This window comes from Coptis chinensis, chromosome 3 (assembly GCF_015680905.1).
Source record: "Coptis chinensis isolate HL-2020 chromosome 3, ASM1568090v1, whole genome shotgun sequence".
Classification (NCBI taxonomy): Eukaryota; Viridiplantae; Streptophyta; class Magnoliopsida; order Ranunculales; family Ranunculaceae; genus Coptis; species Coptis chinensis.
This window is the reverse complement of record NC_141458.1, coordinates 90,140,725-90,212,813: the sequence shown is the minus strand read 5'-3', so window position 1 is coordinate 90,212,813 and position 72,089 is coordinate 90,140,725.

The window sequence follows — 72,089 nt, the reverse complement described above, 5'->3', positions numbered from 1 at the left end:
CATGAGATTAAAGTCCAGTTCCACTAAAGAAATTGAACAAAACCTATCGTCGAAAAAATCGATAAGAAATTGCGTAAGTTCTCACATAAAAATTGTCTTCTTACGCTAATTACCTTCATCCGCGATCCTTCGCCGCCATCAACTTCGTCATTATGGTAGACGATCCTCCACCCGTTGAAGAAGCCCTTTTCGACTTCTATCTTTGCATTCTGAGGAAGGACCTTCTTCCTCATTAAACTTGAGGACATTGTCGGTGATTTTAAGTATCCCACCAAACGTCTTCGGTTTGTTACCAATATATCATGGTTTGGAGCGAAAAAACCGCAATCATCTTCGTGACTTCCAACAAGTGGCAACAACATTTCATCATCGGTGATCTCTAAGGAACAACTCTTGCCGCTTTGTTTCCATTCACTTTAGCGAAAAGCATCAATCGGCTAGCGGGACAACAATCACGATCCATAGACACATGGAATAAACTAGTTCAAGCTTTTATGTTCAGTTTACACTCGAAGAAAAAAACCGAAATCTTGAAAAATTCAATTCTTCCGTTAAAATCCTCATGAATCCTTTTACGGAAGCGTGGAGTCGTTTTCTTACGATCTTACGTTAGAATGTCCTCACCACTAGAAAAAAAGTCGTTCTTGTTCGCTTCATTAATGGTGCAATGCGATCATCAAAAAGAAACTCTTGATATAATGAACGGAGGTTGCTTCATGGACAAAGAGCTCTTGAAGCTTATACTTTTCTTGAAAAACAAGCGAAAAAAAGGTACACCTTCGGGTAACACCGGAGCCGTCTAGATCATCAAAGGATCATTACAAAAGCCACATCTATTTTTGAGGTAAAACCCGATCTGAAATAAAAAATTTGATAGAATCCCTAACTAAAAAGTAGATGCCCTTGCAGTTCAAATAAGCGATCAACTACCAAAACCGGTCATGAGCGTTGACACCACTCCTTGTGTCCTTTGTCTTAGTCGATCATCCCGATGCATATTGTCCTTTGTTATATGTTTCCCCTTTCAACAAAGCGGAGGAGGCATGTGCATTCAACATTCCCAATGCACCGTGGAGACAACATCCGAATTTCTCTTTGGCGTCAAAATAACCAACAAATGGGGGCTCCTCTGCTTTTGGCTAATCAACCTGTTAGACCTACCCGATAATTTTATTCCATACCGCCAAGGAAATAATCAACCAATACCAACAAGGTCGATTTCAAAATAATTCTAATGCTAATTATCGGACCAACCGCGACCTTGTTCCAAATTAATCCAAATCCCAACTATAATCAACAACTTCTAAGCAATAATCGAACTACTACCCGTTGCACAACCTGCGCCCAACCATTCACGGATAGGACAAATGAGACTTTCCTAGGCTTACATGAACCAAGGTCTCAAATTTTAGCGTCTATCCAACAATCACTTCGACAATTAGCGAAAAAAAAGTCGAGAAAGGCGTGTTTCTGCCTGGCGGTTCAAACCACTAAACCGGCAAACCCGCGACCTTTGGTGACCCGATGCCCACGCATACAAGCACCACCAAACCAAGGTGAGGTGCATGCAATCACTACTCTACGATCTGAAAAAAAGCGTGGAACAATCGATCATTATGCGGATAATCAACCAAAAGAACAGGGGTTCCAAGGAATCTATTTCTAATAATGAACCTACGGGAAGATTCCCCGGATACAACAAAGTCAACACCTCAGATGTAGGAAACAAGCAAGTAGACCCCTTTGCCAAATTCCGCCTAAGGCACTTTTTCGGCCGCTTTAGCAAAGAATAAACCTCGATGACAATTTTGTCGTGAAATTCGAGAGACTTTTCAAAATTTAACAATAAACTTACCTTTTTTCGATGCCTTAAAATTATTACCAAAACATGCAAAATTTACGAAAAGATATGTGCACCACAAAAAAAGAACTAATGTTCCTCAACAAAGCGTTCCTCATCTGAGCGGTTTCCTCCATTCACAGAACCACAATGGTATAGTAAAATACAAAGACCACTGGTAGACCAACGGTTCCATGCACCTTAGGTGACAAATACACGACTCTTTGCTTTCTACTAGACCTAGGAGCTGAGTGTGAACTTACTTCCATATTATTTATTTAAACAACTAGGTCTTCATGAACTTAAACCTACCACCATGACTCTACGGTTAGCGGTCGTTCCATAAAGTATCCAAAAGGAATTGTGGAAAACGCCCCTTGTAAAAGTCCAAGATTTCTTCTATCCCGTAGACTTTGTTATTTTGGATCTGAGGTTGCATGTGATTCCATTCCTATCATCTTAGGGCGTCCGTTCCTTGCCCTTTGCTAATGCTCTTATTAATTGTCGAGATGGTTCCATGACCATGTCGCCGAAATCTTTCGGTCGAGGTGAATGTGTTCAAGTTGATGAAACAACTTCGAGCGACATTGATGGTGAGGGGTTAGCGGGGTTGACAAAGATTCCATTCCAGTATTTTACAAACTCTTTTCCTCAAGATGAAGTGTACCGATTTCTTTCCTTTTAGCGACTGAAGTTTGAGGGCGATGATTATACCTGCTAAGTAAATGAGTTATTAGAGTCGGCACCATTATTTGACCCTACAACAACATGTCAAGTAACCTGGATGATCATCAATCGTTTACTACATGGATGATGATCTTCCTCAAGAATCTTTAATACCAGCTCAGCCCCTACGAATTAAAACCACTTCGCCGGAATTAAAATAATGCATACTTGATCTTGATGGTGGTCACCCGGTTATTATTTCTTCAAAATTAACCGGCGATCGAAGCTTCGTTTAATTAATGTCATTCAACAACATGGATTACGCTATTGGATGGTCCCTAGATGACATTAAAGGCATTGAACCTAATGTGTGCACCCATCGCATACACCGAAGAAAATGCAAAGACGTCGCGTGAACCACTGGTTCTAAACCCTACCATGAAAGATGTGGTCAGAGGAAGTGTTAAAATTACTAGATGCGGTATTATTTACCCTATCTCCGATAGTGTTTGGGTGAGTCCCTGCATTAACGTAGTTCCAAAGAAATCTGGCATTACCGGTTTGTGCAAAATGATAAAGATGAATGCATTTCGCCGCGTATCCCGATAAAATGGCGAATATGCATTGAATGCCGCCACTGTGAAATCACTTTCCACTTCCATTCATCGAGATCGATTTCCAACGCGTTAGCCGTCATGCTTATTAGCGTTTTTGATGGTTATTCCTTGCTTTCTTGATGGTTATTCGGTTATTTTCAGATAGTCATAACGACCACCTCAGTCCATTTGGTACATTTGCATATGTTTGGTGCCTTTTGCATATAGGCGAATGCACTTTTGGCCTTTGCAAATTCCTTTTCACGCCACGCATGCTTCATATTTTCGCGATATGGTTGAACGGTTTATGGAGGTATTCATGGGCGACTTCTCAATTTATGGAGATTCTTTCGATAGCTGTTTATCAAATCTTGAAAAGTATTTACACGTTGTGAAGAGAAAACCTTGTTCTTAATTGGGAAAAAATGTCATTTCATGGTTTACTAAAGGAATAGTTTTAGGACATATCGTTTCAAAGGACGGAATCGAAGTCGACAAAAGCTAAGATAGAAAAAATTGCTTCACTTCCTATACCAAAAAACAGCCGAGACATTCGCGCATTCTTAGGACACGCAAGTTTCTATAGGAGATTTATTCAAGATTTCTCAAAGGTTGCTAGACCTTTAACCAATCCTGCTTAAAGATGCCGCTTTTGATTTCAATTTCCAGTTGCAAACAAGCCTTTGAGGGTATTAAAACCGCATTAACTACCGCTCCATAATTCACCACTGATTGGTCTAAACCTTTTGAATTAATGTGTGACGCGGCGACTATGCTATTGGAGTCTGCACTTAGGGCAACGCCAGAAGATAAGCCGCTTGTCATTTACTATCGCGAGTAAAACCATTAATGAAGCTCAATAAACTATACCACCACCGAAAGAGTTTCTCGCCCGTTGTATATGCGTTAGATAAGTTTCGATCCTTACCTAGTGGGTTCTCCAACTATTGTCTACTAATCGACCATGCGCGCACTTCGTTATCTATTAGTAAAAAAGATGCAAAACAAAGGTTGATCCGATGGATTCTCCTTTTGCAAGAGTTTACTCGAAATTAGAGATAAAAAGGTAAGCGAAAATGTGGTTGCAGACCATTTATCAAGACTTGTCGGTGATGTTGATCGCGATCGAACCTATCGTGATTCCTTTCGGATGAACACTTGTACTCTATTTTTCGTCCCCCTTGTACCGGGACATAGTAAACTACTTAGTTCTGAGGAAGTTCCTTTATCTTGGTCTCGTAATGACCGGAAAAAAGTTTTTATCCACCGTGAAATTCTATTTCGGGATGATCCCTACTCTTCAAGTATTGTTCGGACCAACTAATCCGCCCGTTGCATTCCGGTGGGGAACACTGACGATGTGTTATCCTTCTGCCATGAACAATCTTGTGGTGGTCATTTTAGTGGTAAGAAAACTGCGGCCAAGGTTCTACAATGTGGTTTTTATTGGCCAACACTGTTTAGAGATGCACATGAGCATTGCAAAGCATGCAATCGCTGCCAATGAATTAAGTCGCATTACTCAACGTAATATGATGCCCTTAAATCCAATTCTAATTGTGGAAATCTTTGATGTATGGGGCATCGACTTCATGGGTCCATTTCCAAATTCTCATGGCTTCCTATACATACTTGTAGCAGTTGACTATGTGTCAAAATGGATTGAGGCATTGGCATGTCGTCTTAACGATCATAAAACGCGGTGGTTTTGTTTGTAAAGAAAATATTTTCTCGATTTGGTGTTCCAAAGCTATAATTAGTGATGGGGAAAACATTTACGCAATAAAATTTTTGAATCATTAGTAAAGAAATATGGAGTCACGACAAAGTGGCAACTCCTCGTATCATCCTCAAACCGATGGTCAGTAAAGTCTCTAATCGAGAAATAAAATCCATTTTGGAAAAAAACGTCAATCCTTCTAGGAAAGACTGGTTCTACGATTATCGATGCCTTGTGGGCATCTGAAGGAATAGCTTTTAAGACACCTATAGGGATGTGCCTCCGTATCGCCTCGTTTTTGGAAAACCTTGTCATCTGCCGGTTGAACTTGAGCACCGTGCTCATGGGCCATCAAAAGCCTCAATTATAACAACAACATGGCTAAAAAGAAAATTGCGATTAAATGAGCTTAAGGAAATTGAAGTGATGCATGATCTCTCCGAAATCTATAAAGCCAACATGAAAAGAGTGCATGACAAGCACATATTGCGAAAAGTTCAAAAGTCGGGTCAAAAAGTTTTGATGTACAACTCAAGATTACATATTTTTCGGGGAAAATTAAAAACTTCGATGGTCCGGTCCTTTCATTTCTCTCTGTTGTCACCCCTTATGGGGCTATCTCTGTGAACAACGAAAATGATGGTAGCGAATTCCAAGTAAATGGCGGTAGCGCAAACATTATCATGAGTTAAAGCTCTCGGATGTCGAAGAGACTCTTCTCGATGATCCGATCTACCGGACTAATAGATTGCTTGGTGTTTCTTCTTTCCATGTATTTAAAACAGGGAAAAGTATGCCATTAGGGTAGCCGGGCCTCTTCTATTTTCTTTCTAAAATTCGCTTAGAGTGTGTGGTTGCAAGCGCCAGGAACCTTAGTCCGCGAAAACTCTACTTGGCCCTGTATAAATGTCTTCTCGATAATCGAAAGCAAACGTGCCTCAAAGAAAACAATGGGTACCAAAATTTCAACTCCTTCTTTCTCCTCCGCTTTTCTATTCTCTTTCCTCCTAACTCCAACTCGTCATTTGGTCCAAATCTCACCCATCTCAATTGGTAATGGTGCGTAGTACTTTTGTTTTTTGCGGCGGCGAAAAGGATGGGGTGGTGTATGAACCGTCAAACTCCTTTCTGTCGGTCTTGATCTTTTATCCGGAAGATGAGCGGGTATAAGGTATATTATTGTCCGACACCAGCCAACAGATAAACTTAAATCGTCGTCCGCTGCTCCCCGAGGTTGGGATTCGCCTTGAGGATCGGCGTTAAAAGACTCACATTCACGTCTTGAGGATCGGCGTTAAAAGACTCACATTTGCTTGAGGATCTTGTTAAAAGACTCGGCGTTAAAATCGGCGTTAAAAGACAACATGTATATACACGTTTTGTGTTATTAGCACCCAACATGGTGCCCAAAGAGAGTCGTGATATGCACCATCGGATATTTCATAGTTAAATGCGGCAATGGATTCCCCAGCCAACCCCATTCCGTTTTCTATGTGATTTGTTTGGGCGGTTTGAGGCTATACCATATGTACTAAGGGTAATATTATTATTAGACCATTGCACATTGGTCGAGGATGAATACCGATCCTAAACCCCAGGCCCCAAACATAAAGGATAAACCACAATCACGGCTGGATTAAGGTTCACCCGGAGTTCCACATGAAAGTTGCCTGAGTTAAGCTGTTTGTGATGTGTTGTTTTATTTGGATTTCCGGTGTTGTTGACACGTTCTTCTCGACTTGTACATTTGTATATAAAGGATAAATAAATAAAAACCAAAGATTGTTTAAAAAAAAAAAAAAAAAATTTTGAATGTGATTTTTCATATTCTAGTGGATGGCATTTTAATACTTGATCGTTTGATATCTCATCCGCTAAATTCGGAGTTGAAAACGAATCAAATTTCCACGTTTGAAATTTCGGAACTTTTCGGGACATAAGAGGAATTTCTGTAATTCATTTGTACTTGGGCCAAAATTTTGACCCGACCCAAAAACCCAAGATCCGGGTACAAAGCCCACGCGCGGGGCACCCACGCGTCCACCCCCCTCATTTCTTCTTCCACAAAAAACGGATCTTGGTCCCTCACCATCCACTCAGCACGGCATACCAAATAGAGAATTCGACCGGCGCCGGCTGCCAAACTCCACCAACCTCAACCCCTTCCTCCGTACAACACCACCTCCTCCACCTCCTCTTGATATTTGCACCATCAAAATCTAAATTATACGCGCCATGGCATACGAAGGCGAATTACGGTCGAGAGAAATTTCAAAATCTACATAATTAGGGATGTTTCACCCATTTTTGATGAGGAAATTGAAAGTAGAGAGTGGGAATATCTATTGCATCGAATCCCAGCTCAATATTCCGAAGAATTGGTGTTGAAATTTTATAATAATGGAGGTTTCTGGGTGGCGAATTTTGGATTACGGCCGGATGGGATGGAACGTGAACTCACGGCGGAGTTGATTTCAATCTGCAGCCTTCCGATTAACTCGATAGCCCCATTTACCCGTTATTGTCCGAGTATCCGACCACGAGGATTTGATGTTTGACACGCTTCTTGGGGAGTACAACAGCGGCTCGAATCAAGGCGTGTACCGAAGATTCGCCGGGCGTAACCAATTAGCCGTCACTTTCGATGGTTGCCATTGGAATCGTTGGAACTTCAAAGGCGTCGACGTGAACAAGACTTTCTTGCACCCTCATGGATCCTACGGAGAGGAAGCACACTTTTCTGTATGGTCCACTTCGGGCCATATTCTTCACGACCCGGCGTCAAATAGGTCAGCTCTTCTTGCTGTACTTGTTACTCGGCTTATGCTTAACTTAGGGTTCGATCTGCTACTCCTTTCATTGAAACAAGGTCTTTTCGAGAATTTTGGAATTTTTGAGACTTGTGTTTTAGACCATTGGGACCCAGTGGTAGCTAGAGATGACATTGAGCATGATAACGTACCTCCTCCTCCGCCTTCACCACTGGACTGTTTTAATGAAGATACCATCTACCGAATCAATACTCCCCATGGATGCCTTGGGAACATGAATTCTAGTATCGCAGCGGGGATGTTTCTTCGCCAAGAAGAGATGATTACTTCCCCGAATGAATTCGGTAAGAAATGAGAAATCGCCAAGGCCAATTCCTGAGACCCATGATGGCTAATCAGCAGCAATTCAAGATCGGTTACTTTCTGATCTATAGGCCACATTCCCCCCGGTCATTTCGGCTGAAGTTAGGTAAAGTGGTAGAAGGCGTAGAAACCGGGTTCATCTTACGCTAACCCTGAGGATTCCCAAGAGTCGCTATTTTCTTTGGTTTAGAAATGACTATGTCATTTATTTCCCAATGCATTGCATTTTTATTTTTTAGTGCTAAATTATTATATATCGGTTGATTTCTCATAATTTTGTATCTCCGCAACGGTTTAAATGAGAAATTATTTATGTTATCTTGAATATAGTACTTTCAAAAATATGAGTTTGCTCCTTGATTCATTGGGCCTACTCTCAAAAGCCCCCAACGGTCGTAACCCAACGGACTGATCCAAACGGTCACATGCCCAACGGTCGAAAACCAAGTTATAAATACAACTCTCCTTTCCTCTTTCACTCATTCCTTCTCAATCTTCACAACTTCTTCTTCACAAATTTTCAATTTCTTGACAATAATGAATAAACTAGAACGATGGGAAAAGGAGCAACGAGAATGGGCTATCACATTAATCGTGATAACAGTGTTTATCATTATTCTCTTGTCACTCATGCATAACTTGATCCAGAACATCTAGATCTATGTAACCGTCCCTTTTTTTTTTTCTGTTTTTTCATTTTGTATATTAGTATGGTGTGTTAAATAATTCTCACACATTTGTACGGGTTACGTATTAAATGGAGAAGTTCCGTATTAATTAGTTGTGTATATTAGTTGTCTTTTCCTCTCTAATAAAAATATATATATATATATAACAATAAAAATAAAAAATAAAAAATAAATAAAAAATAAAATAAAAAATAAATAAAAATTAAAAAAATAAAAAATAAAAAATAAAAATGTTAATAAGTAAATAAATAAACAAACCATAACAAAGAAAGGCCATCCGAACTCACCAAAATAATTAATGGATACACATAGTGTTAAGAGAAAATCGTGCACTTACAAAGGTACACATAACACTTGTCACACATGCATTTCGATTATTCTATCCATATTCTATTATCGAAGTTATGATCATCATTTCTGAAATTACGTGTAGTCTAACTACCCCAGCAATGAAACTTTCCTCCGTATTTTCTAAACATTAAACCATCTCATTAATTGTATTTGGATATCCGACATGACAAAAAGACTTCTTGTGGATCCCCATGATGCCGTTCATAATCACATGGGTCATTAAATACACTTGGACTCAGTTGGTATAGCCTCATAGATTGCCTATAAATCTCTTCTTTTTAAAGCCATTCTTATTCATACAATTTTCACTATCCTTCCTCAAAGAATGGCTCAACCAAGAAAAATAACGGCAGAGAAAGACTACCTAAAAACTTTTCGAAGAAGGCGGTTTTCTCCTTATTTTGACACTGAAATCATCGTCGAGGATGGGCGCCTCTTCTATATCATTCAACGACTAGTTATTCAGAATTGGTTTTGATGTTCTACCAATTTAGCGGTTATGAAGATGGAAAATTCTACTTCAATGCCTATGGACAACGATTGGAATTGAATAAGGAAATGATCTCCGACATACTTCAAATCCCACTAAAATCCCAAGAGTCCCTTTTTCAAGAGTCATCATTCGATTCCGCAAAAACTTTACTGCGAGCTACCGTATCTCATGGCGACGTCAAACATACACATCACATGGTTCTTCAACGCTCTTTGAAACAGAATCAACGTGTTGTCCTCCACTGGTTAGGACATAATGTGGTAGGTACATCACACCAATCTGAAGTCACAAAGCCTCAACTTCACCTACTTTGGATTTTGCAAACTCAAAGAGATGACTTTTGTCTTATCCAACACCTCTGGCTCGTAATCACCAAGAAAACAAGACGGTCAGCAGTTCTACCCACTTTGGTTACGCAGATTATGATTCGTTGGGGTTATCCAATAATATCTCCAGAGACACCCGCTTCAAAGAGCATATATAAAGGTACTTCAAACGGACTACTCTGTTGGTTTTGGACCCCCGATGCTCGATAGATGAAAGCGTAACACCTCAAGCTCAAATTCGGCGGTTTATTTGATGAAAATGCCATCTTTGAATATTATTAATCCCATGGAATGCATTAAACTTCTTCATCGGGGTTTGAGGGAACTACACGCGTCGAATATCATCATCACAACTCTTCAGGATTTCCAAGATCGTCAAGCAACGCATGATGTTGAACAGGAGGAGATCTTGGAAAATCATTCTCAATTCTTGCAAAATCATGCTCTCCTAATGGAAAATCAAACTGTACTCTCTGCCAGCCAAGGGGACATTCAGATGCAGCTCGGCCAACAAATAGATGACCTAAACAGTCTGGTGCAAAATATGCATCTTCTAGATCAATATCAGAATCCATGATATTACTAAGTCAATAAGTATATAATCATATATGTTATTACATTTTTCCGTCGTACTATGTATTTTATCTTATCTTTTTGTTTTATTTTGTATGAAATGCTTAGTAGGATTGTCATCATTTCCATTGTGACTAATATAATTTTAACATGTGCTACAGGAGGGTCTATTTTCTTACATACTCATTTTTCCATCCAGTTGCCGTACCTAGTTTATTACTTCATCCACTATGGCATCTTCATCATCCATGGTCCCTCCCAAAATCATTCCTGAGCAATCCTTTCAGTCTATGATGGATTCCAATGCCTATGGCCATCTCTTCCATGATTACATCACAAACATTGGGTGGTCTTCCCTAATTCTTCAACGACCAAACTTATTCTCCTAGTTTGGCTGCATACTTTATGCTAATATGGATGACACACCAGCATTCAACCATCGCGCATGGTTTCTACTTAGACGGATTCACAATCCGAGTTGGTGACACACCTCATATCTTTTATGAACAACAACTTGCTCTAACTTTGGACCTTCCATATCACTTAACCCGGCCGCATCTTGGCGGTTACATCTTTCATAATTCTTACCGGATTTCCTTTCAGTGGCAAGCGTTTCGCGACTCTTATGGTGATGGTCTTGAGATCAAACGAGAAGGAGATGGCCATGTGCCATGGCGCAACATCACCATTCCATTAGCAAGCATGACCATGAACATGGGGACTGCCATGTTATTTGTACTCCTAAACATTATGGGAGATTGGCATTTTCTACTTGCCAATGAAGGCTTCGTTAAGTATTGATTCAGTGCACTAGCTCAGGGTCATGCTTTATTTAACATTTTAGGTTGTGTTGTCTCCAGCCTGAAACGAGCTCGCACTTTTCAGGATAAGTATATACTTTTACCGACCCGCAGCTTAATCATGAAGACACATTTCCCACAGTTTGCGGCTACTTTTCATGATCGGGTCAAGGTGGATTCCATGTGCCCGAAGAAACGAGAATCATTAAGCTCATTAAAGGTTTTAATTCAATGGAAAGCGTCCCATTCGATACTTTGAGGCATGTTCGATGTTACCCAAAGGACGAAAAGATGAAGACCAATTTGAGAGAATCAGGAGACAAAGAATGGGCAGAAATTTGGCGGACTATTATCTATTGGTGCCGATGCTAAGGAAATGCATTTCCTTAAAGAGGGCCGCCGAACGCTTCCGTCTGTTGGATGGTAAACTTGAGTTTGCCATTGTACATATATCTAGCTAAACCTTACGTTTGGTGTGCTATTGTTTTTCATGTTTAGAGTATCTTTGTGGTTTATTATATCATGTGCTATGTTTAGTGTGCTATTGAACATTTTCTTGTTCTTTCGAATAATATATTATGATCTCCAACCTCTCGTTCCGGCAATCTAGCCTAATTTTGCTCCACGGTTCTCGGGTACTTTCTCTCTTTTTAATTATTGATCCTTAGAGGACTAAGCATCATTCCGTTTGGGGTGCTTTAAACCTATAGCAAGAATTAGGCATCTTGTAGCCTATATATAGTTTTTATTTTCATATTAATAATTGTACTTAGTGACAAAGTCTTGTTTCCTTTTCAATGATGAAAATTGTCTAGAAATCTCACATTAGTATCCTAATTAGGATTTGTTTTAAGAAACTTTAGATAATCGTCTGCTGATAGTTTATACATCTTTTCATGAATATTCATGTAATCGTATCATTGATTGTACATAGCGGTAAGTTTAAAACAACGGTTAGTTACTTAAACTATAAACCCCTGTGGAGAATCTAACCAAAAGCCTTGATATGAGTGATTTGTGTGTGATGACACGAGGAGTAGTTTTTCGATTAGAGGAAATTACGATCTACTTACTTGATCACCACCAACCCTAGGCTTAGAATTTAGGCCTTCTTTTTGGATCGACATAGCTAAAAATTCTTACATTTACAAATTTTACCGCTAGTCACTCCATTGAACCGTTCATCAAACCTTTCACTTTCACCAAAAATTCCTTACCCATTTATTAAACCAAATAAAAGAACCTACCTAAGTGATGAGTATGAGAAATAGGATGAAATGTGGAAAGAATAAAGAGAAAGACTTGTCCCAAATATAAGTCAGTTACTTGCTTCAGAAAAGGAAAATAGAATCATGTTCTTAAGCTTTATTAAAAAAAAAAAAAAAAAAAAAAAAAAAAAAAAAAATTAGTATCCAGAGGCTTAAGAACAAGGTTGGAAAAACTCAGTTAGAAGAAGGAAAGGAAACAAGGATTTCTCTAGTGTAAATATATGAAGACCCTATTCTCTCATACTCGTAAATTTTGATTATCCATTTCCATTTTCTTGTACACTATCACCTAAGCCCCACAATACCTAATAAAGACCTCTAGCTCAATTAGGAGTAGGGTGGTGTGATAATAAGTAGTAGACGTGATTGATCGACATCGGCTCCTCCTCGACCATTGAGATGTAAGGAAACGTGTGCCCACCTGCATTAATCGAGTTAACAAAACCTGAGTGGAAAAATTTTGAGTGAATATGTGTTTTGACACATACCTGTGAAACCCATTTAGGTATGCTCTCCAAGGATCCAGAAACAACCCTGCTAGTATATTTCAATGAAAAGTTCACTGCATGAATAATCATATGTAGATGTTTTAATTATTGAATACATATTGACTTGAGTTTCAAATAAATAAATCCTCGTTCCTCGCTAAGGAGATGTATGGATATCTCGAGATTAATTTAGGAAACAAGTTTCACATCGAAGTCGTTGTAGTATAAATAAAGTTTGTGAGTATCTTTTCTGAAAACTCTCACGAGGCTATAACTCGTCCCACTAGGGAATTCCTAGTGGTTTAAGGCCTTGTTGCGTATGGTCAATGCAATCGCACTGCTGTAAGCGAAATTAGTTTAGGACTACACATTTTTGGCCACTTATCTATTTTAGTGTCTCTTCTTTGCTTGAGGACAAGCAAAGTGCTTGAGGACAAGCAAAGTGCTGTTTGGGGGTAGTGTGATAAGCACCCAAAAGTGTATTATGAAACCCCATTGAGACATATAAATTTGGTTAATTATGTGTTTAATAATCATGAAATAAATATGTTTTCATACTTTTCTGCGGTATTTGCGATAAACATGGAAATATTGGTTAAACTGCAATAAAGCACGAGGAACGGCGATATATGAATTCTCCCAAATCCACGTTGAATCATCAAACTTCCAAAGCTCCTACCTCTCGAACCCGGGACTCGAATCGCGACAAAGAGAGTGCTTTCGGACAATCGAGGCGATGAACTCTACGAATAGGCGGGAAGTTGTAAAAGCGCCCCAAAATACCGGATGCCATTTGGATCACGCACATGGACCCACTAAAGCGGGGCCACAAGATTGGATGAGTCATCAATCATGGAGCATGTCAAGACAAAGATAACAAATTATTGGTGCAAAGTTAACACCTTGCATGTAATAAATTAGATTAGGTGTTAATAGTGAAAAAAAAAGGCAAGGTGTCATTTTGTTTTAATGTGGTAGATAAAATGAATCAATGTGGTTTGATAATTCACGTGGAGGAAATGAGATTTCTCTCAAATGGAGAAGAAATTAGACAAATGTGGGGACACTCCAATTACTCCCTTGACTTATTTTCCTCACATGACATTATTTTAGTTCCTTAGTGAAAATGAGAAGTTAGTTTTTGATTTTATTGAAAAAAAAAATAATAGTTTTAATGGAGGAACACTTGTTCTTCTAAGAAATAATAGAAGTGAGTTGGTTGTGGATTTTCTTCTCTCTCTCTCTCTTTTTCTCTTTTGAGTTTTCATTAGTTCATAAGTCCTTGTCCCAAGGATCATGAGCTAACTTCCCTTTTAGGGAGTTAATCCAACTCATGTGAGGGAAAACATTGGTTGTGAGTTTGGTAGGTTTTTAGGATGAACAACTAACACTACATCCCATCCCAAAATGATAGTTGGTGTAGTGTCTAGTTAGGAATCAAACAATGAGCTTAGAGATAAGTCATTGTTTGGTTTCACTTGCTAGCATGTATGAGCTCTTAAGTGAGCCATGCATGCTAGGGATCAATTCTATTTTTCCATTAGGGACTTGTCTATGAGTCTAGGAAGAATCAAAACATTTTTCAAATAAACAACTAATGATAGTTTCACATGAGGAGGATTAACTCTCCACCTTTCTTTTTAGTAAATTGTATTTTGTTTAAGTGCATGATTTCAAACTTAAATGTTTTGCTTTAATGTTTGTTAGGAAGAAACCTAGTATTATAACCTTACTCCTTAGTTCCTTTATTGTAACATCCAATTTGTAGTTGTTCTATACTTTAGGTAGTTCGAATCCTTATTCTAACTCTACTCAACGAAGATCGTGAGTAAGGTACCTTGAGTGCTTTTACATCAAACTTAGAGAGTTCAAATCTCTAAGTAGTATTCTCCAAGCATATATCACTTAACAAATGGGAGTTGAAAGGATTTCTCCCACTTTCTTTTGAACTTCATTTGAAATCTTGACCGATTGCTCTGTAACAATGTCATCATGAGAAGGTAAGTCAACCTTGTTGTCTATCTTCAATCCTGATCTGAGAGTAGTAACTGAGCTGACATGATCATGGAGGTGATCAGTACTAGCAGTTGTCCCAATGTGGCATACATCTTCACTCTTCAATATTGGTTCCAATAAGCTAGGTTGAGTGGCTTGTGTCTTTACAGACAAAGCAGTGGTGAGTTGGTCGACCTTAGCCTCTAGAGACTCCATTCTAGAACATTGACTTGCCTGAGATTGTTGGAGATTGAGCTGAGACTGTGCAAGAAGCTCTAGAACACTTTCAAACTTTTGATTTTTCTGTGATAGCAAAGTAATTGCATTCTCCCGGTTGGCAGGTACGGCATAATTTCTCCTAGGATCAGGCACTAACTCTCCACTTGTATTGGAATTCTGCTGAGAGTATAATTGTTGTTGAGGAACCAACTATGAAGCTTGACTTATCTGTGGAATATAACTTTGATCTTGAGAACCTGAGGGTCCAGCGTTCTGTCTCTAATAATTGCCTTGAAAGTTATTACCACCTTGGTTGGGCCTCTGAAATAAGTTTATATTGTACTCTCCAACTGATGTATGTTGATAGTAACCAGGACATTCTAGAGTTGCATGGGAAGTGTCCGAACAGACTTCATAGTATTGGCTAGCTTGCATGACTGGGAGAGATTTAGCTTGAGACTTGTTGATCTTGGAGGGATTCATGGATAACTGATTGAATTTCTTACTCAAAGTTTCAATGCTAGTGGCTAGTCTAGCCAATGTAGACTTCAGTTCTTGATCTGATTGTTCATGTGCTGGGTAACCAAATTGCTTTGGCTCCCTCTCCATGCTAGCGACATCCTCTTTGCTAGTAGTCCATTGTTGTGTTTCTTCAGCTAAATTCTCGAGAAAGTGGTAAGCTTCCTCTCCATCTATTGATGTAAACTTGCCTTTGTGCATTGACTATATCATCTGCTTGTTCATCATCGAGAGTCCTCGATAGAAAAAATGAGCTAGTGTGCTCTTGTCGTATCCATGATGTGGACATGAGACTAGCAGATTATTGAATTTCTCCCAGCTTTGATGATTCTTCAGTCACCTTCTTTTTGAAATTGCTGATAGCTTACTGCATGGCATCTGTCTTCTGGGGTGGGTAGAACTTGTTCATAAACTTCGTTCTTAACTTCTCCCAGGAATCTATTGAATTGATCAGTTGTGCAGTTAACCATTCAGAGGCTTTACCTTCGAGTGAGAGCGGAAAAAGAATCAACTTGATACTCTCATCTTTGATATTCTGGTTCTTGAAAGTTCTGAGGACTAATAGAAATTTGTTCATGTGAACATAAGGCTAAACATTGTCTGAACCGTTGAACTTTGGAAGCATAAAGATTAGTGATGCTCTAAGTACAAACTGGTTGGATTCTGTCTCTGGAAAAACAATACTACTGGGTGGGTCTCCAATGATTGGCGAATAGAAATCGCTCAGCTTCTTCCTCTGATATTCTTCCATGGGTGGGATAGCTCCACCATTATTCGGTTCCGTAACACCTCCATCATTGCGTGCGGCCATTGTATCAATCTTGTCTAGTATTCTTGTGAGTCGGTTATTAAACCTTGTCCACTGTTGTGTTCTTACTGGACGACGATTGGGACGACGGGGCATACACTAGAAAATGTTATACAAAGATGATGAAAAACTATCCTACTATGCTTGAATGCAATTAAACTAATATGCAACTATTCTAAATTATACTAATATGCAAAACTACTTTCCTTTAACTGGGTTGGGCTTTGCAGCTAGTATCTCGTCCGTTGTCTAAAGCTATCTCTTATAGGGTTATGGTGAATCACTTGGATTGCTTAAGTACCACGGCCCACAGACGATAGTCCGTTTGTCAAGATTCAGAAAATAAACACTAGAGTTTGATGTTTCACTGTGTTGGCTTACAACTTTAATTGTTGAAAAGGTCATAAATGCAATTATACTAGAAAGCAATAAAACTAAACTACGATGCAACTATACTAAGAATGAAATAAAAAGAATGAAGATTCAACTAACCTAGATGGTAGATCTTGTCTTCGAGATGTCCTTCAAGCTTCTCTCTTTCTCAAAAGGATGGATGATACGGCTAAAATTACCTCAAGATCCAAACTTCTAATCTTGAAAGAAAACATTAAATATAAACAACTTAAAACGGTAGCGGCGCCATTTGACCTTCTTCCAGGGCTACAATTAATTATATCCCCGACAGCGGCACCATTTGACCAACTTCTTTTTTTGTGTGAGATGGTATATGGGATGTGGATGATGTAGATAGATGATGTAGATGGATGATGGTCGTTGAACAAAATAGAAGCATATCAAAACCTAATTATCCCTCAATAAGTAAAGGATGAGTAGGGTATCGTTCCACTTTTAAGTGTATGTTATGTGAAAGACAGGACTGGAAAGGGAGTTTAAGGGATTAAAAACTATGATTGTAGAGATTTTAGATTATAATGTTAAACTAAACTAAACTAAACTAAATTGCACATCTTAGATCTCATATTTCATCCCTTTCTTTACTCAAACAGAATTAATCTTCACTTTCTAAGCTAAGTTTTTGTTGCATAATTGTTCTTAAACTCCCTCTCTTACAAGCTCCATCTTTTTCTCTCAAGATGTCGACTCCACAAATCATTCCTGAACAATATTTCCAAGCTATGATGGACTCTCCCTCTTATGGACTTCATTGCCGACATTGGTTAGTATTCCCTCGTTCTTCAACTTGAGCAAACTTATTCTCTGAGTTTGGCTGCATACTTTTATGCTCATATGGAAGACACAACTGCTTTCAACCGTGCACATGGTTTCTTCCTTGATGGCTTCACAGTCCGACTTGGCGATACACACCATGTTTTTCCTGAACCTCTAATAGCTATGACTATGGACTTACATTATCAAGAGCCAACCGCCACTCGGCCCTACATCTCTCAAAACACTTACAATTCCTTCTCTTGGCCTACCTTTTGCTACTCTTATGGTGCTGGTCTCTGCAGGAAGAACGAAACTGCACCTGGACAATGACCTGACCAAAACATTCCCCTTGCAAGCATGACGATGAACGTAGGGAATGCAATGTTATTTATCCTTCTAAACATCATGGGCGATTGGCATTTTTCTACTGCCAATGAGTCTTCCTACATCGTCTTCAATGCACTTGCTCAACAACATACATTTTTCAACATCACTCACTATATAGTTTAGAATTTGAAATGAGATAGGGACTTTCGACACTATTATTTACTTTTACCCGTCACTGCCAGCCGCTTAATGAAAGTCTTCTTCCCACAGTTTTCGGCCAATTTTACTGATTGGGGTAGATTCCATGTGTCCTGCAAATAAAATAATTCGTTCTTTACGGTTTCAGGTATGGCGATGCTGTTCAAGGTACCTGAAGAACGGTCCTTGCTACTCGAATGGCAATAAAATGTTGCGACACTTAGACCGATCTGGAGCTACAAAATGGAGCAAACTATGGCAAGCCATTATTAACTGGCATGATGCTAAAGAGTGGCACTTCACACATGATGATCCTCGATTGGATGCGCCCTAAATTTACATGTTGGGTTGTATATATATGTATTTGGTATGTTATTCCCTTTTTGTGGTGTGATATTTGTTTGTTTCTTTGTATGTTGTTTGTTTTCTTTGCTTAGTATGATATTTTCAAGTTTCTTTTGGTATATTGTATATTGTCTTTGAATAACATTTTGTTGTAGTTTGTTCGCTAAATCTTTGCTCAAGCTTTTCAGGTATCTTTTTCTCTCTCTTACACTTTGAGGACAAAGTGTCCTTCTGTTTGGGGGTGGTTAGAACATTTTTTTGCAAAACATTAGCATATTATTAGCTTGTTTATAGTTTTACTTTCTTTTCTTTTTAACGTATTTAATGACAAAGTCTTGTTTCCTTTTCTGTGATTAAAGTTGTTTAGAAATCTCACCTTAGCACTAGGATGAGAATTTGTTCCTTGAAACTTAGGTTAATACGTAGGCAATAGTTTTTGCATCTTTTCATGAACATTCATGCAATGACTATCATTGACTGTACTTAGTAGTAAGTTTCTGGGACCCACGGTTAGACTACTTAATTTCAAATCTAGTGAGAATCTAGCCTAAAAGCCTCGACAGGAGTGATTTATTAGTAATGACACAGAAGAGTAGTTATTTCGAGTAGAAAAATCACATGTTTACTTACTTGATCACAATCCGAATCCTAGAAGAGAATTTAGGCTTTATTTGGATCGATATAACCATAAATACATACATGTACAAATTTTACTGCTAGTCGCCCCATTGAACCTTTCATTTAGCCATTTTCGCTATTTTCACCAATATTTCCTTACCCATCTATTAACCCCAAAATAAAATAAACCCACCTATTTGATGAGTATGAGAAATAGGTTTGAATCTGCAGAAAAGTGAAGAGAAAGACTTGTCCAAACAAAAATCAGTTACTTGCTTCATAAAGGAAAAAAAAAAAGAAAATAGAAATAAAACAGTTATAGTTAGAACTCCCAAAAATCAAATAAAAAAGAGTCAATAAGCCAAAAAGGGCTAAGCATGGAAAATATATTTTAGAAGCAGCAAGCAAAGGATTTCTCTAGTGTTAAAATTTTTGAAGACCCTATTCTCACATACTTATCATATTTTTGATTTTCCATTCCATTTTCTTCTACACTACCACCTAAGCCCCATAATACCTAATAAAGACCTCTAGCTCAACTAGGAATAGGGTAGTGTGATACTAAGTAGTAGTTGTGATCGATCGACCTCGGCTCTTCTGAATGTCATTGAGTATGTGAGGAAAAGTGTGCCCACTGCACACTGGAGTTAGCGAAACTTGAGTGGAAAAATTGTGAGAGAATTTGTGTTTCGACACATACCTGTGAGAACCTACTTAAGGACGCTCTCCAAAGAATCTAGAAATGGCCCTGCTTGTACAGCTCATTGTAAAAATTCACTGCATGCATGATCATATGTAAATATTTTAATTATTGTGAATTTATTAACTCAAGTTTCAATGGAATTAGTTCTTGTTCCCCGTTAATGTCATGTATAGATATATGAGATTAATTAAGGGAATAAGTCTTTGTTACTGAGTCGTTGTAGTATAAATGAAGTTTGTGAGTATCTTATCAGGAAAACTCTCACGAGGTTATAACTCGTCCGCTAGGGAATTCCTAGTGGTTTAAAGCCTTGTTGCATATGGTTAATGCAATCGCACTCTGCGAAACGAGAATCAGCTTAGACTACACATTTTTTGCCACTTATCTATTTAGTGTCTCTTTTTTGCTTGAGGACAAGCAAAATGTTGTTTGGGGGTGGTGTGAGAAGCACCCAAAAATGTAATTATATTTCCATGCTTTTGCAGGTTTCGACATGTAAACGATGAAATTTCAACAAAATCAGCATTTTGGCATGGAAACAAGGTGAATATGCTAATTGGAAACAAAGCCTTTTTATCAAGTCCAAAAGAAGCCCATTGGAAGCTGAAAAGAGGATCATAATCAAGCCCATGAAGCCTGGTCAAAATAGTCAATTCCGGGTCAACCTTGGTCAAATCTTGCAGAAAAGTCAACGAAACTTCAAAAAATCATATCTTTTTACTCTGAACTCCGTTTTGGGCGTGTGACCTATCAAAGCGATTAGCGTGACAATCTCTACACAATGGTATATAGGTTCTATCAATTTACTAGACTAGGAATTAAAATAGATCCGAACCAAGACAAAGCAAAAATCTAATTACTATTCATCATGATGTCATTAAGTGGAAGCTTATATAATCACCCACTTTCTCAACTTAATACATGCACAAACCACTCCTAATTATTTATCTTGTAATAGGAATTACTATTCACCCACTTTCTCTACTTAGATTAAATAAATTTTATTATAAAAGTAGATTAATTTGTAACCTTTGAATTTAAAATGTAAGATGTAATCTTGGCCACCCATTTCACTCCTTTAAAACTATAAATAGGAGGGGTGGTACTCTAAATAATTTATTTATGGTGGGAGACAGTATATGGTGGGAATCTCGACCCTCTTTCATGAAAAATTTGGAGAACCACTATACTACCTATTTTCGATTTGTTAACTAGATAACTATATTCTAGTAATGACCTTGTATCCCTATTTCTAATTCTGTTTTGTTACTTTGGATTCCATGTAACTCTTATTCTTTTATTAATCAATTACCTTTAGCACACAAAAAAATACTCTAAATAAACTTGCCAATTTACTTGTGATTTGTGGCCTTGTAGCCCTTCACTCTCTTCTTCTTCTTCTTCTTCTTCATTTTCATTAGTTGTAGTTATCTCACCATGAGCTAACTCATCCCTTGCGGAGGGTTAGATAAACCCATGTGAGGATAACTCTACTAATGAAGATGTAACTCAATTGCGTAAAATTTAACAAGTTTGATTTTTTACTTCAATTACAAAATAGTTAAAAGTGGAAAACAAACTAGAGGTTGAAGAAGTGCTATAGAGATAGGGTGCTAATTTAATCTCTCATGCTAGTAGAATCTCTTTAGAGATTTAGAAATTATACTAGGGATCAAAGTTTAATTATTCACTTTGATTTGTCTATGAATCAAGGTGAATATGAAAACTAACAATTCAAATATGTTTTTCATTAATAGTAGTTTGAATCACATGGTAAATTAATCCTCTAGACTTCTCTCTCTTCTATCTTCTTTAGTCATTTCAGAATAAATTTGTTATTAGTAACTTTTGTAACTTATAATTAAAAGAAGTAAAGCGTAGTGTAAAAACTTCCACCTAAAGCCTTCTCTCATTTAAGGTTTCTCTTGGGTAGTCTAGTTAAGTTGTGAACCAAAAGTGCTTCAATGTTAGGCATGGGACGATTCCTTTACTCGAACTATATTTCAACATGAATCGAAAGTAAGGTAATTTATATAAGTGTAAGTTGGAGTAAGTCTAATTTAATACTTATCACGAAGCATGGAGTCACTTTATTAATCTTATTTTAGAATGTCCCATCATCAACTTGACACCGTTGTCCTCGTCTGTTCATTCTTTAATGGTCTTTCCGATTATCAAAAAGAAACGTTTGATATTATAAATGGTAGTTATTTCATGGACAAAGAGGTTACTGAGGCATACAATTTTCTTCAAAAACAAGCTTTGAGAGTTACCCATTGGGGTAACACTAATACTTCAAGATCATTTTAAGATATTACTTCTAAAGTTACATCTATCTTTGAGGTAAAACCTGATCCATAATTAAAAACTCTGATTGAGTCCCTAACCAAGAAGGTAGATGCTCTCGCAGTTCAAGTAAACGATCAAAAACCCAAATAGGTCAATGAACGTTAACACTTCCCCATGTTTTCTTTGCCTAAATCCTGACCATCCTGATACATATTATCCCTTGTTATATGACTCCACTGCCCAAACATCTTAAGAAGCTTGTGCATTCGACATCCCTAATGCACCATGGAGACAACATCCGAATCTTACTTGGCGACCAAATATACAGCAGATGGCTCCTCCAGGTTTCACCAATCCGCCTGTTCGACCATCCACCAACTATATTCCATACCATCAAGGGAATAATCTGCAGTACCAACAAGGTCAAAATTAGGTTCTGAGCAATTCAAATCCTACCTACCAAAACAATCGTAACCTTGTTCTAATAAATCAAAGTTACGGATATCATCCTCAGTCCACCAACAATAACCATGAATTAGCTCCTGTTGCTCCTCCTGTTCAACCTTCTGCTAATAAGACGACTGAGGCTTTCCTAGCATACATGAATCAACAATCTCAAATTATGACGTCTATCCAACAATCTTTTCAACTTTTGGTTCAGGATAAGAGTCAAAAGGGCGTGTTTCCTAGACAAGCAGTTCCAAACCCTAAGCCAGCAAACACTGCCTTTGAACTCAACAATACACCAGCTACAAGTAATCCAAACCAAGGTGAGGTGAATGCAGTCACTACTCTTCGTTTTGGCAAAACCGTAGATAATCAAATACGTATGCCAACTGATCACCCAAATATAGCTGCATCTCCTAATGTACTTGTTTCTGATGTTAAACATACGCGGGAAGCACCATTTCCAACCAAGTTATCATCCACCACACCTGGAAATAAGCAAGTTGATCTGTATGCCAAATTCCAACCAAAGACACCGTTTTCTACACGTTTGACAAAGAATAAACCTAATGAAAATTTTGATGAGATTCGAGAAACGTTCAAGAATTTGACCATCAACTTACCATTTCTCGAGGCCCTCAAACAATTGCCAAAACATGCAAATTTTCTGAAAGATATGTGCACCACCAAAAGGAGAACCAATGTTCCTCAACAAGCATTCCTCACAGAACGGTTCCCTTCCATTATGGACACGAATGGTATTGTCAAATACAAGGACCCAAGAAAACCCACCGTTCCATGCACATTGGGAGACAAATATACTGCTACTGCATTACTAGACCTAGGCACAAGTGTGAACTTACTTCTATATTACCTATTCAAACAACTAGGTCTACAGAGCTTAAACCTACCACCATAACTTTGCAGTTAGGCGATCGCTCCATCAAGTATCCTAAAGGCATTGTGGAAAACGTCATTGTAAAAGTCCAAAACTTTTACTATCCTGTCGATTTTGTCATTTTGGATACAGAAGTTACCATTGACTCCATTCCGATCATCTTAGGGCGTCCTTTCCTTGCAACTGCAAATGCCCTCATAAACTGTAGGGATGGTTCCATGACCATGTCCTTCGGAAATCTTTCTGTCGAGGTCAATGTTTTCAAGTTAATGAAACAAATTCCAGATGCTAATGGTGAGATTAGCATGGTTGATAGCCTCACGCAATGGTATTTCACCAAATCTTTTCCTAATGATGAAGTGCACTAATTTCTTTCTTTTGGTACTTCAAAATTTGATGTTGACTCATACACTAAGGACATCACCACGTTATTAGAGTTAGTACCACTTTTTGACTCTATTATTACATTGTCTGGCGATTTTAAGGAGCATCAATCCATCTTCTCTGCTGAAGACAACTTTCTCAAGAATCTTTGATTCCCACTCCTCCCACTCCTGATTTAAAGCCTCTTCCTTCGGATTTAAAGTACGTACATCTAGATCCAGATGGCATGCACCCAATTATCATTTCATCCAAGTTGACTGTCGATCAGGAAGGCTATTTAATTCATGTCATTCAAGAACATCGTTCTACGCTCAGATGGTCTTTAGATGATATCAAGGGCATTGACCCTAACGTGTGCACCTATCGCATACATCTTAAAGAAAGAGCAACGACATCGCGTGAATCGCAACATCGTCTGAACCCCGCCATGAAGGATGTGGTGTGGGAGGAAGTTTTAAGATTACTTGATGCTGATATTATATACCCTATCTCTGATAGTGTTTAGGTGAGTGCAGTCCACGTTGTCCCGAAATAGTTTAGCATTACAGTTGTGCGAAATAAAAAATATGAATGCATCTCCACTCGTATCCCAGTGAAATGGATAATTTGCATTGACTATCTCAAACTTAATGTGGTAACACGTAAAGATCACTTCCCTCTTCCCTTCGTTGACCAGATGCTTGAACGTTTAGCGGGTCATGCATATTATTGTTTTCTTGATGGATATTCAGGCTATTTTCAAATTATCATTGATCTTGCTGATCAAGAAAAAACAACGTTCACTTGTCTCTTTGGCACCTTTGCATATAAATGAATGCATTTTGGCCTTTGTAATGACCCTGGTACATTCCAACGTTGTATGCTTCACATTTTCAGTGATATGGTTGAACGTTTTATAGAAGTTTTCATGGAAGATTTCTCCATATATGGTAACTCATTCAATAAATGTCTATCAGATCTTTTTCAGGTTTTTGCACGTTGTGAAGAGAAAAATCTAGTCCTTAACTGGAAAAAATGTCATTTTATGGTTACCAAATGAATCATTCTAGGACATATTATTTCAAAAGATGGAATAGAGGTTGATAAAGCAAAGATTGATAAGATTTCATCCCTCCCTATCCCACGAACGGTTCGTGACATCAATGCCTTCGTAGGCCATACTGGACTCTATAGGAGATTCATTCAAGATTTCTCAAAGGTTACTAGACCTTTAACCAATCTCCTAATTAAGGATGACATATTCGATTTCAATTTCAATTGCAAACAAGCATTTGAAACTCTGAAAATCTCTCTGACTACTGCTCTAATCATTCAACCACCAGATTGGTCTAAACCGTTTGAACTTATGTGTGACGCTAGCAACTATGCGATTGGAGCAGTACTAGGTCAACGGCGAGACAACAAACCCATTGTCATTTACTACGCTAGTAAAACTCTTAATGAAGCTCAACGTAACTATACCACCACTGAGAAAGAGTTCCTAGCTATAGTATATTCCTTGGATAAGTTTCATCCATACCTAGTTGGTTCTTCGACAATTGTCTACAATGACCATGCGGCACTTCATTACCTACTCGCGAAAAAGGATGCTAAATAGAGATTAATCCAATGGATCCTTCTCTTGCAAGAGTTTACTTTGGAAATTATAGATAAAAAAGGTTGCGAGAATGTTGTTGCTGACTATTTATCAAGGCTCGTCAGTGATGTTGATAATGATTCAAACCCATCTGCGATTCCTTCCTTGATGAGCACTTGTACTCAATTTTTTCCTCTCCTTGGTACGCTGATATAGTGAACTACCTTGTTATTGAGGAAGTTCCTTCCTCTTGGTCTCATGCTGACCAAAAAAAATTATTTTCCACTATGAAATATTATTTCTAAGATGACCCTAACTCTTCAAGTATTGTTCAGACCAACTCATACGCCGTTGCATTTCCGATTGGGAACATAATGATGTACGTGTTATCCTTCTGCCATGAACAATCTTGTGGTGGTCATTTCAGTGGTAGAAAACTGCAACATAGGTTTTACAATGTGGCTTTTACTGGCCCACACTATTTAGAGATGCACATGAGCATTGCAAAGCATGCGTTCGATGCCAGCAACTAGGTCGCATTACTCAACGCAATATGATGCCCTTAAATCCAATTCTATTTGTGGAAATTTTCGATGTCAGGGGAATCGATTTCATGGGTCCCTTCCCAAATTCTCATGGCTTTCTCTACATCTTGGTAGCTGTTGACTACGTGTCAAAATAGATTGAGGCAATACCATGTCATGCTAATGACCATAAGACTGTAGTAATTTTTGTAAAAGAAAATATTTTCTCTCATTTTGGTATCCCCAGAGCTATTATCAGTGATGGGGAAAAACATTTTTGTAATAAAATTTTTGAGTCATTAGTAAATAAATATGGAGTTACCCACAAAGTGGCAACTCCGTATCATCCTCAGACCAGTGGCTAAGTGGAAGTATCTAATAGAAAGATAAAGTCTATTTTGGAGAAAATAGTTAATCCATCTAGGAAAGACTGGTCTCTCCGATTATCCGATGCCTTGTGGGTATATAAAATGGCCTTTCAAACACCTATAGAGATGTCTCCTTACCACCTCGTTTTAGGAAAACCTTGTCATCTGCCGGATGAACTTAAGCATCGTGCTCTATGGGCCATCAAAAGCCTCAATTATAATATCAATGCGGTAGGTGAAAAGAGGAAATTGCAAATCAATAAGCTTGATGAAATTCGGAGTGATGCATATGATCTCTCGAAATCCTATAAAGCCAACATGAAAAGAGTGCACGACAAGCACATTTTACGAAAAGATTTCAAAATTGGTCAAAATATTTTGCTTTTCACCTCAAGATTACACATTTTTCTAGGAAAATTGAAAACACGATGGTCGGGTCCTTTCATTGTCTCTGTTGTAACCCCTTATGGGGCAATCTCTTTGAAAAATTTAAACGATAACAACGAATTTCAAGTAAATGGTCAATGTCTCAAATATTACAACGAGTTATGGTCTCCAGATGTTGACAAGACTCTTCTACAAGATCCAGTCTACACCGACTGATCAATTTTCTTGGTGTACTTCCTTTCATGTGTTTTAAAAAGGGAGTACACCATTTTGGTAGTTGGGCCCTCTTTTCTTTTCTTCTCTCATATCACTTGGAGTGTGTGGTTGCTAGCACCGGAACCATAGTCCACAACAACTATTTCAGAACTGAATATAAATGTCTTCTGATAATCGAGTAAACGTGTCGTCTGGTAAACGATGGGTACCAAAAATTTCCCCTCCTTCCTTCTATTCCCTTTTCTACTATCTGCCTCACGGACTTTAGCTAATCATTTGGTGTAAGTCTCACTTATCACAAATAGATAATGGTCATTGTACTTTTGCTCGTAAACGACGTGATCTAAGGATGGGGTGGTGTATGCATTGTCAAACACCTTTCTGTCCCGGTCTTAAATTCCTATATGATACTTGCCGGTATAAGTTATACTTTTTTCTAACACCAGCTGAGTAGGATAAACTTCATCACCGCGCCATTGCTCCCACGGGTTGGGAACCGTCTTGAGGATCTAACATTAAAAAACTCATAATCATCTTGAAGATCTTACGTTAAAAGACTCAACATGTATATACTCGTGTCTTTCACATTTTCCTTTTGCACTACTAGTGTGCACAAAGAGATTCGTGTTCAACCTCAGATGTTGCCTACTCAGGACACGGGCAATGGATGCCACCAGGCCAACCCTTAGTTGTTCACTATTTGATTTTGTTTCGGGTAGTTTGAGGATATACCATATGTAATAAGGGTAATATTATTAGACCGTTGCACCCCTCGCACGGTCAAGGATGGTACCGTCCTACACCCTCGGCCCCCAAAACATAAAGTTTAAGCCACAGTCTAGCTGGAATGGGTTAGCTCTAGATCTGACATGACAGTTGCCTGGGATTTTATGTGGAGAGTCTTCTGGCCATCCAGTATTGCTAACACATTAATCTTCCCTTGTACATTTGTATATAGTTCCAAAAAAAAAAACGACCCGATCCAAGTCCTGTACTTGAGTTTTGTTTAGCCCACACGATCTCTACTATTCTGCATGCTTTTCGGGCTTGGACCAAAAATTTCGACCAGATCCACGTCACGAGCTTGAGCTTTTTAGCCCACGCGATCTCTACTATTCCACACACTTTCCCCAACGGTCATATCTCTACCTATAAATATCGACCCCCCCCCCCCCCTCACACTATTTCAATTCACTCATCCCATTCTCTATCTCTCAACAAATTAATTCTTCAACATTCTACTCTCTTTCAGTTTCGTTCATGGATCCGATTGAAAATTTTGAAAAGCAGCAACGTGACGATGCATCCAAGGTTTTCATGATAGGGGTGTTTATCGCTATCATGCTTTTGATTATGCATAACATCCTTCAAAATATCTAGATCTAGGTAAAATTATCTTTCTTTTTCTTTAATATTTTCGTACATTAGCATGGTGTGTTAAATAATTCTCACACATTTGTACGGTTTATGTATTAAATGGAGAAATTGCCTATGTTATGTTTGTATGTATTATTTGTATTTTTACTTCTTCATAAACAGAAAAAGTAAAATAAAATAAAATAAAAATATAAAAAAAATAGAACACCCATAAAAATAAATAAAAAATTCACAAAAACAAAACAAGGTCAAATCATTATGTCGCGCACACCACTTTGTAAGCTCTAACCAGCTTCCATTATTGAAGTTTGCTCCAAAAATTTAGAATTTACGTGTAGGTCTAACTACCCTGTGGCCCTTTCCTCCATATGTTCTATCTATTTGCATGCCTCAATAACAGTCTTAGGGAAGTGACTTTACATGCCCTATTTGACAAATCAAAATAGAAAATACGTATTAGTCTAACTGCCCTCTAAAACCTTCCTCCGTATTTTCTAATACTTATGAACACCTCTTAATTCTCTCGAGAATCTGATGTTAAAAGACCCACCAGGGAAATTCTCATTTGAATGTGCTACAACATAAATGTGATACGATAAGAGCACATATTTTATTTGTGTTTTTCCCATATATTAATTCTGGATCTAACTGCACTTGCCATCCTGATCCGTAAATGTTCATATCTTGGCTATAAATCTCTTCCTTTCACCCATCTTCATTTCACTCATTCTTCACTATTCTTACCTCACTTATACTTTCAAATGGATCAACTAAAAAAATAGTGCTCGAGAAAAATTATTTAAATTTTTTTCATGAAGGCCTATTTTCTCCATATTTTAACACATAAATTGTACGTCAAGGATGGATGCCTCTTCTATATCATTCGGCAGCTGCTTATTCCAAAGAATTGGTTTTGATGTTCTACCAATTTAGCGAACCTACCCATGGTAAATTCTATTTCCATTCCCATGGACAACGTTTTGAATTGACTAGGGAAATCATCTCCGAAATCCTTCAAATTCCAATGATAAACCCGGTGATGCATTTTCAGGAATCACCATTTGATATCGTCAAACAACTACTGAATGCCACTATATCTCGTGGCGAACTCGAAAACAAAAACCACGTAGTTCTTCAGCGTTCTTTGAAACAGAATCAATGAACCGTGCTTCACTGGTTATGACACAATGTGATGGGAACATCCCAAACATCTGAAGTGACCAAACCTCTTCTCCACCTACTCTGGGTTATGCAGACTCAAAGGGATAAATTTTGCATAATCCAATATCTCTATAACTCGATCACCAGGCCTAAAAAACGATTAACACATTTGCCTACTCTAGTCACGAAAATTATGTTGCATTGGGGTTATCAAGTTGTTTATCCATAAATACCTCTTCAAATAGCTGGCCTTACTATAATTCACGCAGTGTATGCCGCTGGTTTTTGAACTCCAGATACTCCAATGAACCTGACAGAGGAACAAGAAGACCAAAACCCATACTTTGAAAATTTCTTTAATGAAAATGCCCTTTAATCCTATGAAGGGCATTCATTTTCTTCACCAAGGCTTGCGAGCCCTACACGCCCGTCAGGAAGTCATCTTTACAAGTCTGCTGGAATTACAGGAAGTTCAGGCAATACATTAAGTGGCACAAGAAGAATTCTTGCAAAACCACTCACAGTTTTTGGAAAATCACAATATCATAATGAATAACCAAAGCGATTTTTCCACACACCAGGTTGAACTTCAACAGCAGCTCATCCAGCAAGTTAATCACCTCAACAATCTTGTAAATGAACTGCTTCCATTTAGTCATCCTCATCATTAACAAAGCCCTGGATTTTGTTCCACCTTTAAAAATTAGGTTTTTAGGTTATGTTTATCTCTTAGTCAACCTCTTTTGTCTTTTTATGTTTTCTCTTGTTAAACAGTGGTTAAGGATAGTGCATCGTTAGGTTGTAATAATTCTTGTTGTTATTAATAAACCATCATTTCAAGACCAATTTTAAACTATTGTTTTAAATTTGTTTGCAGGAGGGCCTTATCTTTTTCCATACTCTTCCATCCATTGCGACAAACTTTATTCAACTTTATCAGCAGGCATGGAGAACATATTTGATTCCCATGCAGTGGGACCTTATCGTTGTTTCACGCAAGGCGACTATTTACTTTTGGACTTCTCACCACACTGATTGATAGTCTGTCAGGATTCCCTACTATAAATCACATCTCTCTACTCCAACAAGGATCATCTTCATCAAGCATGGAAGCTCCAAAAATCATTCCTGAGCAATCTTTCTAGGCTATGATGGACTCCCCAGCTTATGGCCTTTACTTCCGTGACTACATCACCAACATTGGGTGGTCTTCCCTACTTCTTTCACCGAACCAAACTTATTCTCCAAGTTTGGTTACATACTTTTATGCAAATATGGAAGACACACAAGCATTCAACCATGAACACAGTTTCGTCCTAGATGGGTTCATAATCACAGTTGGGGACACACAACATATTTTCTCTAAGACAACGATTGCCCTAAATTTGGATCTGCCTTATCACCAGCCAGTAACAACATGGTCATACATTAGCCAGAATTCATACCGATCATTTTCATGGCCTCATTTTCGCTAGACATAAGGTGATGATCTAGCATGAATAAACGAAGCAGCACCTGGCAGATGGCCAGAAATCGCCATTTCCTTAGCGAGCATGACCATGAATGTGAGAAATACGATGTTGTTTGTACTTCTAAACATTATAAGAGATTGACATTTTTCTATTGCCAATGACACTGCATGTGTAGTTTTCAATGCTCTTGCTAAAGGTCATACACTCTTTGATATAACAAACTGTGTTATCTCTAATTTGGAAAGAGCTCACAATTTTCAGCACGAATATTTGCTTTTACCTGTAACTTCATGCAGAATTATGAGGACACAATTCCCACAGTTTTTGGTAACTCTCAACGACTGGGTTCAAGTAGATTCTATGTGCTCTGCGAACAAAATTATTCGTTCATTAAGATTTTGGGCATGGCGACGACCGTCACGGTACCTGAGGTACTTCCGCTATTTCCCTGACGACGAAGATATGTTAGCACATTTGAATGAATCAGGGGGCACCACAATGGAGCACCATTTGGAAAACCATTATATATTGACGTGATGCTAAGGAAATGCATTTCACTCGAGAGGATGAGAGAAAGCCAATACCTAGTGATTGGTAAAATTTGAGTCGGACAATGTATATATATGTAACTGTATATAGTTGTGTTTGGTGTGCTATCATTATCCTTTTTATATAATATATTTAGTTATAACACATTTATGTTGCAAATGTCCAGTCCTAATTTTGCTCACATTTCTCAGGTAGTTTATTTCTCTTAATACTTCGAGGACTAAGCATCATTCTGTTTGGGGGTACTTTAACCCTGTAGCAAAAATTAGGCAACTTGTGGGTTGTATATAGTTTTTATTCTAAATAAATGTACTTTGTGAAAAAATCTTGTTTCATGATGAAAATTGTCTAGAAATCTCACATTAGCATTCAAAATAGGATTTGTTCTTAAGAAACTGAAGATAATACGTATACAATAGTTTTTACATCTTTTCTTGAGCATTCATGCACTAAGTATCATTGAATGTACATAGCAGTAAGTTTCTGAAATCCACGGTTAGTTTACTTAAATTACCAATCCTGTGAGAATCTAACCAAAAAGCCTCGATATGTGTGAATTATGAGTATAACACATAAGAGTAGTTTTTCCGAGTAAAGAAAATCACGCGTCTACTTACTTGATCACTATCCGAATCCTATGCAAGAATTTAGGCTTTCTTTGGATCGACATAGCCAAAAATTCATACCTGTATAATTTACCGCTAATCGCCCCACTGAACCTTTTATAAAACATTTCACTTTCACCAAAAATTCTTTACCCATTGATAAGTGCTCAAAAAGTGCTATTTAACCCTCGATTATGCCTCTTGTTTAGCCATCTTAGTGGACTAATAGTGTTTGTAAGTTATATTTTATGATTCTACACGTGAAAAAGAGAGTTTTGTAGAATATTAGAGAAAAGGGGTAAAACGGAGCAATTTGGAGCATTAAAGATCATATGGGAAGCTCGTGGACAATCATGGAGAAGGCCAAGGAATTTGAGCTATTAAAGATGCGACTTGGACCTATTTTAAAGCCTATTTGGAAGCCCAAGGCCAAAGGATTCGTTGCTTGGACCAAAGCCCACAAAAGAGGATAGAAGGATAGAGCAGAAGAGACAAAATAGGCGTAGACGCATGGATCGAGCGTCCAAACGCATTGATCGCGTCTGAGACACATGAATAGGACTATAGCCAATTTCTTCTCCATTTTGGAGACGAAGTTGGACTCTGAAAAAAGTCTATTTGTATTAGGAAACAAATGACGATTTGGAATGCTTCTAGAGCTCATTGTAACCTCTATAAATAGAGGACCTAAGTGCCTCATGTAATTTGCCAATTCACTTATATTCTTGTCTCCAGAACTTGAGGCAGAAAGAGATTAATAATAAAAGATCGGTTTTAACTAGCTGAGTCTTAATAAATTAGTCTTTCTAGTCTTATGTTCTTCAACTCTTCTTCTTCTCGTTCTTCGTGTTCTTCCTTCTTTATGGAAGGCTAATCTTCTCCTTCAAGGGAGTAGATGAAGCCAGTGCTTAAGGTTTAATGATTCTTCTAGTTCATGGTGTTCTTCAATCAGGTTAGTTCTTTATGTTTTTAGTTATTAGGTCCATTGCCCAGACCAGGGGATGGAAGTATAGATTAAGATTTTTATTTATTGCAATTGAATATTTGCTAGTGACATGCTTTTATTTATTGCAATTGAATATAATGCTAGAATAGGGTTTTATTTATTGTAATTGAATATTATACTATTGTTCTCTACTTTTCTTCTAGTTGTGTAGTGTTTTAGAGTAAGAGAAGTATTCCTTGTGTTTGCCTTAGATGGTGATTCATTGAATAGGTACCCAAGCTCACATAAAAGGAAATAAGATATTAGTAACATGAACATAGGAACAACCTTAAGTAGAGTTATTCGCTAACGATGTTTCGTCCAAGAAGGCATCGGCACTCGCTGGATTGCCTAATTGTAGTCTACTTGTAAGAACAACCATGAAGCAGAAGGTCATAAATCAAAAGTATTGGTGGATTTTAATCTCTTGAATTCTCTCTCTTATAAATTCTCAATAGTTTAGTTTAGTTTAGTTTAGCATTAGAATCTACAATATCTATAATAATAGTTTTTAATCCCTCAAATCCCTTTTTCCAGTCCTGTCCTTCATATAAACATACACTTAAAAGTGGAACGATACCCTACTCATCCTTTACTTATTGAGGGATAATTAGGTTTTGATACGCTTCTATTTTGTTCAGCAACCATCATCTATCTACATCATCCATATACCATCTCATCTCATACACAAAAAGAAGCTTGTCAAATGGTGCCGCTGCCATTTTAAGTTGTTTATGTTTAACATTTTCTTCCAAGATTAGAATTTTGGATCTTGAGGTAATTTTAACCGCATCATCCATCCTTTTGAGAAAGAAAGAAGCTTGAAGGACATCTTGAAGACAATATCTACCATCCATGTTAGTCGAATCTTCATTCTTTTTATTTCATTCTTAGTATAGTTGCATCGTAGTTTAGTTTTATTGCTTTCTTAGTATAGTTGCATCGTAGTTTAGTTTTATTACTTTCTAGTATAATTGCATTTAGGACCTTTTCAACAATTGAAGTTGTAAGCCAACATAGCGAAACATCAAACTCTAGTGTTTTTTGTCTAAATATTGACAAACCGACTATCGTCTGTGGGTCGTGGTACTTAAGCAATCCAAGTGATTCACCATAACCCTAAAAGAGACAGCTTTAGACAACGGGCGAGATACTAGCGGCAAAGCCTAACCCAGTTGAAGGAAAGTAGTTTTGCATTTTATTATAACTTAGAATAGTTGCATATTAGTTTAATTGCATTCAAGCATAGTAGGATAGTTTTCATCATCTTTGCATAGCAAGAATACTAAACAGGATTGATACAATGTCCGAACGCAATGATGGAGGTGTTACGGAAATGAATAATCCTAAAGCTATCCCACCCATGCAAGCACAACAAAGGAAGAAGCTGAGCAATTTCTATTCGCCAATCATTGGAGACCCACCCAGCAGTATTGTTTTTCCAGAGACAGAAGCTAACTAGTTTGAACTTAGAGCATCGGAATCTCTATGCTTCCAAAGTTCAATGGTTCGCATAATGTTCAGCATATGTTCACATGAACAAATTTCTATCCATCCCCCAGAACATTCAAGAACCAAAATATCAAAGATGAGAGTATCAAGTTGATTCTTTTTCCGCTCTCACTCGAAGGTAAAGCCTCTGAATGGTTAACCGCCTGGTACCGATCAATTCAATACACAACCGAGAGAAGTTGAGAACAAAGTTTATGAACAAGTTCTACCTACCCCGCCATGCCATCATGCCAGCCAGTTTCATCGCAATTTCAAAGGGAAGGTGGAAGAAGAATATCATCAAAGTTGGGAGAAATTTAATAATCTGCTAGTCTCATGTCCACATCATGGTTATGATAAGAGCACACCGCTCATTTTTTTTTTCGAGGACTTTTTACTATGAACAAGCGGATGATACGGTCGATGCATGCACAAAGGCAAGTTTACATCAATGGATGGAGAGGAAGCTTACAACTTTCTCGAGAATTTAGCTGAAGAAACACAACAATGGACTACTAGCAATGAGGATGTCGGTAGCATGGAGGGGGAGCCAAAGCAATTTGGTTACCAAGCACATGAACAATCAGATCAAGAACTGAAGTCTACATTGGCCAGCCTGGCCACCAGCATTGAAACTTTAAGTAAGAAATTCAATCAGTTCTCTATGAATCCATCCAAGATCAACAAGTCTCAAGCTAAATCTCTCCTAGTCATGCAAGCTAACCGATACTGTGAAGTTTGTTCAGACACTTCCCATGCAACTCTAGAGTGTCCTGGTTACTATCAACATGCATTAGTTGGAGAATATAATGTGAACTCATTTCAGAGGCCCAACCAATGTGGTAATAACTTTCAAGGTAATTATTGGAGACAGAACACTAGACCCCCAGGTTCTCAAGATCAAAGTTATATTCCACAGACAAGTCAAGCTTCACAGTTGGTTCCTTAACAACAATTATACTCCAATGATTCCAAATACAAGTGGAAGAGTTAGTGCCCGATACTTAGGAGAAATTATGCCGCACTTGCCAACCTGGAGAATGCTATTACTTTGCTATCACAGAAAAATCAGAAGTTTGAAAGTGTTCTAGAGCTTCTTGCACAGTCTCAGCTCAATCTCCAGCAATCTCAGGCAAGTCAATGTTCTAGAATGGAGTCTCTAGAAGCTAAGGTCGACCAACTCACTACTGCTTTGTCTATAAAGACACAAGCCACTCAACCTAGCTTATTAGAACCGATTTCGATGAGTTAAGATGTATGCCACATTGGGACAACTTCTAATACTGATCACCTCCATGATCGTCACTCGCCATTACTACTCGGGTCGAGATTGAAGATAGACAACAAGGTTGACGTACCCTCTCATGATGACATTGCTACAAAGCAATCGGTCAAGATTTCAAATGAAGCTCAAAAGAAAGTGGGGGAAATCTTTTCCACTCCTAATTGTCAAGATGAACAAGACAAGATATGTAAGAATGCCAAAGAGAAAGAAGAGCAGACACATGCTGATGTGTTTGTACCAAAGGCACCTTTTCCTATGTTTTATGCTCAAAGCAAAATGGACAAGCAATTTTTAGAGATGAAGGAGGCATTTGAGAAAGATAACATCAATATCCCATTTCTCAAAGCGATCAAGCAGTTGCCATCGTATGCCCAATTCTTGAAGGATGCATGCAACATAAAGAGAAGTACTCATTCCAAAGCCAAAGCAAATTTGGACAAACAACATCTATTATCCATCGAAGCTCCAAATAAGCTCAAAGATCTAGGAAGTCCTACAATATCATGCAAGATAGGAGAAAAATTCACAGGTAATGCTCATTTAGACCTTGGTGCTAGTGTTAATCTCTTGCCATATCATGTGTACCAAGCATTGGGTCTGGAGAGCCTAAAGCCTACAAAAGTCAAATTGAAGTTAGCTGACCGTTCTACCAAGATTCCCAGAGGCATAGTTGAGGATGTTCTATTTCAAGTAGCCGATTTCTACTATCTAGTGGATTTCATTGTGATAGACACCCAGGAGGCCTTTGATAAAATTCCAATTATTCTAGGCCGACCTTTCCTCGCTACCGCAAAAGCTTTGATAAATTGTCACAATGGTGAAATGAAGATCAACGTTGGTAAGATGTCCATGGACATAAATATCTTTCACCTATTGCATAAGGATTGTGATGAAAACGAAGGTCGAGAGGTGTATTTCCTTGATAGCATAATACAAGAATCCTTCCCATTCGAAGATATAATTGAGAGTGCTCAATCTATAGAAAACTGTGATGAACCTGAGAACCCCACCACAGAGGCGTTCCTAGCCATGTTCTTGGAATCTCTGCAAAAAATATTGGATTTAAGTGAGCAGAATGGAAAACTGATAGAGGGAATATCATATCTTGAGAAGATGAACTCTACATTTAAGGATGAACAACAAACTTCTAACCAGAAAAATCAGTTTCTAGAGAATTAGCTTAAAGAAGTTTTGGAAAAACAACAGAATCTAGAAACTGAAATGAGTCTTCTGAAGCAGAAAGTGGACAATATTGATAAGAAGAATTGCACTCCTGAAGCTTCTTCTACACCATCATTGTCTGAACGAGAGATGTGTACCAGTCTACCACCCACCTTGAGCGTAGTCAGCCAGACATCCATTGTCATTATTGTGGTGGTAAAGGGCACATTAGATACTATTGTCCTGTTAAAAAGAAAGATTTTCATCAATCTTCTACACAGAGGAACCATAAGGCCTATCACACAATCATCAGACCTGAAATAGTTCAAGGTAGAGAAGCAACTTCACCAGCAATCTTTCCGGCATATCAAGAAGTATTTTTGACAACCCACAAGATGAGACCTCCTCGTCCTCCAAACATTCGTCTAATTTGGGTAAGAAAATCTGATCTCCTCACTCCAAATTGATAATGCATGATATATAGTCTTAGGGATCTGACATATAAAGACCTAACAAAAAAAAAAAAAAAACTTGGTAAAAGGAAATGTTCTTATTTTTTGGATTAATTTTGATATTCGACATCAATAGTAACATCTTCTCTTTTTCTCATTCATTTCATTTACTTAATTTCTATACATTGAGGACAATGCATATGTTAAGTTGGGGGAGGGTGTACTTGAGAAATGAATTTCAAAAATTAGTTTTCAAAACAAAAAATATTTTTGTTTCTATATCAATAGAAGATGAGAAAAAATGAATTTTAATGATGAGTCTGGGATATAGATTCTATACTGCTTAGTGTTGAGTTTGATAGATAGTTAATATTGTTGATTTCATTACCGCTTAGACTATTTATTATGCTCAGACATAGTTCTTGTTGATAGAATTCTTTATCAAGGCACCACCATAGTACTTGGTCAGTTTTGTGTACTTTTGCTAGAAAAGAAATTTAAACCCCTATTAAACTGGAAGTAGAATTTTTAGACTTAGCCCGTAAGACTTGAACTTTATACCCATTCTTTGGAGAGTTCTTACGAAAAATCCGAGTCTTAGTGACTCAACATCTTTTAGTTATTTATGTTGTTGTAATATAGTCTCATTATTTGTTGATTTGGTTAATCACGAAGTGACATCAACTGGGGAGATAGCCATTAGGTTTTGTAGTCTATTCGAAGCAGAGTATCATACTGATAAGTCAAGTAGTGAACCCATTCAGCATTTATCCCACCTAGTAGGACCATCATGTTAAACCCTTTTGAGCCTTACAATAAGCCATTTTCTTTCATAAAACCCTTTACCCTTTACCCAACTCCAGACAAGGAGTATAGCCAAAATCTTTATCAGCCATACCCATATGTTTATGAGAATACGAGGGGCACAAAGCGGAAGAAATAGCACAAAAGGAAGATTAAAAGGAAATACCATAGAGATACAATGAAGACCATCATTCTGTTCTAAGTGAAAGAAGCTAGTGGAAAACAAGCATATCCAGTACTAATCAAGGATATACCAAAAAAAAAAAAAAAAAAATGAACAGAATGGATGGAAAAGCTAAGACAAAGGAAGAGTTTTCTCTACAATATAGAATTTGAAGAAATCTTCCAAAGGAAGAAGCAAAACTCTTAGTGTTTTTCATAAACAACATTTGAATCCTTTTTACCTTTCTTTCATAAACCAATACCCAAGCCAAGTTACAACCCATGACTTATCACTACAGTATGGTAAAAAGCCTAGAATAGGTAAGAGGAAGCTAAAGTGAAGGACCCGACACTTCATATGTGATTGACATTCTTTCCATGAGACTAATTTCATCCATAAGTCCGTTTTTCAAGGTAGTATGTGGGATGTTCGTATTCATTATTCTTTTCCCCACATACATGAGGTAAAATAGTAGACCATCTTCTGAGAGATTCTTTTCTAAGAGTATGACCGATGAGGATTGAAAGTCGAGATTATCTACCTATGGTAAACTAGGGATTCCGTTTCTTAGATAGGAAAGTATAGGAGATTGACTGAGTACACAAATAAGCCTTGATTGAGAATTTTGTCAATTTTTACTATCTCCCATCATAATTTATGAGTCTTTATAGCAATGTAGTTAGCAATGGAGACTATCTGTTGGAGTAAGCACTAAGTGGGTAAGGAATTTCTCTCTCTGAAAAATACTATCATTCTTGAACATGCTATTGATTGATTTTGTGGGTATATCACCTGAAAACCATCACGAGACTATAACTCGTCCTTTTTGGGGAACTTAAAGGTTTAAAGTCTGCATATGGTAAATGCAATTGCAATGCCTGCGAAAATGAGTTAGGTTTTATTTTTTGTTATTAGGATGTGATTTTGATCACTTATCTATTTTTTTTTTATCTTATTTCCTAAGAGACTAGCAAAAGGCTAGTTGGGAGTTGTGATAAGTGCTCAAAAAATGCTATTTAACTCTCGATTATGCCTCTTGTTTAGCCATCTTAGTGGACTAATAGTGTTTGTAAGTTATGTTTTATGATTCTACACGTGAAAAAGAGAGTTTTGTAGAATATTATAGAAAAAGGGGTAAAACGGAGCAATTCGGAGCATTAAAGATCACATGGGAAGCTCGTGGACAATCATGGAGAAGGCCAAGGAATTGGAGCTATTAAAGATGCGACTTGGACCTATTTTAAACCCTATTTGGAAGCCCAAGGCCAAAAGATTCGTTGCTTAGACCAAAGCCCGCAAAAGAGGATAGAAGGATAGAGTAGAAAAGACAAAATAGGCTTACGTGTCTGGGACGCATGGATCGAGCGTCCAGACGCATTGATCCCATCTGAGATGCATGAGTAGTGCTTCCAGATGCATGGATCCACACTGTAGCCAATTTCTTCTCCGTTTTGGAGACGAAGTTGGACTCTGAAAGAAGTATATTTGTATTAGGAAACAAATGACGGTTTGGAATGCTTCTAGAGCTCATTGTAACCTCTATAAATAGAGGACCTAAGTGCCTCATGTAATTTGCCAATTCACTTATATTCTTGTCTCCATAACTTGAGGCAGAGAGAGATTAATAATAAAAGATCGGTTTTAACTAGGTGAGTCTTAATAAATTAGTTTTTCTAGTATTATGTTCTTCGACTCTTTTTCTTCTCGTTTTATGTGTTTTTCCTTCTTTATGAAAGGCTAATCTTCTCCTTCAAGGAAGGAGATGAAGCCAGTGCTTAAGGTTTAATGATTCTTCTGGTTCATGGTATTCTTCAATCAAGTTAGTTCTTTATGTTTTTAGTTATTAGTTCCATTGCCCAGACCAGGGGATGGAAGTATAGATTAAGGTTTTTATTTATTTCAATCGAATATCATGCTAGTTTAGGGTTTTATTTATTGCAATTGAATATTTGCTAGTGACATGCTTTTATTCATTGTAATTGAATATAATGCTAGAATTGGGTTTTATTTATTGTAATTGAATATTATACTATTGTTCTCTACTTTTCTTCTAGTTGTGTAGTGTTTTAGAGTAAGGAAAGTATTCCATGTGTTTGCTTTAGATGGTGATTCATTGAATAACTACCCAAGCTCACATAAAAGGAAAGAAGATATTAGTAACATGAACATAGGAACAACCTTAAGTAGAGTTATTCGTTAACGATGTTTCGTCCAAGAGGGCATCGGCACTCGCTCGATTGCCTAATTGTAGTCTACTTGTAAGAACAACCATGAAGCAGAAGGTCATAGATCAAAAGTAATTGTAGATTCTAATCTCTTGAATTCCCTCTCTTATAAATTCTCAATAGTTTAGTTTAGTTTAGTTTAGTTTAGTTTAGTTTAGCATTAGAATCTACAATATCTATAATAATAGTTTTCAATCCCTCAAACCCCCTTTCTAGTCATGTCTTTCATATAAACATACACTTAAAAGTGGAACGATACCCTACTTATCCTTTACTTATTAAGGGATAATTAGGTTTTGATACGCTTCTATTTTGTTCAACGGCCATCATCTATCTAACATCATCCATATACCATCTCATCTCATACATAAAAAGAAGCTTGTCACCCATCTATTAAACCCCAAATAAAATAACCCTACCTAAAGGATAAGTATGAGAAATAGGATGAAATGTGAAAAAAAAAAATACTTGTCCCAATTCAAAATCAGTTACTTGCTTCATAAAGAAAAATAAAAATCAAAGAAAAATATAAATATGTTTCCAAAAAGTCAAAAGAAAAATTAAAGTTTGAACTCCAAAAAATCAAATCAAAAGGAGTCCAAAAGATTTAAAGTTCCAAGTATATATAGACACCCATGTGAGAAGCAGGAAAATAAAATAAGGATTTCTCTATTGTAAATATCTTGAAGATCTTATTCTCTCATAGAGTTTATGACTATTTAGTACCATACATTTTCATTTTTTTTTCATAAATAGTACCGTACTTTTTTTCTCGCTTATTAGTACCCCCAAACTCTCAATTTGTTTCAATTTATTACCTCAGTCCCTTTTCCGTCTCAATCTGTCTAATTTCACTAATGGCGAGCTCATGTGAATAGTCAATTTGAGCTTGGTTTCTCTAATTAGCAAGGCTAAATAACCCAATTAGGTATGTGGACACATTACAAACGCATGGAAAGGCAATGGGATTCAATTAATTTGTGTCCACATAACTAATTAATCGGGTTATTTAGCCTCACTAATTAGAGAAACCAAGCACACGCCATTAGCGAAATTAGATGGATTGAGACAGAAAAACGACTGAAGTACTAATTGAAACAAATTGAGAGTTCGTGTTCGGGTACCACTTAGGAAAAAAAATGAAAGTACGTGGTACTAAATAGTTATAAACTCTTCTCTCATACTTGTCATTTTGTATTATCCATTCAATTTTCTTCTACACTACCACCTAAGCCCCATAACACCTAATAAAGACATAGCTCGATTAGGAGTAGGATGGTGTGATAATAAGTAGCAGACGTGATCGATCGACTTCGGCTCCTCTGACTGTCATTGAGATGTGAGGAAAAGTGTGCCACTGCACACTGGAGTTAGTGAAATTATGAGCAAATTTGTGTTTCGACAGATACCTGTGAGAACCTATTTAAGGATGCTCTCCAAAGGATCCAGAAACGGCCATGCTTGTACATTTCAATGTAAAATTCACTGTATGCTTGTTCATATGTAGATGTTTTAATTATTATGTGCATATTAACTTGAGTTTTATAGGAATTAATCCTCGTTCCCCACTAATAAGATGTACAAATATCTGAGATTAATTAAGGGAACAAGCTTTTGTTGCTAAGTCATTGTAGTATAAGTATAAATGAAGTTTGTGAATATCTTATCTGGAAAACTCTCACGAGGCTATAACTCGGTCAATAGGGAATTCCTAGTGGGTTAAAGTATTGTTGCATATGGTCAATGCAATCGCACTTTGTGAAATGAGAATTAGTTTGGACTACACATTTTTTGCCACTTATCTGTTTTAATGTCTCTTCTTTACTTGAGGACAAGCAAAGTACTGTTTGGGGTGGTGTGATAAGCACCCAAAACTGTAATATAAAACCCCGTATAGACATAATATTTTGGTTAATTATGTGTTTAATAATAATAAATTAATGATATTTTTTTGCTTTTATAAAATTAAGCAATCAACGTGAAAATAAGGATAAAAGTCAGTATTTAAGCACGGAATAGTGTGTCTAGATGATATATTTCGATTTAGCCCATGTGAAGCTCAATGAAGCCGACTAAAGCCCAGGGAAGCAAAAAGGACAAATTCAAGTCAAAACAAGATCAAAGTGCCGGAAAAGCATTAAACTTTTGAAGCCCGTATTTGCTAAACCTGGACTCTAATGGCGGAAAATGAACCATCAGAAAGATCAGTGCAGTGAGCTCTACACATAGGAAGGACTTTGTAAAAAGTCAACTTTTGGACCCACCACTGGTCGAGACTTGAGGGACCCACTATGCGAACCCACAGAATTTGGTGACCAAACTCACACGTCAAGCTTCTGCACAATTCAAGTTGCATTGAAATGAATCAAAGACTTTTGTGCATAACTTGGCACAAAAGTCATCAAATTTAATAAGGTGGCTTCAAAGTCTTGTTAATTAGGACACAAAGTCCTAAGTGGTGGCTTGATTAGGTGGAAAAGGATTAGGTGGCATGATTAGGTAAATACAAATCAAATTTTGGTGCAAATTTTTGACAAGTGGATACAATTTATGTAAGAAGAAAAAGAAAGTCTTGATTCCACATTTAAGGGTGCAGTTGAGCGTTGAAAATACACGTGAAGGAAAAGAGAATTAGCATTCTCATTTGCTATAAAAAGATGTCTTCAGTAGCAAGACACAACTTTTGCTCCGTAGTTTAGTTTTGTTCTGGAGTAGAAAGTTTCCACCTTTGTATTTTTGTTTTGGTTTTGTTAAGTTAATTTTATAATATGTTTTCAATTCTAAGTTATTAATTAAAGTCATTTCTAAGTTGAGTATTGCAATATTAAGTAAACTAGTAGAATTCTCTTTTCTTATGTTTCTCATTTTTAGTTTAATCTAAGTTGAGTAACTTGCAAATTAAGTCACTTTGGAAAATAGGTTTAAAATTTTTTGTAAAATCCTGCTTACATAATTCCCTTATAGAGAAATCTTCATTTCGTTGTTAACTTGAGTTCTAGCTCTTAGGTTTGGGACAAAACCCTCACTCCAATTATATTTCAACGTGCACGTGAGTGAAGTATTTGATTGGTTGTATTTGAGTGCATGTGAAAACTTATATTTTTACATATACAAGAGAACGATTATCAATCGACCTGGTGAGTTGTGTTGGGCACGTGTATTATATACATTCATTGTGTATATTAGTCCCTCACAAGATGATTGACCCCTAAAGGGCCTTAATGAACTATGATCGGTTCAATCCTTTTACAAGGATACGTAGGCAGCGACTACATGGTACAATTGTTTGGTCTTTTAGGACATTTGCTCTTTATTGTTGGGTCCTTTCGGCATTTGTGCTCAAAAGGAGCTTTGTTATTCGGTTCATCAGCTCAAATTTGGAGAAATATTCACAGAGGTACATAATTGTTGGTATGCATGTAGGCTTCGCTTGGAATTTGGAAGTTTCCAAATTGAATTGGGAGAAACAATAGCACCGCCTCTTGGTGGTTTAGTTGTTGGAAACCATTCCTTGTGCAACACGGTTTCAGGTTTCCTTATTGGTTTTTTAGAAACTAATTTGCATTCTAATTGCATCCCACGTCAATGCACCTCAACCTCTATAAATATTGATCTTCTTGTGTAGTTTAGACATGCTCAAGTTTGTAAACATTAGTTTAATTTGTGAGTTTGTGAGCTTCGTTTGTGAGAGATAATTAGTGAATTATTCGGAATTCGTTTGTGAGTGATTGTACTTTATTTGTTTCTCTCTTGATTAGTAAAGGTCCCCTTTTTTGCTTGCTAGATCAGGCTATTACCAAACCACGTAAATCTCGTCTCCACTTCTATTGATTATTCGCTTTGCATTGGTAAGTATTGATTAATTTGTTTTTTCGATTCATCACCACATTCAATCTTCTTTGTACAATTGGCACGTTCCCACATTCGGTTCCACAACAGCATGTGGTGTGGATGGGAACATACTTTTTACTAATTATTATCCCAATTCACTGATGATAACAAAACTTTGCCAGAATTCAACTACAAGGACAAGGGAAATTATAGTGTAACACATGGTGTTACGTTCAAACTATAACACAATCAAATAGCATGTTGCCAGTCGGAAATTGTTAAGGGATACTGGTAAAACTTGTTATTTCTTTACTATAGTCAAAATAACTAGACAAGAAAAAACCCACAAAAGGGATTAGTCCCCAATTTTCATCTTTTCTTCCTTCTCTCAAACTTAAACCCAACAAAAATAAGCTCTCAATCATAAAAGAAAATGAAAGGTTGATATTTAACGTTCTAATTGAATTCTTTATGAAAATTACTTCCTAGTTTTTTCAACAAGCATGAGATACCATGGAGATGGGAAAATTTCATATAATCATATTCATTCTAATCTCAATCAAAACTCTCAGAGAAACATAAGCACCACACAAATAGGTGAAATAGGTATCTGTTAGGAAACCTATACTAAGTAGTACTTTAGTTAGTAATAGACTTCTATTTTGTTTAGACTTTGTTAATTTAGTTGCTTATAAAATAACTAAGATGTAATTCTGCTTTGGTATCGATCAATTTTAATAAGAAAGTTTAGGTGGTTTGGTCTCCAATCAAAGGATCAATTAGGTGGTTTATCTCCAATCAAAAGATTAATTAGGGTTCTTCATCAAATTGAGTTAAGAACCATAACATCTAATATCAGAGCCATTCTTTTTTAGGTACAAATTTTTTCCCCCTCTCTTCCACACAATGGTGCAAGTTAATGTTAAAGAGGTTAACGAACGTGTCGATGCGATCGAAGGAACATTGGATCAGCTACATGCCGGATTCAACACCAACTTGCATAATCTAAGCAATGAGCTGAAGGCAATTACTGATACTATAGGTACGCACAATGATCAACTTACTCAATTAAACCAATGTGTGAACTCTCTTGTGGCTCTTTTAACCACTCCAGCAACCGTTCAAATTCTTACCAATCTACCGACCATCGTTCCTACCAATCCAACGACTATTCAAGATGGTGAACTACGCCAAGAAGTTCCTCGAGTTCCTCTTGTTCTTCCCCAGGGTGTCACTCAAGTACAAGGTGTTCAATTACAAGGACGTACACTTCGAATCGATTTTCCTCAATTTGACGGTAAAAATCTTAAAGATTGGGTTTTCTGAGTGGAACAATATCAACAAGTTCATGGCCTCCTGGCTGCTCAATCAATTGCTTCCAATTGCTTCCATTCATTTAGTCGGTGATGTGGTGGCTTGGTATCGGTGGATGCGACACTCTATTGGCCCTATGACTTGGTCAAAATTTTCTCATGCATTTTGTGTTCATTTTGGGGATTTCAAAAATCTAGACCCTGGTGGCTCTCTTTTTAAACTTCGCCAAACAAGTACCGTTTCGCGAGTTTCAACAGGAGTATGAACACTTGGCTAATTTGGTTCCTGGTTTACCCAAATCTCATCTGATTAGCATGTTTATTTCTGGTTTACATGATGACATTTGAGCTAGTATGTGAAAACTTCGGCCCTTAATGCTCACCGAAGCTTTTGAGTTTGCTCTTGCCAAGGAGGAAGAACTTGCTGCTCTCCACGAATTTTCTATTTTCCATGCTCCTCCTAGTCTTCAATCTTTGAAGTCTGCATCCACTTCATCAAAAACAAAACTTCCAGGTTTTAAACATCTTCCTTGGGCTGAATTACAGGAATGCCGCTCTAAAGGCTTATGTTTTAATTGTGATGAACTTTATAAACCAGGACATCAATGCAAGATTAATCAAGTTTTGCTTATGGATGTTGATGAATCTCTTTTTGTGGATGATATGCCTATTGATGATTCCATTGAGTCCAATTCTGAGATTTCTTTACATGCTCTTACTGGTCAAACTCGGCCACAAACTATGCGTATTACTGGCACTTTGAAAAATAGACCTATCATTGTTCTTATTGATTCTAGTTCAACTCACAATTTTTTTCACCCATCATTGGTTAAACGTTGTGGCTACTCTATTGAATGTAATAACTTTATTCGTGTTATGGTTGCCGATGATGGATTTTTAACTAGTGTTGGCAAGTGTAATAATGTTCCAGTCACTTTGCAAGGTTGTTCTTTCTCTGTTGATTTTTTCTTTTTGGTTGTGAGTGGGTGTGATGTCGTTTTGGGTGCTCAATGGGTCAGTTCCTTGGGGATGATTTCTTGGGATTTTACTAATCTCATTATGAAGTTTACCAAGGATGCTCACGAGTTTACTTTGGTTGGAGATAACTCCCCTTCTTTGATGCTTGTTGACAGTCCTTCAATGCATCGTTTAATCGAACACGAGCGTCATGGTGTCCTCTTTCAGCTATCTCTACCATCCGATTCTTCTACAGTTCCTATCCCTTCAACAATTAGTACAGTTCTCTTTCACTTTACAGATGTGTTTAGCTCACCAACTGGGTTGCCACCGCAACATTGTCATGATCATCATATTCCACTATTGCCTGGTTCCATTCCTATTAATGTGGGGCTTTATCGCTATCCACACTTTCAAAAGTCTGAGATTGAACACGTTGTTAATGAATGACTTGTTGCTGGCCTTATTTGCCCTAGTTGCAGTCCATATTCATCTCCTGTTTTGTTGGTTCGGAAAAAAGATAGCTCGTGGCGCATGTGTATTGATTATTGTTCCCTTAATCTACAAACGATTAAAGACAGATTTCCAATTCCCGTGGTTGATGAGTTACTTGATGAATTGCATGGTGCTATAATTTTTACTAAATTGGATCTTCGTTATGGGTTTGGTAAATTCTTGTACATGGACCTGATATTCCTAAAACAACATTTCGCACTGATAATGGTCACTATGAATTTCTCATTATGCCTTTTGGCCTATCCAATGCACCGGCTACATTCCATAGTTTGATGAATGATATTTTTTGTCCCTACTTGCGCAAGTTTGTCATTGTTTTCTTTGTTGACATTCTGGTTTACAGTTCTTCCCTATCCGATCATATTCAACATCTTTAAGTTGTTCTTGGTATCCTACAGAGCCACAAGTTATTTGTCAAGGAATCCGAGTGTTCTTTTGGTCAACCTTCAGTTGCTTATCTGGGCCACATTATTTCTGTTGAGGGTGTTGTCATCGAAATGATAAGATTCAATGTATTGCTGATTGGACTTTACCTTCTTCTTTAAAGGCTTTGCGTGGGTTTTTAGGCTTCATAGGTTACTATCGAAAATTTGTAAAAGACTATGGGACACTTGCTAAACCACTTACCCAATTGCTCAAGAAAGACTCTTTTGTATGGACTGACGAAGCCATTGAGGCTTTTACTTTTCTCAAATCCGCTTTGACATCCACCCCTGTGCTTGCTTTGCCCAATTTTTCCGACGCGTTGTATATTGAATATGATGCTTCAGGAGGTGATTTAGGAGCTGTTCTCATGCAGGCTGGTCGTCCTCTAGCTTATTTCAGTAGGCCACTTTCTGGTAAAAATCTCAATCTTTCGATTTATGACAAAGAGATGCATGCCATTGTATCCGCAATTCACCACTAGTGGCGCCCTTACTTGCTAAGACGACACTTCAAAATCTTTACTGATCATCGAAGTATCAAATATTTTCTTGAACAACCACTTTCGTCTTTAGAGCAACAAAAGTGGTTATCTAAACTCATAGGCTATGATTAATTATGAGATAATCTATCACAAAGGGTTAGAAAACAAGGCTATTAATGCCCTTTCTCGATTGCATGAACATGGCAATCTCTCTATTATTTCTTCTCCAGTTTTTACAGGCATTGACGACATTGTTCGCGAGTGTCATAACCACCCTTCTCTCTATGCCATTATCTACCGTCTTCAACATTCTTCTACTCCAGACAAGTATTACACTTATACCAATAGTGTTCTTTTCTATAAAGGACAGATTGTTGTTGTGTCTAATTCCCTTTGGTGTTCTAAACTTTTACAATAATTTCATGCTACTCCAACTGGGGGTCATTCAGGATTTTTGCGTACTTACAAACGACTTCATCATAATTTTTATTGGTTGGGTATGAAAACTGCAGTCAAGGATTTTATTGCACATTGTGATGTATGTCAACGTAATAAAGCTGAAGCGATTGCTCTTTCAGGTCTTCTTCAACCACTACCCATTCCCGATGATGTCTATTTGGACTTATCTATGGACTTCATTGATGGATTGCCCCATTCTCAACGCAAAACTTCAATTTTGGTTGTGGTGGATCGTTTATCCAAATATGCTCATTTCAGCAATTTCTCATCCTTATACTCGGCCCTTTCAAAGTTTTGTGCATGACATTGCAAATTTCATGCCTCGTTCTATAGTGTTTTATGGACCCAATTTTCATTAGCAATTTCTTTTTCACCCCGCAAGGCACTCTCTGTCGTAGTTCTCGCTTATCAAGTTGGCCAAACCGGTTACCAATCGCACCCTTAAATGTTATCTGTGTTGCTTTGCAGGAGACCAACCTTCTACTTGGACACATTGGTTACCATGGGCTGAATGGTGGTATAACACTTCTTATCACTCTACTATAAGGATGACTCCTTTTCAAGTTGTTTATAGTCATGTCCCCACCTAGATATCTTCAATACCACCACCACTCCATGATGTTGATATCGTGATACCACTTTCGTGATCATACTTTCAAAATTCTAAAAGATCATTTGCAAAAGTCTCAAAGTCGAATGAAGTTTTATGCTGATTCGAAATGCACCGAGCATTCCTTCGGGTTTGGTGATTGGGTCTTTTTCCGATTGCAACCTTACCGTCGGTTACAACTCTCAAAGTCGAATGAAGTTTTATGTTGATTCGAAACGCATCGAGCGTTCCTTCGGGGTTGGTGATTGGGTCATTCTCCTATTGTAACCTTACCGTCAGGTTACAACAGCTTCTCAAACTTTTTGGAAGCTTTCACCAAGGTTTTATGGTCCTTTTAGAATTCTTGAACGCATTGGTCCCGAAGCGTACAAGTTGGATCTCCCATCTGGTTGTCGAATCCATCCAGTCTTCCATGTCTCATCCTTAAAGATTAAGTTAGGCATTCATGTCACACTAGATTCACATCTTCCACCACTTGATGATTCTACCACTTGGGTACTTGACAGACTATTGGACCGTGGCCTATTCAAGAAGAATAATCGTGCTATTACTCGCCTATGTATTCAATGGAAGGGTCACTCAAAAGAGGAGGCTACATGGGAGGAGTATACTGAATTCTGTGCTCGTTTTCTAGATTTTCCAACTTGAGGACAAGCTGTATTTGAAGGCCGAGGGAATGTTAGGAAACCTATACTAGGTAGTACTTTAGTTAGTAATAGACTTCTATTTTAATTAGACTCTGTTAATTTAGTAACTTATAAAAGAACTAAGATGTAATTCTGCTTTGGTATCTATCAATTTTAATAACAAAGTTTAGGTGGTTTATCTCCAATCAAAAGATTACTTAGGGTTCTTCATCAAATTGAGTTAAGAACCATACACTATCATTCTCTTCACCCAAAGAGTAACCATTACAAACTAATAATTTTTTATTAGAAGGAAGCCAATAGCTAATAACAGTAGCGTTCAAGTAAAGAAGGGAATCTGAAAGTGTTAATTTCTTGTTGGAGGTTCAAGTGTCACCACTAAAGATTAGAGCAAGATTAGCAAAGAATCCTTCAATCTTTTTCTCTTTTTCATTTTTTTTTTGTTTTGCTTCCATTCGTTTTGTCCTCCCCTAACCCCTATACTATCGCCTTTCTTTTTCATCAATTGTATCAAAAATCTGGTTGAACCTTGCTACAAGTTTTGTTAACACGTGTTTTGTCTTCCTTAGCTTGTGACGCTAGAACGACTCTAAGGACAATGTTAAAGTGCGAACAGTCTGAACTCTGAAGTACTTATTCAATTTTTGGACCAGAATTTAGACATTTGACGTCAAATGCTCCATTTGGTAAAAGGTAGTTTCTCCTCAAATTTTAAGAAATATAATGCCAACGACAACGACAGCATACATTTTTCAGACTTGTTTCTTGCCGAAATAACTTTTTTGTAAGATTTCAAAAGGGTCCTGTATTGGGCACTCATCAAAGCCCAGGCCCAACAACCAATCCAACCGGTATCGCCATAACGAACCCCTCGGGCGACCTCACCATATAGTTTGAGTGTACCAAACGACCTCACCATGTTGTTTGAGTGTACACTCAAGTGATCTGTCGTGTCGTTTGAGACAAAACTCTTGGTTTTTTGCTAGACGATATGACTGGGTCGTTTGGGCAGTCTCCAATACAACATGGCGTGGTCGTTTGGGGACTCTCTTGGGTGACATGGCGGGGTCATTTGGACTTAAAAATTTTGGTTTGTTTGTCACGGTGTTAATTTTAAAAATCAACTTCCACTTAATCAACCCAAACTCAAACTCAAACTCGAAAACGACTTCATCAAGCTTTGGCAAACTCGAACTCAAGTTTAATCAACCCAATCTTCCACCCAAACTCCAAAAAAAACATCAAGTTTGAAATCATCAAGTTTAATCAACCCAATCTTCCACCCCAATCAAATTTAATCAACCCAATCTTCCACCCAATCAAATTTAACCAACCTAATCAAGTTTAATCAACCCAACCAAGTTTAAGTATATACTCAAACGGGACACGACTCGAATTGGGTGAAATTGCCAACTTCAATTCCCATTGTTGATCCACAACTCAACACTCGAAGTATGAACACGATAGAAAACTCGAAGTTTTTTTTTTTTTTTTTCAGTCTCACGAGTGAGGTGATACCAGCTATAAAAGGTTTGAAAAAAAAAATGGTAGCATGTATGCGTTGAGAGGGGGGGGTATTGCGCTATTGTTGTTGGACTTAGTTGTCGGGCTTGGGCCGGAGGCTGCCCAATGCAATTTGATGAGTGCCCGATTAAATCGCCTTTCAAAATCAAAAGATTTCAACTATAGTACCTAGATCAGATGATGGCTGGCTAATCACAATTGGAAACACTAAGTGAAAATTTAGTTAAAAAATTTTTGTTATGATCTTCCAAAATCTATATGTACAAACATTTTGACTGGGCATGTAAAAGTTGAGCTAATTATAATCTGAGTCCAACCCCAAGACAAAAGTCAAGTTTTGATTTTTAGATCACTTGATTCAAAAAGTATGGCAAGGGATTGGGTTGTCGTCGGGTTGTATTCAGGTCATGTGTGAGGAGAGCAAATCCAAACTTGACCTAATTACTATTCCTGTCGAGATTATGGGACTCAAATCCGACACGCCTGTATGATGGGCTACCCAACAATTCAATTTTGAATCGAGTTTAACAAATAACTCGAATGCAAAATTTCTAGTATTTCACAATTTTGTTTCACAAAACAATACACAAGTCTAACAAATAAACATTTATTAAACCTCAAAAAACAACATCCGCACTCAATTACACAACAATAAAAATAGAATAATAGAATATTCATTTTTTTTTTTGTATTTTTTATACTATAAAAGTTTAGAGGTTATAGCTAGTCTCAACCTGCTTTAATCAACTCCTTAAATACAAGGTTCATCTCTTGTCAATTACAAAAATCTCATGAAGAATAGTAGTAGGATCAAGAAAGGGAATAAAGCGTATTACATGGTCGCAAAAGGACCTACATAGTTTTTAAAGATAGATAACGACCTGCTTGATTACACTCCCTGAAAAATGAGTGAAATAGCGATACTCAAAGAATTGACATGCTATTCCTACGAAGGATACAATATTATAGCAATACCAAGGGCTGGTCTCAATACCCTTAGTAATGTTAATGGCTCTAAGTGAGTCAAGTTTTACTTTAATCCTGTGGATACCCATTGCCCTTAAGCGCATTTAGTTCTTGGAAGATGATAGAGGCAAAAGTATAGCTACATGTGTTAGGGAAAACGATACCAATTGATCCCCACTAAGATAGTTTGTACTTGGACAATCTTCTACTCGAATTGAAAATCTAAAATTTAACTATAACCAATAACCATAACCTAAACTATGGATATATATAATTATAACAAACAAGCAATAAAAATATAAAGCAAGTAAAACATACCACAACACAAAAAGATGTACCGTGGTTCGGCCAATGATGCCTACTTCCACAAAAGCTAATCCTTTTATAAGTATGGGAAGAAAGATTACAATCACTCCTCTCAAGTCTCTCCACCATACTAGATCACTCCTCTCTCCTTACAAGCTTTTCTTTTTGCAAGGGTTTTCTCTCAATTTTGATTGCTCATTGTAAAGTGTGTCCACTACACACTGGAGTAGCGAAACTTGAGTGAAAAAATCAGAGTGTTTTTGTCTTGACATTTATGTGAGGACCTACTTAAGGACGTTATTCCAAAGTTTCAGAAACGGGCTTGTTACTACATTTCGTAGCATTGCTCATTGTATATATGTTTATTCGTAGATGATTTATTATTATGCATATATTAGCTTAGGTTCCGACTTGATTATTCTGTATTCATTGCTAGTGAGATGTATAGATATCTGAGAATAAGTAAGAAAACAATAGTTTTATTTTGTAGTCGTTGTAATATAGATGAAGTTTGTGAGTACCTTCACTGGAAAACTCTCACGAGGCTATAACTCGTCAACTAGGGAATTCCTAGTGGTTTAAAGCCTTGTTGCATATGGTCAATGCAATCGCACTCAGCGAAACGAGATTAGTTAGAACTCCATTTTTGGTCACTTATTCTAATTTCTCATATTTGCTTGAGGACAAGAAAAATGTTGTTTGAGGGTGGTTTGATAAGAGCCCAAAACTGTAGTTTTAACCCCTTGACAATATTACTTTTTGACCAATTATGTAATTAATTAGTAAGAGTTAGTATTGTTATCGTGTTCTTATGTATTTCAGGCATTGGAGTCGAATATGTACAGAAATGCACCCCTTTTGCAAGATAATGGAGTAAGGGTTGGTTGCTAAGAAGTTCTATGATTAAAGGCCAAGATTCAAGGAGAAAAAGCCTTTTTAAAGCCCGGTCAAAGCTGAAAAGTCAAAGTCAACGCGGGCAGAAATAGCGCACCAAAGTCAGCAGAACTTTCAAAGTCGTATCTTTGGACTTATACCTTAGAATTGGACCCACCTTATGTCAAAACGACAGACTCGGAACGAGATTTCTAATGGTCCAAGCCTTGACCCAATCAAAGGTGCACAAGTGGACTAAAAGGCTATTGAAGTCATTTCTAGCTTCAAACCCATTTTTGGACTGAAATAATGAGGTTTTGGGCTCGATTTTCTGGCCCAAAATATGGTTCATCAACCCATGCACGAATTTGTGGATCTAGTCTCTTCCATATGAAGAGACAAAGACTTAGCTCTTAAATTAGTTAGTTTGGATCTAGTTATTTTTCATAGAATTAGTTTTTAGAACAAGAAATTAGCTTGTAGAATCAATAACTTAGTTTTTATCTAGTGAATTATCAATAAATTAGTTAGAACAGTAAATTTAGTTTCTAGAATCCATTACTTAGTTCATTTCGATCATTTAGTTTGTCTTAAATTGATAAATTAGTTATTCATAATCTTAGTTTTAATTTCAGTATTTATTCATTTTGAATCATCATACTATTGTTTAATTAGATTAATAAAGTTTAATACTTATTCAATAATGACTTGTTCTATTTGTTCTTGTGTTAGAAATGATAGTGTAATGATTCAAGGTTAAAACCTCCATTAGAGGGGTTTGAGGAAATCTTGATGAAACTTGATTTCGATTAGCGTAGAAATGGTCGTAGTAATCTATTCCATTCTAGAAAGTAATTAGTTCTCTATGAGAATGGGTTTGATTGTTTCACATGTTGATTGTTAGTTGGTAGAGATTACCATGAACGATTAGGGATTAGATAGACCCAATTGTTATGCGAAAACATAGCAATTCGGATTACGGCAATTCTTCGTTAGTTTATTAAGTCGAATTAAGGTGAAATCAAATCCCCCTAATTCCTCCCCATATTGTCAAGTTAGTATTTCCGTAGTTTGATTTATATCATCTTGATTGTTGATTCACCATCATAGTTAAATTTCAATTCCATTACTCCCACGACTTTGTTAGCTTACACGAACTAGGAAACTTTACATCTAAACGAGCTAGGAGTGGAACGAATTCTCTGCTCCAATTATATTGAACTATAACGAGAGTAGATAACTTTGATTTATAAGCAAGAAAATAGTTTTAGTTTTACTTACATTTGAGTTTCATCACTTATTCGTAGGTAAAACTATCGTTTTCCCTTTTATCAGTGTGTTACCATTCCGACGGTAGCATAACAAACATCAAACTTACCTTTCGGTAAGACTCTGGTCATCATATCCGACCCATTCTTGTCGGTATGGATCTTCTCAATGCACAAATGCTTGTCTTCGAGAACTTTTCTAATCCAATGATAACGCACATGTATGTGCTTGGATCTAGAATAAAAACTCGGATTCTTGCTCAAATGGATAGCACTATGACTGTCACACAGAACTACAAATTGTTTATGCTTTAGCCCTAGTTCATCGAAGAACCTCTTCATCCATAGCATAGTGGCTGCAATATACTCGACTTCTGTAGTGGAGAGGGCAACACACTTTTGCCAAGAAACTCCTCCCCCTGCAAAAGTAAACAGATAATCGGAGGTAGACTTCATAGAGTCAACATCTCCTGCCATGTTTGCATATGTGTAGCCTTCAAGTAAGCTTTTACTCCCACCAAAATACAAACACGCTTTGGAAGTGCCCTTGAGATATCTCAATATCCACTTAACACCTTCCCAATGCTCTTTACCCAGATTTGATAGAAAATGACTTACAACACCAACGACGAAAGCAATATCTGGTCTAGTACACACCATTACATACATCAAGCTGCCCATTGCGGATGCATAAGGAATCTTTTCCATTTGACTCTGCTCATACTCACCCTTTGTACACATATCTTTGGTCATGCGGAATTGGCCACCAAGCGGACAACTGACTAGCTTCGCTTGATCCATATTGAATCTCTTCAACAACTTTTCAATGTAACTTTCTTGAGAAAGCCACAACTTTCCACTCTTTTTGTCACGAGTGATCTGCATACCAAGTATCTGCTTTCATCTCAAAGGACTTACTCAAGTCTTTCTTCAGCTTGGATATCTTGTTGATGTTTTGGCCAACTATCAACATATCATCCACATACAACAAGAACACTATGAAATCCCTATCTGGAAATTTCTGAACAAACACACAATGATCGAAAGCGAACTTCATGTAACCATTCTTTACCATAAAAGAATCAAACTTTATGTACCACTGTCTCGGTGCCTGCTTCAACCCATACAAACTCTTTATCAGCTTGCATACTAGGTGCTCCTTGCTTTTGACCTCAAACCCTTCTGGTTGGTCCATGTAGACATATGTTTTCAAGCTCTCCATGAAGAAAAGTTGTCTTAACATCTAGTTGCTCAACCTCTAGGTTCATACTTGTGGTCAGACCCAAAACCACCCTGATAAAAGTCATCTTAACCACAGGAGAGAAAATTTCATCAAAGTCAATACCTTTCCTTTGATTGAATCCCTTCACAATAAGGCGAGCTTTGTGCCTTAGTTTTGGATTATTCTCTTCATGCTTGACTTTGAAGATCCACTTATTCTTGAGAACTTTTCTTCCTTTCGATTTCTCAACTAAGTCATAAGTGTGATTCTTATGCAAAGAATCCATCTCATCATGCATGGCCTTCAACCATTTCTCTTTGTCTGTACCTTCAAGAGCCTCTTGATAGTACATAGGTTCTCCACCATCAAATAGTGAAACATACATATATGGTGGATACCTAGTTGAAGCTTGTATCTCTCTTTCAGACCTCCTTACCCTATCTTCTTGTGCCTCAGGACGATGCACTTCTTCTTGCTCAGGTGGTGGTTCATGCACTTCATCTGCATTTTCTATATCAATAGATTCTATCCCATCATGAGGAATAGGATCATCATCATAAGCTTTAAACCCATGGTTCTCTGCATTCTCAATACCTTATGCACGTTTCATAGTAGGAACTTCTGGTTCTGAATCAACAAGATCATTAATGAAAGCTTCTAGCTTCTCACCATCCTCAAAGTTTGCTATGGTTTGGTCTTCCAAGAACACAACATCTCAACTTTTACGTTCTTGTTAATCAAATCATAAAGTTTGTAGCCAAACTTCTCATCCCCATAACCCAGAAAAATGTATTGCTTGGCTTTCTCATCAAGTTTGGATCTCTCATCCTTAGGGATATGAACAAATACCCTGCACCCAAATACCCTCAAGTATCCATAATCAACATCTCTGCCTGACCATACTCTCTCTGGATAATCACTATTCAGAGGTTTCAAAGGCGATAGGTTGATCACATGTACGGTTGTGCGCATTATTTCTACCCAGTAACTTCTAGGTATCTTAGAGTGAGACAGCTTGCATCTCATCCTCTCTACAATGGTTTGGTTCATCCTCTCAGCTATACCATTATATTGTGGAGTCTTGGGAACAGTCTGCTCATGACAAATCCTATGACTCTTGCAATACTTTTCAAATGGCCCAATGTACTCACCCCCATTATCTGAGCGAATACACTTCAAAGGCTTCCCTGTCTCTCTTTCCACCATGATATGGAAAGTCTTGAACACGCCAAGTACTTTATCCTTGGTCTTCAGACTATATGCTCATATCTTTCTTAACGCATCATTAATGAAAGTCAAGAAGTACAAAGCTCCCCCATGGGACTTTCATAGGACCACATAAATCTGTGTGTACAAGCTCAAGACATTGTCCTTTCTGTAAGAGGGGAATCTTTGGAAAGACACTCTATGTTGCTTTCTTACCAAACAGTGAGTACATCTATTTAAATGCGTACCTTTGATGTTTGGCAAGGCCTTTTTCTTGGCAAGAACTTCCATGTCTTTTTTTCCCACATGACACAATCTCTTATGCCAAAGTTCGGAGGAAACTTCTTCTTGTGCCGCACTTAACTCTGCTTTACACAAACTAGTCTGTGTCATGTATAGCGAGCAAGTTTTCTTCCTTTTGGCTACTACAATAGAACCTTTGCTCAGTTTTCATACCCCATTACCAAATGAGTTTTGAAAGCCATCATCATCTAACTTCCCAGTGGAAATTAGGCTTTAGCCGAATGTCAGAGACATGTCTTACATCCTTGAGTGTCAAGGTATAGCCGACATTGGTTTCTACATGAACATCCCTAATGCCTATAATCTTTGAGACTTCATTGTTGTTCCCATCTTAACCTCACCAAAATCACCCGATTTGTAGGTAGTGAAGAAACTCTTATGGGGTGTGACGTGGTAGGAAGCACCTATATCTACCACCCACTCTGTACCCTGGCATGAAGTGCTCAAGCATAACTCATCATAGTATAACACAATTCCTACTTCACCTTCTAAAGCGATGTTTGTGGCGTCTCTACCTGTGGTACTTTCTTTAAACTCTAACTTGTCTTCATGTACGATACTAATCTTCTTGTCCCTCTTCAATTCTATGCATTCATACTTGAAATGGCCATGGATACCGCAATGATTACACGACAAGTCTTTCTTAAGAGATCTGCTCGCACTCCTAGATTTTCTTTTGTCATCACCTCTAAAATGAGATAGTTTTCTGCTTTTTCCTCTCTCTTGCTTTTCTGTAACAAGGATCTGTGAGTGACAGGAGTTATTTTGTGCGTCCTTTCTTATCTTCTCATAGAGGTTTTCTAATGTTTTCCACAGGTTAAAAGCGGTGGTCTCTTTGGATACAAGGCGGATTACATTGTTGTCAATCCGTTGTCTAATGCACCTAATAGCTTTTCCATCAAGCGTTTTCCACTCAGCCATGGCAATTGCGTCTAATTTTACTACTCCATTTTCAATGGGTTGTGTCAAGTCCTTGCAATAGAGTAAGTCTTCCATCTTGACTTTCCAAATAGTGTAGTTAGCTCTATTCAGACTAGTCATACGAGTGTTTATAGAATGGTCCATCTCCACAAGCTATTTCAACTCAAACCTTCTCTCAGGAATTTTTTCAAACACCTTATGGGCAAGGTTTGAATAACAACCTTGTTGGGCTTAATCCAACCTGGCTCTGATACCACTTGTTAGGGAAAACAATACCAATCAATCCCCACTAAGATAGCTTGTACTTTGACAATCTTCTACTCCAATCGAAAATCTAAACTTTAACTACAACCAACAACCACAACCTAAACTATGGATATAACTATCACAAACAAACAATAAAAATATAAAGCAAGTAAAACATACCACAACACAAAGATGTACCGTGGTTCAACCAATGATGCCTACTTCCACAATAGCTAATCCTTTTATAAATATGAGAAGAAAGATTACAATCACTCGTCTCAAGTCTCTCCACCTTACTAGATCACTCCTCTCTCCTTACAAGCTTTTCTCTTTGCAAAGGTTTTGATTGCTCTCAAAATTGGGTTTCTATTCAAGACCTTTTTTTTTCCAAATCTTAACTTCTGTTTTTATAGTAATCTGAAATTTCGGAGCATCTACAAAATTTCGGTTTAATACCGTGGAGAAAAATCGAACTTCGACTTATTCAAGCATGGCGCGCCCGGCCCGCCTCGCTTAGGCAAATCACGCTACAGCTCACCCTCTTATTTTCCCAGCTCAAAAAGTCTAATAACTTTGTTTTGTGAGAGGCTGAAAAAAAAAACTATCTTCTTTTTCATAGCAAGGGCGCGGGCACGCCTTAGGCAAGGCCAATCTAAGCGCATGCGCGCACTCAGACTTCTTCACATGAATAGTACCAATTTCTCTACTCTTCCTCATCCTCATGTGAGGGATAAATCCAACAATATGCATATACAGTAATCACATTACCATTTGTGATTAATGTTTGAGTTCTTAAGAGTACGTGCATAGCCAATTAGCCATTACCTTCTGAGTGGATAGAATCATCAGTATTTAGCATAATTGTTTAACCTTAAGGCATATATTGTTGAACACTCATTTGACTTGTATATCTAACATTCCATTTCTAATATATAATTATATTTAACCGATCAAAATAATATTATTATTAATTATTATTATTTTCCAAATTTTAAGGCAATATAATGTCAGAAGACAGAATGACAAATAAATTGAAAACAGCTAAATCATAAAAAAAAAAAAAAATGAAAGTCTAAGATACTTGATAAATGTAATGTAATAGCCATATTCATGACCACTGACATTATAGGTAGAAAAGGCCCAAAAGTATGACACTTAAAGAAAATGAAAGCACAAGAATAATACCCAAAAAGGAGTGAGAGAGAAAGAGAGAAGTGGATCTTGTATGGTATTTGGCCAAATAGATGGGCCCAATATCATACAGGTCCAATGACATTGACCTAAAGAGGGAGAGGTAGGAGAAAAAGATAGAGGAGGCTAGAAAAAAGGAGGGAGAAAGAGAGGAAAAGAGGAGAACTACGGCGCAGCTTGATCCCCCGAGAAGGGGGTACATAGGCTACCCAAATGGGTTTAGCTGATCGATTCAAATCATGAGTATCTCTCATCTTCAACATGAAACAGAGGAGTTGAGACTTGTAAGTTTAAAGGGTATGAAAAGAGTTCATACAAATGGCACCGTCTGTGGGGATCGAACCCACGACCACGTGACCTTTTGAAAAGAGATCGAACCTTGTGTGGGATAGGAGTCGCGAACCCTTGAGTCCAAACAACGCATGTGGGGCAGGCAGAGCTGTCCCGGACCCTCGTGTCAGAAGCCTTGAGCGGGATAGGAGCAGCGAACCCTCGTGTCCAAACAACGCATGTGGGGCAGGCAGAATTGTCCTGGACCCTTGGGTCTAAAGCTTTGAGCGGGATAGGATCTGCAAACCCTCATGTCCAAACAACCCGTGTGGGGCAGGAAAAGCTATCCCAGACCCTCGTGTCCGAAACCTTGAGTGGGATAGGAGCCATGGACCCTTGTGTCTGAAACCTTAAGCGGGATAGGAGTCGCGGACCCCTTGTGTCCAAACAACGTGTGTGTGGTAGGCAAAGCTGTCCCAGACCCTCGTGTCCGAAGCCTTGAGTGAGATAGGATCCGCAGAACCTCGTGTCTAAACAACACGTGTGGGGCAAATAGAGATGTCCCGGACCTCGTGTCTGAAACCTTAAGCGAGATAGGATTCACGGACCCTCGTGTCCAAACAACGCGTGTGGGGCAGGCAGAGCTATCCCGAACCCTCATGTCTGAAACCTTGAGTGGGATAGGATTCACGGACCCTCGTGTCCAAACAACGCATGTGGGGCAAGCAGAGCTCTCCCGGATCCTCATGTCTGAAACCTTGAGTGGGATAGGAGCCGCAAACCCTGTGTCCAAACAACGCATGTGGGGCAGGCAAAGCTGTCTCAAACCCTCGTGTCCGAAGCCTTGAGTGGGATAAGAGTTGCGGACCCTTGTGTCCAAACAACGCGTGTAGGGCAGGTAGAGCTATCCCAAACCCTCGTGTCTAAAATTTTTAGCGGGATAGGACCCGCGGACTCTTGTGCCCGAAACCTTGAGCAGGATAGGAGTTGTAGACTCTTGTGTCCAAACAATGCATTAGGGGCAAGCAGAGCTGTCTCGGACCATTGTGTCCGAAGCCTTGAGCGGGATAGGAGCCACGGACCCTTGTTTCCAAACAATACATCTGGGGCAGGTAGAGATGTCCTGGACCCTCGTGTCCAAAGCCTTGAGCAGGATAGGATCCACGGACCCTCATCTCTAAACAAATTGTTTTATGTTATGAGTTATCACTGTTAATATTTTTTGCAAGAAGAGGACATGAATAGCTTGGTATATGTTCATGTTACCTCTTAACTACTACGATGCGAAATTCATCATATGTTGAATGCCTTGTGTTGTCAAAAATGGATATGTATATTTGTTTTCTTTGTCTAAGTAGTCTTATTAGAACATGTTCTAAGACTAGGGGCAGGCCAAGCTATCTCCAAATACGCTTCGTGCTATCCATTGAGAGCGGGTGGGGTGAGCCATCCGCAAACCCTTGTGTCCAAATCAAACTTTGGGGCAGGCTGAGTTGTCTCTGAATACGCTTCACGCTATCTATCGTCTGGACCTTCTAACAAATTTATTTCTTAGTCTCTTTGTGGCTTTGATAATTTTTCTATTGTGAACTATCAGACAATCCATTTTTATGCATGATAATGGATTACCTAAATAACACTCGCATTTTAATTTATACACAAAGAGAACCTAGTATGGAGCTGAACTGGCACATACGAATGAGCGTGGACAGGCGGAGCCATCCGCGGACCCACGTGTCCAAATAGAACTTAGGGGCAGGTTGAGCTGTCTCTGGATATGATTTGTGTTATCCGAATGAGTGAAGGGGGGATGAGCCCTCCGTAGACCCTCGTGTCCGAATCAAACATCGAGCAGGCTGAGTTGTCCTTGGATATGCTCCGCACTATCCAAATGAGTGCAAGGGTGGATGAGCCCTCCATGGACACTCATGGCCAAATTAAACACGGGGCAGGCTGAGCTGTTCCCGGATGCGCTTTCTAAATGAAAGCAGAGGGGTTTAAGAGGACCCTTCACGGATATGCTATTGCATTTTTTGAGACAGAGCGGAGGGGTTCGAGAAAACCTTTCACGGATATGCCAGTGGGCTATCCGATTGAGTGCAGGGGGATGAGCCCTTTGTAAATACGTTGTTGAGTTTTATGAGGGAGAACGGAAGGGATGAGACCCTTCATGACAAGATATAGGAGTTTATGAATGAGCGCGGGGGGATGAGTCCTCCGTGGACCCTCGTGTCTGAATCAAACATGGGGCAGGCTAAGTTGTCCTTGGATATGTTTCGCGCTATTTGAATGAGTGCGAGGGGGATGAGCCCTCCGCAGACCCTTGTGTCCAAATCAAACATGGGGCATGCAGGCTGAGCTCTTGGATGTGCTTTCCGAATGAAACCAGAGGGGTTTGAGAAGACCCTTCGCAAATATATTGTTGCACTTTTCGAGACAGAGCGGAGGGGTTCGAGAAGATCTTCCACGGATATGCTAGTAGGCTATCTATATGAGTGAGGGGGGATGAGCCCTTCACAAATACGTTGTTGAGTTTAATGACTGAGAACGGAGAGGCTGAGACCCTTCGTGACAAGATATGGAGTTTACGAATGAGAGCGGATGGATTCGAGAAGACCCTTTGCGGACCCTCGAGTCTAAATCAAACTGGGGGCAAGTTGAGTAGTCCCTAAATATATTTCTTGCTATCTGAATGGGTGCGGGTGAGAGGAGCCATCCGTGGACCCTCTTGTCCAAAACAAATATGGGTTGGACACCCCATTAAACTGTCACATAGGTTGGACACTCCTTTAAACTTATACAGGCTAAAAACTACAAAGGATGAGTTGATAACTATTAAGGTGAGCCAAAATGACATAAATCGAGACAATTATTAGACGTTTTGAAGTGGCACACCTCCATTAAAAACTGTTTTCAAAATTTTTTATATCACAGAGCTAGTGTCAGAGGAATACACAAAAACATGAGATCAAGTCATACGATACCTTGAAGGTTTAGAATTCAAGTACGAGTATAGGAGACGTCAAGGTCTTCTCGGGTCCACTGTCTTCATCGACGGACTCGAGAGGGGGCATCCATAGTAGCCATATTCATGACCACTGACATCACAGGTAGAAAAGGCCCAAGAGTATAACACTTAGAGAAAATGAAAGCACAAGAATAATACCCAAAAAGGACAGAGAGAGATAAGTGGACCTTGTATGGTATTGGACCCAATATCATACAAGTCCAATGACATTGACCTAAAGAGGGAGATGAAGGAGAAAAAGAGAGAGGCGGCTAAAAAAGAGGAGGGAGAGAGAGTGAAAAAGGAGAACTATGATGCGTAGCTTCATCCCCCGAGAAGGGGGTACGTAGGCAACCCAAATGGATTCAGTTAATCAATTCATATCATGAGTATCTCTCATATTCGGCATGAAACAGAGGAGTTGAGATTTGTAAGTTTAGAGGGTATGAAACGGGTTAGTTCATACATGTAAGTAAACAAGTTACATAGGTATGTAGCCGGCAATGATGACTTGATGTCTCGATCTCCCTGACCCGACAACTAAACGGGTTGCGGCTGGGTTAGTTGAGTTAATTTCTTGAACCTGAGCGCAATTGTGCAATGAGTACGGCATGTCAATCCTTAATTGACCCTTTATTGACCCAAATTCAATTATGGCCAACCCAAATTCAATATTGGTGTGTCAAATTCGTGTTGGGTTACCAAGTCGTGTCCAAAACTACAATCCCTAACATAAAGTACTCAAATCCACTGCCCAAAAAAAAAATGAATGTCGGATGGTTGGTATACCACGTCCTATGCTTGCTCAACTTGAAGCACCACCATCACTCATGCCACAAGTACCTTCTGATGATATCCCCATCCGGGCCATTACAGCGTCATCCCTTGACGAGATTTTGCTAGTCTTACGTACATTTTTACACAATGAAAATTATATCCTATTCTTGTCATCTTGGTTTCTCTTGTGCTTTGAAGGCGGCTCTTTCTGGTGTTGTTGCTGAACCTACATCCATCATCCCATCAGTTCGTCAATTATTGCTCCCATGTTGCACTTTTCAAGTTTTCCAACCTGCAAAGTCATAATGAGCGTCGTTCTGGCACTAGGAGGTTTCTTCAGCAGAAACAAGTTCTTCGAGCATTAACTACTTGGACCCTCGTGGCCAAATCAAACATGGGGCAGGCTGAGCTATTCCCGGATGAGCTTTCTGAATGAAAGCAGCGGGGTTTGAGATGACCCTTCATAGATATGTTATTACGTTTTTCGAGACAGAGCGGAAGGGTTCGAGAAAACCTTTCACGGATATGCCAGTGGGCTATCCGAATGAGTGCAGGGGGATGAGCCCTTTGGAAATACATTGTTGAGTTTTATGAGGGAGAACGGAAGGGATGAGACCCTTCATGACAAGATATGGAGTTTATGAATGAGTGCGGGGGGATGAGTCCTCCGTGGACCCTCGTATCCGAATCAAACATGGGGCAGGCTAAGCTGTCCTTGGATATGTTTTGACGCTGTTTGAATGAGTGCAAGGGGGATGAGCCCTCCACAGACCCTTGTGTCCAAATCAAACATGGGGCATGCAGGCTGAGCTGTTCCCAGATGTGCTTTCCGAATGAAAGCAGAGGGGTTTGAGAAGACCCTTCGTGGATATACTTGATAGGGTTATATACTAAAAGCATTACTTTTGTATTAACTCTAATTCTTTATATTTTGAATGAGAATCATATGGACAAATGTTATGCATATTATATATGTTATTAGTTATATGCATGTGTCTAATACTTTATGTTGTAGATAATATGGTGTGTGGTGACACACAAAAGATCATATCATCAGTACCTTATAAATTATAAGTAAACGTTCACAACCTAGATGGATTTGGACAAACCATTGGAACGGTTGTAGTATAATCTGGTATTAGTCTATCCTAACTATAAGATTATACTAGTACACTTTGTGTGTGTATTGAACAGGACCAAGTGAGGTTGTTTCTCTTTATACTGACTATATAAGAGAACAAACGCCTCTGTTATTATGGATGCTTGTCCTCTTAATCTGGATATAATAACGAGCACTTACGTGCATTGTATATTTCTTTAAATCATCAATGAGTGAGATTCATTTGTGAATCAACAAACTCGATGGATTGGATAATGACATTTTATGTAAGGTGTGTTGTTGATTATAGAAGGAATCTGTATCCCGCAAGAAGTCGGGCTGATGATGTCTCCTTGAGGAGCTCATAAGGATTTTCATGTAAACCCTGCAGGTGGATTTGATCCGACATGACAATGAGGTTGAGTGGTACTACTCAAGGACATAAGAAGTTGATTAATGTAGTTGTCAGTAACTTGACTTAATCAACGGGCATTCGATATCTTAAACACGGGGAGATCAACGAGCATATAATATGGAGCCCGTAAACGCTGACACGTAATTTGGGATTAGGGCGGTAGTGCAACAATGGCCTTTAGTAGAATAAGTCATTTGTTGACGAACTTGGGCCGTGTGCTCTGGGCAAAGCATAGGAAGCCCGAACCCGTCAGGAGGCCCAACCCTAATTTCTCCTCATGGTCCCTATTGTAGCCTATAACAAGAACCTCTTTCTCTGGCCTTTACACTTAGCTCTCAAGGTTTTACTCAAGCAAAAACATATCTAAAAATTCGGTTCTAAGGTTGTGAGAGAGAAAGAAGAGGTTAAAAGATTGTTGCCCACACAATGTCCACTTTGTGCATGGGAATACAACAGAAGATCAAAAGGTTGTTGATTTCATAGCTATTGGATTCTCAGAGATACCAAGAAGCTGATCTAAAAGGTAAATTTCTAACCAAACCGTGACACCCCTTATTCCACTGCGCGTGGGTTGGACACCCCCTTAAACTGTCACATAGGTTTGACACTCCTTTAAACTTGTATAGGCTAAAAACTACAAAGGATGAGTTGATAAACTATTAATGTGAGCAAAAATGACATAAATCGAGACATATTCAAATTATTAGACGTTTCGAAGTGGCACACCTTCACTAAAAACTGTTTTCAAAAGTTTTTATATCACAGAGCTAGTGTTAGAGGAATACACAAAAACATGAGATCAAGTCATATGATACCTCGAAGGTTTAGAATTCAAGTACGAATATAGGAGACGTCAAGGTCTTCTCGGGTCCACCGTCTTCATCGACGGACTCGAGAGGGGGCATCCGTAGTAGCCATATTCATTACCACTGACATCACAGGTAGAAGAGGCCCAAGAGTATAACACTTAGAGAAAATGAAAGCATAAGAATAATACCCAAAAAGGAGAGAGAGAGAGGGAGGGAGATAAGTGGACCTTGTATGGTATTGGACCCAATATCATACAAGTCAAATGACATTGACCTAAAGAGGGAGATGAAGGAGAAAAAGAGAGAGGTGGCTAGAAAAGAGGAGGGAGAGAGAGTGAAAAAAGAGAACTATGACGCAGCTTGATCCCCCGAGAAAGGGGTACGTAGGGAACCCAAATGGATTCAGCTGATCGATTCAAATCATGAGTATCTCTCATATTCGGCATGAAACAGAGGAGTTGAGATTTGTAAGTTTAGAGGGTATGAAAAGGGTTAGTTCATACATGTAAGTAAAAGTTACACAGGTATGTAGCCGCCAAAGATGACTTGATGTCTCGATCTGCTTGACCCGACAACTAAATGGGTATAGTTGCGGCTGGGTTAGTTGAGTTAATTTCTTGAACCCGAGCGCAATTGTGTAATGAGTACGGCACGTCAATCCTTAATTGACCCTTTATTTACCCAAATTCAATTATGGCCAACCCAAATTCAATATTGGTATGTCAAATTCGTGTTGGGTTACCAAGTCGTGTCCAAAACTACCACCCCTAACATAAAGTACTCAAATCGACTGCCCAAAAAAAAAAATTAATGTCGGATGGTTGGTATACCACATCCTATGCTTGCTCAATTTGAAGCACCACCATCACTCATGCCACAAGTACCTTCTGATGATATCCCCATCCAGGCCATTACAGCGTCATCCCGTGGTGAGATTTTGCTAGTCTTACGTACCTTTTTACACAATGAAAAGTATATCCTGTTCTTGTCGTCTTGGTTTCTCTTGTGCTTTGAAGGCGGCTTTTTCTAGTGCTGTTGCTGAACCTACATCCATCATCCCATCAGTTTGTCAATTATTGCTCCTATGTTGCACTTTGCAAGTTTTCCAACCTGCAAAGTCGTAATGAGCGTCGTTCTGGCACTAGGAGGTTTCTTCAGCAAAAACAAGTTCTCCAAGCATTAATTACTTGGAATGAATCCGGTGGTATTTTTTAGTTTTTAAAGTCAGTTCTGGGTTCCTCTATACCGCCTCTACGACAACAACCTTCTTCCAACTATAATATGCGTCAGTGTTTGCAAAAAATCTCTGATGTGCATGATAAGCACCAAAAATTGTAATATTAAACCCCGAGAGACATAGCATTTTAGTCAATTATGTGTTTAATAATCATGTAATAATTATATTTTCTTACTTTTGCAGGTTTCCACAGTTAACGTGAATATAATAATAAAACATCCATTAAAGTACAGGAATATTGAAATTCTTGAAGTCTTCCCACTCAGCCCCAGTGAAGCCCAACAAAGCCTAACTAGAGCCGAAGTTTCCAAAATAACAAAACCAGTGCGGAACGGGTCCACATGTAAAGAAGCAGCAAACTTCCAGAGCTCACATCTTTCAAACCTGGATGTCAATGTTGGCTAATGAACTGCTAGAGCAACCACGGCTACAAACTCTACGCAAAGACAGAAAGTTGTAAAAACGCCAAAATCGGCACTGCCACACACACCATGTGAACCCACTCTGTGGGCCCAAAAGGCATGACGAGTCAGCATAGGCAGGTGGCAAGTAATGGTCACAATTTTGTGCCACCTTGCAAAAGGAAAAGACATGTACCAATTCAATGTTTTGAATTGAATTGGGCAAAAAGACAAAACCAAACATAAATTTTGGTTTGATATAGGACAAGAAGACAAAAACTAAAGTAAAACAGTTCAAGACTAAAGTTTTGAATGTCTCAATTTGAGAAAAGGACAAAACCAAATTAAATGGTTTCACGAGGGGAGACCATCCTATATATATGTGAGGGTGGTCTTTAATATTTCTTCTTCAACCTTTACACTTTAGCTGTTACTTATTAGTTAGTTTAGTTTTAGCAGATAGTTTAGCTTTCCATTATGCAGTTTCATTCCGTCAATTTCTCCTTCCAATAGGTTAGCAGCTTCAATACTGTAAGTCTTTCTTCTTAATAAAAGTCATTTCTTTTCAAGTATTAATTCATACTCTGCATTTACTTATTTATTGTATACAGCAAGTTTAATTATTCCTTCAATGACCATGAGCTAATCCCCACCCTCGGGAGGAGGGTTATGATGCTCGTGTGAGAATCCAGATTGACACTTTAATGTTCTAAAATCACTAATTAAAAATTAGGTGTAAATTATACATCCGGTCCCAAAATGATTGAGATTGTACAAGTTTGGAGTGTTGATGCTCCAGAACAGTCTCGCGAGATACCCAAAATGTCTCGCGCGCGACTCTATGGTGTCAGATAGTTCTCTAATTTGTCCAGCTGATGTAGAATCGAACCAGGAGCTGAAATGATATTTCATAGATGAAATATTAGTTCAACTCCTTATGCTAGTAAGATGTGCTCAGAGATGCGTGTATTTCGCTAGGGATCAATACTCGACGTCATCTCGGGTTTGTCTATGAACTCGAGATGGATTAGAGCTGTAGTGATGTGGTAGTATAAACTGTTGAAAATGATTCTTGCATGAGTACGATTAACCCTCTCCCTGTTTCTCTATCTTTGTTTATTTACATAGAAATCATCGTTATTAATTTACGTTACTTGCATTACCGTTAATTTACTTAAACCAAACTAAATAACCTAAAATCCTACTCACCAAAAGTTGTAAATCCAGTTGTAACCCTTACCAAGCCCTAAGGTTTGGCAATCCCTTACTCGATCTATCCTACCAAACCCACGTGAGTAAGGTAGCTTGACTAAATGGACGACTATACGGACTTTGGACTTTGGACTTTGATCTTTGAACTATGGACCTCGGAGTTAAGAATAAAACCATAACATGAAATTTATCGGTTTATCAGTGCACTTTTCAGCGACAATGAAAGATTTGCCTTCTTCAGGGGTAGCCCTTAATACACCGGAGCCTCGGGTTATGCTGGAGATGAAGCACCCAAGGCGACCACCACCTTACAAACCAACCACTCCTCTAGATGGGCCTCCTTTGCCAATTAATTAAGAAAGATGTGGTATTGACATGCATTAGGTCATTTCCAAAAGGGACGTCTTGTGGTCGAGATGGTCTTCGTGCTCAACACTTGTTGGATGCTATGAGTGGTGCTACTTCTGCTGTTGGTACAGACCTTTTGGAAGTCGTGACGCTAGTGGTGAACTTATGGTTAGAAGATCAGTGTCCACATGCATTGGCTGAATTCGTGGCTAGTGGATCGCTCACGCGACTCTTAAAGCTGGATAACATCATTCGTCCTATAGCAATAGGAATGACAGAGAGCAGGTTGCGACAGCGTTACAAATTATCCATGAAGTACGGCCGTCATTAGGACTTGTCCTTAATGAGACCAAGACAAAGATCTTTTGGCCATCGATGGACCCACGACGCTCTAATCCTGCTCTTTCCCCTGCTAGTATATCTCGGCCGCAGCTTAGGGTCAGATTACTTAGAGGAGTAGTCAGCATAGACCAGTGTTCTAAAAAATGCTAGGCGGTAGTCGTGCGGTGAGAGAGCGGCAGAGCACCTAGGCCTTCTAGGCAGTGCATAGACAGGCTAGGCGCTAGGCGTTTTTTTTTTTCCTAATATATCTTTTAATATATATATAGTAATACACACCTATATTACAATAAATGAAGAAAATCATTTACCATAACTCAAAAAATAAACACAAACAAATATAATTATTACAAAAATGCGTAATAGTTGAAGAATATCGACTTCATATAATTTACATTAGACTTTAGTCTTTTAAACTCATTCAAATCTTAAGCCTACACGGGCCTTTAATTTTCGACATTTAATCATTCAAAAAAAAAAAAAAAAAAACTTGACTAGACCGCCTAGAAGCCGATTAGTCCGCCTAACCTGCCTAATCGGTCCACTAATTTTTTAAACGACTTGGGCCTAGGCGAGTCGGTTAGGCACCGCGTAACGCCTAGAGACTGCTTAGGCGGCCGTGGCCACCTAGACCGATTTTTAGAACACTGGCATGGACACATCCTTTATCTCTGGTCTCATTCGTAAGCGTGTTGAGAAAAGTCTTAAGCTGCTGAATACACTAGCAGCAGATAGAAAGACCCACAGTGTGAACTAACACTTTTATGAGCACGTGTAGGGTTACCTAAGTTGATATTTGCTCTACATACTTGTCCACCTGCTCACTTTAGGGAAGCAGCAAGCATGTTTGACCATGGTCTTCAATTTGCTATTGAGGGCATTGTTGTTTATGATGGACCTAGCTTAAATGATATCTAGTGGCGTTTGTCAACCCTCCCTCTCTGTCTTGGTGGTCTTGGTATATGTTGTGCAGAGGATGTCATCAGATTATCTTTTGTGGCTTCACAGATTCAAACCGAAGAGCTCCAAACCCACATTCTTAGATGTCGTAGCACTACACCTATGGTTAATGTTTTTGACAGCACTACTGCTAAAATGCATATGCACCTTCCTGATTTTAACCTCGGTATTCTAACCTCAGAGGCTGCCGCCCCTAGTAAGCCACAGAATGTCTTGGTGAAAACCTACTAAAACCTACTATAGTAATATTATTATAGGACTTGAGAGGGAATTTGACTTGTCAAATCATCAGAAAGCTGTCATTAGCTGCCTACTGTCTGGACATGCCAAAGACTTCCTTTTTGCTATTCCTATGGATCATCTTGGGCAGCGTATGTCATCGGTTGAGTATCAATCTATCCTTCGTTACCGCCTCATGATCTTTTGATCCCAAAGAAGTAGGTCAACGCTTCACCCTGCAGATATCTTGATATATAACTGGTCTGATGGAAAACATGCATGTGTGGATGTCATAGGGGTATCTCTTTTTGTTGGTTTTGTTAATAGAGTTTTTGGAGTAGAGCAAACAACTATTAGTGCTGCTAAAGCGAAAGCGGAAAACAAGAAAGAGCTTGTATATGTAATCAACATTGTTTCATCACGTTTGCATTTGATATATTTGGTTTTTTGGCACCAGATGCTGTTGAGTTGCTTAGGAGGGTGCAAAAAATGTTAGACAACAATGTGATGACAGTTGGTTCCCATGAATATGTGTTTAAAAGGATTGATTTTGCTATTCAGAAGGGACTAGCGATACAATTTGTAGCACACCTGACTTCTTAATCATTTATTTGATTTATTTTTCATATCAATAAATATATTTTTTGTTAAAAAAAAAGGAAAGAAAAGAACGGATGAATTTTAAGTAAACCTAGTAACATTCCAGATAACAGGCCCATACAATTACTAGGAAATGGCCCAGTAACTTTGTAAACTTGCTTACCAAAACAAATTGTAAACTCAATTAACTGTTACATTGACGACACGCTTCTACCAGCGAGGATTTTGTCCTGGGCCGTATGGTGGGCACTTTCATTTCAATTCTTCTTCAAATAACTGAAATAAGTATATCTGCCAGTCACAGTGCCCATGCACGGTCCAGTACTATTATTGGTTGACATACACCACACATAAATCCAAGGTTTACTAGACAAGCAACCCAGAAGGCTTGCAATAAATCGATATATAGACCGAAAGAGATAGATTGAAAATGGGATGGAAGCAGTACGTGATTGATAACTTTGT